Source organism: Amblyraja radiata, chromosome 38 (assembly GCF_010909765.2).
Source record: "Amblyraja radiata isolate CabotCenter1 chromosome 38, sAmbRad1.1.pri, whole genome shotgun sequence".
In the NCBI taxonomy this organism is placed as follows: domain Eukaryota; kingdom Metazoa; phylum Chordata; class Chondrichthyes; order Rajiformes; family Rajidae; genus Amblyraja; species Amblyraja radiata.
The window spans coordinates 1,468,988-1,540,061 of record NC_045993.1 but is presented as its reverse complement, the minus strand read 5'-3'; the positions used below and the strand labels follow the sequence as shown (position 1 = coordinate 1,540,061).

The 71,074-nt window shown below is 45.7% G+C and overlaps 3 protein-coding genes across 5 annotated transcripts; 1 reads left to right on the top strand and 2 right to left on the bottom strand.

Annotated features, from left to right (window-relative positions):
* Window positions 1–21,571: 21,571 nt before the first annotated feature.
* On the top strand, window positions 21,572–48,016 carry LOC116966927 (serine/arginine-rich splicing factor 3-like). 3 transcript variants are annotated; one of them, XR_004410093.1, is made up of 6 exons: window positions 21,610–21,674; window positions 29,241–29,456; window positions 30,751–30,894; window positions 36,744–37,345; window positions 41,000–41,092; window positions 44,249–44,296. XR_004410093.1 is itself a non-coding variant. In XM_033013308.1 (5 exons), the coding sequence occupies exons 2-5, from the start codon at window positions 29,248–29,250 to the stop codon at window positions 44,274–44,276; spliced, it is 474 nt and encodes a 157-aa protein (XP_032869199.1). In that variant the 5' UTR covers window positions 21,572–21,678; window positions 29,239–29,247; the 3' UTR covers window positions 44,277–48,016. The 3 variants fall into 3 exon arrangements, 2 of the variants coding, with proteins under 2 accessions (XP_032869199.1, XP_032869198.1); XM_033013308.1 differs by lacking the exon at window positions 36,744–37,345 and having other exon boundaries at window positions 21,572–21,678; window positions 29,239–29,456; window positions 44,249–48,016; XM_033013307.1 differs by lacking the exon at window positions 36,744–37,345 and having other exon boundaries at window positions 44,249–48,016.
* A 3,315-nt stretch (window positions 48,017–51,331) lies between these two features.
* LOC116966901 (DNA ligase 1-like) lies at window positions 51,332–54,817 on the bottom strand. The gene is made up of 3 exons (XM_033013268.1): window positions 54,501–54,817; window positions 53,468–53,493; window positions 51,332–52,423 (listed from the first exon to the last, which is right to left on the bottom strand). Exons 1-3 carry the CDS (start codon window positions 54,749–54,751, stop codon window positions 51,720–51,722), a joined length of 981 nt encoding a protein of 326 aa, XP_032869159.1. The 5' UTR covers window positions 54,752–54,817; the 3' UTR covers window positions 51,332–51,719.
* A 733-nt stretch (window positions 54,818–55,550) lies between these two features.
* fam71e1 (family with sequence similarity 71 member E1) lies at window positions 55,551–60,371 on the bottom strand. The gene is made up of 4 exons (XM_033013118.1): window positions 60,210–60,371; window positions 59,288–59,475; window positions 55,763–56,060; window positions 55,551–55,616 (listed from the first exon to the last, which is right to left on the bottom strand). Exons 1-4 carry the CDS (start codon window positions 60,369–60,371, stop codon window positions 55,551–55,553), a joined length of 714 nt encoding a protein of 237 aa, XP_032869009.1.
* Between the last annotated feature and the right edge of the window lie 10,703 nt (window positions 60,372–71,074).

The window sequence follows — 71,074 nt, the reverse complement described above, 5'->3', positions numbered from 1 at the left end:
CAGGGGTTATGGGGAGAAGGCAGGAGAATGGGGTTAGGAGGGAGAGATAGATCAGCCGTGATTGGATGGCGGAGTAGACTTGATGGGCCGAATGGCCTAATTCTGCTCCTATCACATTTTGACCTTATGAACATGGATAGGGGGCAGGTAGATACTGTAACTTGGAAAGGTTACACTAGTGGAAACATCCTCTCCACATCCACTCTAACCAGGCCGTTCACTATCCAGTAAGTTTCAATGAGGTCTCCCCCTCATCCTTCTAAACTCCAGCGAGTACAGGCCCAGCGTCATCAAACGCTCATCATATGTTAAGTGTTAGAGGTGAGGTGCTAAAGGATGTATCACTGTGTGCATATAATGGGAAGACTACCATTTAAAAAGGTTTCAAAGACCTGATTGTCATGGGACACCAATAATCTCTCCTTTCAGCCTTGTTTTAGTGCAGTGTGATGTGTGATTGGAATTTCACCTCTGAACAAGTTCCATTTCACTTCTATTAGCTCCGACACTCTCTCTGCATTCCCGATCGGGTGATGTGTCATTCATAGGGAACAGTAAATTAATCCTCAGTTGCTCTCCCTTTCTCTCTCTCGCACTCCCACGGTGCAAATTATTCAGCTACAAAACGGTGCACCATTAATCAACAAGCAGAGGGGGAGAGGCGAGGAGTGAGAAATCGCAGCGAATTGTGGACGCAGCCCAGACCATCACACAAACCAACCTCCCTCCCATCGACTCCATCTACACCTCACGCTGCCTCGGCAAGGCCAGCAGCATCATCAAGGACCAGTTTCACCCCGGGTCACTCCCTCTTCTCTCCTCTCCCATCAGGCAAGAGGTACAGAGTTGTGAAAATGCACACCCAGTTTCAGGGACAGTTTCTTCCCAGGTAGGGGGGAGGAAAGCTGGGAAAGAGCGATGGGTGTCCTTACCTGAAACGTCACCTGTCCATTCCCTACACAGATGATGCTTGATCCTTTTGCACACAGGGGGTGGTGGGTATGTGGAATGAGCTGCCAGATGAGGTAGTTGAGGCAGGTACTATAACAACATTTAAAACACAAGGTTTAGAAGGATATGGGCCAAATAAGGGCAAATGGAAATAGCTTAGATGGGGCATCTTGTTTGGCATGGGTGAGTTGAGCGGAAGGGCCTGTTTCTGTGCTGTAAGACTATGACTCTATCATGCACACGTACGCATGCACACGTATACACACACACTCCTGCACACTGGATCAACGGATATTTGTAAGGTGAAGATTGATAGCTTTTTAATTAGTAAGGGTGTCAAGGGTTATGGGGAGAAAAGTGGGAGAATTGGGTAGAGTGGAAGAGATAGATCAGCCATGATTGAATGGCAAGGGTAGACTTGATGGGGCCGAATGGCTCCTACAGCTTATGAAGTTATGGACACACATACCAACACACACGCGCACACACACACACACGCACACACACACACATGCACACACACACACGCGCGCGCACACACACACATGCACGCACACACGCGCGCACACACACACATGCACGCACACGCACGCACACACACACATACACACGCACACACGCACGCACACACGCACGCGCACACACGCACACGCACACACACACGCACACGCACACGCACACGCACACACACACGCACACGCACACGCACACACACACACACGCGCGCACACACACACACACACACACACACACACACACACACACACACACACACACACACACACACACACACACACACACACTTTTGAGAACCAGGGTATGACAAACAAGACCAGCTGTTAATTCTCCATCATGCTTGGCTTTTGAGCAGCCAGTGGAGACGTCTTGTGAAGGCGATGCCAGCACTGAGTAGCAGCAAGGCCAAATCGCGGGACATTTTAGAGCACATCATATTGATGGATCTGGAGTCTCATCACAGCCAGGCGACAGAATTTTTCCCTGAAGAACATTACTGAACCAGCTGGATTTTTCCAACAATCTGTTACTATTTCAGTTATCAATTCTGATACTTGCTGTTGTTTTTGCAAATTGCAGATCATTAACTGGATCTAATTTCCACAGCTGCCTGTGGTAGGAATTGTCACGGCCACTGCAGTGTGCGCTGTTCTGATGCACAGTCCTTGGTCCTGGCTGGGAGGAGAGACGGAGAGCAAGCCTAATAGCTCTTGCTGTTGATGCAATTCCATCTTGTCCGCCCACCTGGGTAAAAGATGACTTGTCCACTTCAGGTTCAAGTGCCCCTCTCCAACTTGCCAAACGCAACCACTCAGCATTACAACAAGTAGAACTGAGGGAAGAGACCGAAACCTGCCTGAATTTTCTTTTGCGTTATGGTCGGCACAGTGGTGCAGCGGGTAGAGCTGCTGCCTCACAGCGCCAGAGACCCGGGTTAGATCCTGTCCTCAGCTGCTGTCTGTGTGGAGTTTGCGCGTTCTCCCTGGGTTTCCTCCAGGTGCCCCAGTTTCCTCCCACATCATAAAGATGTGCGGGTTTGTAGGTTTAATTGGTCCTCTGTGAGTTGTCCTCAGTGTGTGTAGGCAGTTGAAAGAAAGTGGGATAATATAGAACTAGTGTATCCAGGTGATCGATGGTCAGTGTAGACTCGGTGGGCCTAAGGGCTATATCTCTAAAACAGGGAGTACAGAGAAGGTTCACCAGACTGATTCCTGGGATGTCAGGACTTTCATATGAAGAAAGACTGGATAGACTCGGCTTGTACTCGCTAGAATTTAGAAGATTGAGGGGGGATCTTATAGAAACTTACAAAATTCTTAAGGGGTTGGACAGGCTAGATGCAGGAAGATTGTTCCCGATGTTGGGGAAGTCCAGAACAAGGGGTCACAGTTTAAGGATAAGGGGGAAATCTTTTAGGACCGAGATGAGGAAATCATTTTTCACACAGAGAGTGGTGAATCTGTGGAATTCTCTGCCACAGAATGTAGTTGAGGCCACAGTTCATTGGCTGTATTTAAGAGGGAGTTAGATGTGGCCCTTGTGGCTAAAGGGATCAGGGGGTATGGAGAGAAGGCAGGTACAGGATACTGAGTTGGATGATCAGCCATGATCATATTGAAAGACGGTGCAGGCTCGAAGGGCCGAATGGCCTACTCCTGCACCTATTTTCTATGTTTCTATGAAAGCTAAAACCCATCATAACTCATCCAATAGCACTAACCAAAACACTCATATATTGAATGATTATGGCTACATGGAATCTAAAATAAGGAAATCAGGAGGGCAAAAGGGCTCTGGCAGATAACATTAAGGATAATCCCATGAGATATTATAAATACAATACATAAAGGGAAAAATGGTTACCAGTGATGGAATGGAACTTCTCAGGAATCCAAGCTGTCAAGCCTCAGGTGATGGTTAAGGTCCTCAATTAATATTTCTCCTCTGTTTTCAACATGGAGAGAGTCACGAGGACCGAGGGACTTGGGGCAGCCACTGGAAGTGTCTTGAGAGCAGTCAGCATTACGGTCGAGGAGGTGCAGAAGGTCCTGACGCGTATGCAGGCAGGCAAATCTCCCAGGCCTGATCAGAGGACGCTGTGGGAAGCTAGAGAGGAAATTACAGGTGCCTTGGCTGAGAATTATGTGTCTCTTATGAGGATTTACGTATAAGCTTCACAAGGTAAAGCTTAGGGCCTCGATATCTAGGGGGGCCTCGGCAGGGCCGGATTTACCTATAGGCTTCATAGGCTGATTGAGTGGGGCCTCTCATAGGGGGTTGGGAGGAGCCTCACAAGTGGAATAGCCTAGGGCCTCTCTTCATCTAAATCAGGCCCTGTCATTAAATATGGGTGAGGTGCTGGAAGACTGGAGGGTGACAAATGTTGTGCCTCTATTCAAGGAGGGCTGCAGGGAAAAGCCTGATAACTACAGGCCAGTGGTCAGAAAGTTACTGGAAAGTATTCTGAGGGACCCAACATTTTGCTTTAATAATGAAGAGGGAGTCTCCACACAGAGCTATCAAGAACAGAATCAAGTCCTTTCACCCACTGAGTCTATGATGACTATTAACTACCCATTTAAGCACATCCCATTATATTCTCATCATTTTCCTAACAATCCACCTTCAAAGACGTTGAGTGAGTTATGGTGGCCAATAAAGCTGCCAACCCACAGGTCTCTGGGATGTGGGAGGAAAGCAGGAAACCCATGCGGTCACAGGGAGAACGTACAAACTCCGTACAGACAGCAACCGTGGTCAGGGTCAAAGCTGTGAGGCAGCAGCTCTACCAGCTATGCCCCCTCCCCCCCCAGTAATGTTAGTCACGGGTCAGGTATTGGTTGGGGCGGCAATGAATGTCAGCATGCTCCTCTGTGAATGATCCCATGGGGCCTTTGAAAACTGGTAAACAACGATTGTAAAACATAATCTTCTATGTTTCAGCGAGGCAATTTTGTTGTCAAATTACGTCAGTGGGTGTTCGAGTCATTTTATAAGGTTTTGGAGAGATGTTAATATAATTATGTCTGACTCCAGGGAAGAAGATTGGGAAATTAACACGTAACACACTCATTTCTAGAAACCTAATTCCATCAGCAGAATGAATTAGCGTAATGGTGAATGCTCACTCTGATTCATTCTGGCCGCTTGCTGTTTCATTCATTTAGGGAAAATGAATGTCTCTGGGAAGGTTCTCATTTACTGCCTTTGTTTATTGCCCTCGAGGCACCGATGGCCGATGGTGTTCTTGAACTATTAGGGCAGCACGGTGGCACAGCGGTAGAGTTGCTGCCTCACAGCGCCAGAGACCCAGATTCCATCCTCACCACGGGTGCGTGTCTATACGGAGTCTGTCCGTTCTCCCCGTGGGTTTTCTTCGAGATCTTCGGTTTCCTCCCACACTCCAAAGACGTACAGGTTTGTAGGTTAATTGTCTTGGTATAAATGTAAATTGTTCCTGGTGTGTGTAGGATAGTGTTAATGTGCGGGGATCGCAGGTCTGTGGGCCGAAGGGCCTGTTTCTGCACTAAGCTAAAAAAGCTTTTCGCTATACCTCGGTACACGTGACAATAAATTAAACTCAAAGGGCCTGTTTCCTCATTATACGGGTGGCATGGTGGCACAGTGGTAGAGTTGCTGCCTTACAGTGCCAGAGATCCAGGCTGAGAAGTCCCTGGGACCTGATGGCTCAGACTCGTAAAATTAGGTGCAGTGGATGCTTTGGTTACTGTGATTCATGTGACTCTTGCATTAATAGTTTAGAGAGATTGTGTAAAAACAGGTCCTTCGGCCCACTGAGCCTATGCTGACCATCGATGAGTCAAACACTATTTATTGCCCTACTATCCTCATCCCATATACTCAATGCCATGACCTATGAAGCCAAGTATACCAATGTATCCTTCATTGTTCTGTCCATCTGTGTCATCATTTCCATCAAGCACTGGTCTTGTCTTGTGCTTCCATCCTTTTCACAGCGGAACAAGAATCTATTGCATAGATCTGAAGAAGGGTCTCGACCTGAAACGTCACACACTCCTTCTCTCCAGTGATGCTGCCTGTCCCGCTGAGCTACGCCAGCATTTTTTCCATCTATCTTCGGTTTAAACCAGCATCTGCAGTTCCATCAGCTGAGGGGGAAACAGATAGAAGCAGATACTAATATGACTTTTAAAAGACCTTTGAACAGATGAATGGATAGGAAGGGTTTAGAAGAATATGGGACAAATGTAGGCAAATGAAACTAGTCCAGCAAGCCAACTTGGTCAGCATGGGAAATGTGGACCAGGGGTTATGGGGAGAAGGCAGGAGAATGGGGTTAGGAGGGAGAGATAGATCAGCCATGATTAAATGGTAAATTAGACTTGATAAGCCGAATGGCCTGATTCTGCTCCTATCTCATGGCCTTATGACTGTTTCTGAGATGTACAGCTCTATGGCTATGTTATTGGATCTTTATATGACTGATAACACAGTTACATTAAATCATGACCCTACACCACAACTCTTTTCCTTTCCCCAATCCCTGCCTCTGAGGTGTTTCGATATCACCAGCGCTGTAATCTGAAGTGGTCAGAGACCCGTGTTCAATCTGCTGCTCCTCCCCTCACACTATAACATGGCTGCAAAAATGTGATTTTTTGTGTGTGTGTGTGTGTGTGTGTTTAAAACAGCAATCACGCTGTTGTGTGCTGAGGCCAGGTGTTGGAGTCCTTTTATCAAGCTTCAGAGAAGTATAGAACTGCTTCAGCCAGACTCCAGGGACGGTGGTTGGCAAATGGACACACAACATACTAATTTCACAAAATCTAATTCCTTCAGCAGAATGAATTGGTGTAATGGTGAAAAACCTTCCTGATTAATTCCTGATAAAGTGCCAATTAGCGTTGGCAACCTCAGTGTTATTTAACCCAGTCTAGTTTCATCTCCACCTCCTGATTTCTCACTCTGTGTGCAACGTTCCATTCCTTTGGCTCTACTTGCCTGCCAATCTTAAACTCTATCCTTGACCCATTCCCCATTCCCTCTCGCCATACCATCTCCCCATGATTAGGTCGCAAAATATAGTCACTGGGATAGACACACACAAAGCTGGAGTAAGTAACTCAGCGGGTTAGACAGCATCTCTGGAGAAAAGAAATAGGTGACGTTTCTTGCCCAAAACCCTTCTTCAGTCAGGGGAAAGGGAAACGAGAGTTGTAGAACAAATGGATGATAGATAGGCAAAAATGTCTTGAAGTCGGGGAGCAGGAGGAATCAGAGGGGGAGCAGCGAGAGTGGAGGTTACAGAACTTTCATCAGAGAGATATCCTTCCATATCTCTCTACATCACCATCTATATCTCTCTTTTCCCTTTCCCCTTACTCTCACTCTGAGGAAGGGTCCCGACCCGAAACGTCCCCTATTCCCTTTTATCTAGAGATGCTGTCTGACCCGCTGAGTTACTCCAGCTTTTAGTGACTATCTTGGTTCCATCTTACACATACAGTAGAAGGTTAAGTTGCTACTTTTCTAGACACTGATTGAAACATTGAGTTCCCCATTCCACTGTGGTGGATGTTTATGTTAAATTCTATTGTGTGTTATGTTATTTTTATTCGTACGGCTGTCTGGTAACTCAAATATCACTGTACTAATTGGTGCATGTGACAATAAACGCAAACTTGAACTTGAACTTGAGTTCTGGTCAAGGATGTGATTGTACTGGAAAGCAAAGATTACAGAGCAGAGCAAGATTTGAGTATAAGAGCAGGGAGGTTCTACTACAGTTGTACAGGGTCTTGGTGAGACCACACCTGGAGTATTGCGTACAGTTTTGGTCTCCTAATCTGAGGAAGGACATTATTGCCATAGAGGGAGTGCAGGGAAGGTTCACCAGACTGATTACTGGGATGTCAGGACTGTCTTATGAAGAAAGACCGGATAGACTTGGTTTATACTCTCTAGAATTTAGGAGATTGAGAGGGGATCTTATAGAAACTTACAAAATTCTTAAGGGGTTGGACAGGCTAGATGCAGGAAGATTGTTCCCGATGTTGGGGAAGTCCAGGACAAGGGGTCACAGCTTAAGGATAAGGGGGAAATCCTTTAAAACCGAGATGAGAAAAACATTTTTCACACAGAGAGTGGTGAATCTCTGGAACTCTCTGCCACAGAGGGTAGTTGAGGCCACAGTTCATTGACTATATTTAAGAGGGAGTTAGATGTGGCCCTTGAGGCTAAAGGGATCAGGGGGTATGGAGAGAAGGCAGGTACAGGATACTGAGTTGGATGATCAGCCATGATCATATTGAATGGCGGTGCAGGCTCGAAGGGCCGAATGGCCTACTCCTGCACCTATTGTCTATGTTTCTAAGATAGACCACTCCTCCAATGGAAATCCAATGGACTGACGTGTAGTACGTAACGGAACGTCACGGCCGCCATTTGTGTAAGCCAAACGCGACATCTTTGGTAGCGGGGACGGACTCCACAGTTATATAACCTGCTCTTACATCAGGTCGCAGGGAAGTTCAAAGATACTAGAGGCTCCTCTAGTATCTTTGGGGGGAGAGGACGTTACCTCCACTCCTGAGTTGATCCAGGACTGATTCTCGGTCGGTCCGCCCGATACCAGATGAAGGCGGCCGGAGGGAGAGCCTCAAGCGTCTGTCGGCGCTCCCGAGGGAGGCAGCGGGCAATGCTCCTCTAGTATCTTTGGTGTAATCCGTTCCAAAGATCGATCCGCTCTATCATCTTTGGTGTAATCAATGTTGTTGGGAACAGTGCTTTATATAGCATCGATCACTTAACATATTTAGTTCATATTATTGTAAATGTTATTAATATTATTGTAATTTGCAGCTCAATAAAATGGTGTCATGTCATACTACGCTTTTTTCGCAGAGTGTCGCATCTTGCTTCACTCTATAATCTTTGCTGGAAAGTGTATGGAGGAGATGCACCAGGATTTAGGCTGGATTGGAGGACTTTAGTTAAGGGGACAGATTGAAAGGTTGGGTTTATTCTCCCTGCAGCGAAGATGGCTGAGAGGTGACTTGATGGAGGTATATATAATTATACAAGGTATATATTGGGGCGACTGACCCTCTAACCCTGGTAGGGGTGCAAAAACAAGAAGGCATACAGAAGTTCAAAAGCCATAGGAGCAGAAGTAGGCCATTCGGCCCATCCAGTCTGCTCCACCATTCAATCGTGGCTGATCTATCTTTCCCTCTCAACCCCATCCTCCTGCCTTCTCCCCATAACTCTTGACACCCGCACTAATCAAGAAAATTGTCAATCTCCGCCTTAAAAACACCTGATGACTTGGCCCCCACAGCCATCTGTGAGAGAAAGGGGATTTGAGGGGAAACTATTTTACACAGAGAGTGGTTGATATCTAGAACTAGCCGCCTGAGGAGGTGGACCAGTTTCCAGTCTCTATCTCTACAATAAACTAAACACAATCCATAGTACATCATAGTCGCTGAGGTTGTGCAGTGTTCAAGGTTGTTGAATCTGGAGGTCACGGTTTTCAGGCTCCTATACCTTCTTCCCAACGGTAGCAGCGAGATGAGAGCGTGCATGGCCAGGTTGGTGTGGGTCTCTGAAGATGCTGGCTGCCTCTTTTAAGTAACGCCTGCTATGGATCCCTTCGATGTTGGGGAGGTCAGTACCTTAGCTGGATCGGGCAGTGTCCACCATTCCCTGTAACCTCTTACATCCCTGAGTGTTCGAGTTACTGTGATGCAACCAGTTAGTGTACTCATATAAGCCAGTCAGTCACATAAATGTGGTTTCATCCAGTCCCAGAAGTACATCTGTGACAAGTTCACTGTGTTCCATCTTCCACTCACACAAACCTCAAGAGCTCTTTAGATGAGACTGATAATTTAGCATCTGTCAGGGGCAAATATTAAATATTCAGGCGCAGTTATAACTTACACAATTAAAAAATTCTGTTCAGGGACATGTGGAAGATAATCGTAAAACCTAACCCTGTGTACAAGTGGACATGATGGCTTTGATATTCTTCCCAAAAGCTTAGAAGATAGTGATAGAGGGTGGTGGAAGTGATGGTGATGAAGCCGGTGTTAGGGCACTCAAGCGTGCGTAAACCGAGAGGTTATTATCCTGAGATGTTGGCCGCAGTCCCCCAGCTTCTCAGCATCTAGCCTGTCAATCCCTCACACAGTGGCGCAACAGGTAGTGCCACTGCCTCATAGTGCCCGAGGCACAGGTTCCCACCCAGAGAAAACCCACATGGTCATTGGGAGGACATAGAAACATAGAAAATAGGTGCAGGAGTAGGCCATTCGGCCCTTCGAGCCTGCACCGCCATTTGATACGATCATGGCTGATCATCCAACTCAGTATCCCATCCCTGCCTTCTCTCCATACCCCCTGATCCCTTTAGCCACAAGGGCCACATCTAACTCCCTCTTAAATATAGCCAATGAACTGTGGCCTCAACTACCTTCTGTGGCAGAGAATTCCACAGATTCACCACTCTCTGTGTGAAAAATGTTTTTCTCATCTCGGTCTTAAAGGATTTCCCCCTTATCCTTAAACTGTGACCCCTTGTTCTGGACTTCCCCAACATCGGGAACAATCTTCCTGCATCTAGCCTGTCCAACCCCTTAAGAATTTTGTAAGTTTCTATAAGATCCCCCCTCAATCTTCCAAATTCTAGCGAGTACAAGCCGAGTCTATCCAGTCTTTCTTCATATGAAAGTCCTGACATCCCAGGAATCAGTCTGGTGAACCTTCTCTGTACTCCCTCTATGGCAAGAATGTCTTTCCTCAGATCAGGACGTGCAAACTCCGTGCAGAGAGATCCGTAGTCAGCATTGTAAGGCAGCAACTCTACTGTTGCACTACTGCTTCAGACCCTCACTGGGAGACAATTCCACACACACACTGGCCCCGACTTGGGATTAGGTGCACAGGAACAAAGCAAACCGAACGCTGGAAGAACTCAGCAGGTCAAGCAGCGCCTGTGGAGACAAACACCACTCTCTATCCTTTCCTTGCAACAGCAGGTTGAGACTGCAGCCGGTGTCACAAAGAACAAATGATGAGTCCACGCTGCCTCATGTCACAAAGAACAAATGATGAGTCCACGCTCCTTGGATGCTGTTGGCTGTGAGGAACAACGCTGCCCTCTCCTGGTGGGACAGTCAGCAGCAAACTGACCAGGCTGACCAGTCCTGGTCAACCTCCCATACTTAACTCTTCTTAATACTTCAGGAACAAACTCTGCCGATGTCGAAATTGTGAAATAAAATGCTGGAACTACTCATCGAGGTAGGCAGCATCAGTGAAGGGCGAAACAGATGAGTAGGAAGGAACTGCAGATGCTGGTTTACACCGAAGAAAGACACAAAATACTGGAGTAACTCAGCGGGACGGGCAGCATCTCTGGATAGAATGAATGGGTGACATTTCGTGACAAGACCCTTCTTCAGACGGTGAAACAGACTTTACGTTTCGCAATGACCTGTTATGAGTGATGTCCTCAGTTAGACTCCGTCATACAGCATGAAAGCAGGCCCTTCATAAGGTAATAGGTGATAGGAGCAGAATTAGGCCATTCAATCCATCAAGTATGCTCCACCATTCAATCATGGCTGATCTATCCCTCCTTCCTAACCACATTCTCCTGCCTTCTCCCCATAACCCAACACCCGTACTGATCAAGAATCTGTGTATCTCTGCCTTAAAATATCAATTAACGGCCTCCAGTGGCAATGAATTCCACAGATTCACCACCCTCTGACTTAACAAATTCCTCATCATCCCCTTCTCAAAGGAACGTCCTTTAATTCTGAGGCTATGACCTCTAATCGTAGACTCTTCCACTAATTCCATACACCCACCACTCATCGCGTGAAAAAGTTACCCCTCACATTCCTATTAAATCTTTTCCCCTTCACCTTAAAGCTATGTCCTGTGGTCCTCGATTCACCTGCACTGGGAAAGAGACTGGGTGCATCTACCCGATCTATTCCTCTCATGATTTCATACACAAGATTTTCTGAATGTATTTTAAATGTTGTTATTGCACCCGCCTCTACCACGTCCTCTGGCAGCTCATTCCAGGACCCACCACCTTCGATGTGTAAAACGTACCCCTCATTGTTCCCTTTAAATCTTTCCCCTCCTGTGTCCTCTAGTTTTAAACTCCCTTCCTTGGAAAAAAGGATCCACCTTATCTGTACCCCTCAAGATTTTATAATCCTGATTAGTTAGTCACGTTGAACTGCACCTTATAGTATTGGCAGTTTATGAGATCACGCTGGGAAAATAATGATAGGCCCATTATCCTAAACTACAACAACTCATTAAATTTGAAGAGGTATTTATGAAAGATTTTAAGTGTGATATTAATTTGGACTGAGATGAGAAATATTTTTCAATACAATAACAAGGAATTTGGTTTATACCAAAGATAGACACAAAATGCTGGAGTAACTCAGCGGGTTTAATTGTTTAGTTTATTGTCATGTGTACCGAGGTACAGTGAAAAGCTTTTGTTGCGTGCTAACCAGTCAGGGTCAGGCAGCATCGCAGGAGAAACATGGATCGGTGACATTTTGGGTCGGATGAAGTGTCACCTATCCATGTTCTTCAGAGATGCTGCCTGACCCGCTGAGTTACTCCAGCACTCTGTGAAACGTCACCTATCCATGTTCCCCACAGATGCTGCTGCACCCGCTGAGTTTCTCCAGCACTCTGTGAAACGTCACCTATCCATGTTCTCCACAGATGCTGCCTGACCCGCTGAGTTACTCCAGCACTCTGTGAAACGTCACCTATCCATGTTCTCCACAGATGCTGCTGCACCCGCTGAGTTACTCCAGCACTGTGTGAAACGTCACCTATCCATGTTCTCCACAGATGCTGCCTGACCCGCTGAGTTACTCCAGCACTCTGTGAAACGTCACCTATCCATGTTCTCCACAGATGCTGCTGCACCCGCTGAGTTACTCCAGCACTGTGTGAAACGTCACCTATCCATGTTCTCCACAGATGCTGCCTGACCCGCTGAGTTACTCCAGCACTTGGTGTCCACCTTTAGAAATATTTCCTCCCTTATTTCAACAGAGGTGCAGAGCTCAGTGCTGCCATCTGGTGTTCAAAATCCTTTCTGCTTCTGGCGACACAAGAGAATGCAGATGCTGCAAACTATTCAATTCAATTCAACTTTATTGTCATTGCACGAAATGCAGTTTAGCGTCTGGTCATAGTCATAGTGCAAGATAGGAATTTAAAAAAAATACAGAACAAGCATACATTAGAGTAAGAAGAGTACTGGTTAACAATGTGGATGGAGAGACCAAAGATATCTAGCGACGGGACTCCGAGTTCAGCAATGTAAGTGTGTTGTTGAAAAAGCTGTTCCTCATCCTGCTAGTTCGAGACCTGAGGCTCCTGTACCGCCTCCCTGATGGGAGGAGGGCAAACAGTCCATGGTTAGGGTGGGAGGTGTCCTTGATGATCTTCCCGGCCCGTCTCAGACACCGTTTTCGGTGGAGGGCATCCATGGCAGGGAGCGGGGCACCGATGATGTGCTGAGCGGTTTTCACCACCCGTTGTAGTGCCTTCCTATCCGCTGCGGTGCAACTGCTGTACCATACCGTGAAGCAGGTGGTCAGGATGCTTACGATGGTACAGCGGTAAAAATTGGTCAGGATCTGGGGGGACAGGTGAGCTTTCTTGAGCCTCCTCAGGAAGTAAAGGCACTGCTGCGCCTTTTTGATCAGTTTGGTGGTATTGAGGGACCAGGCCAGATCCTCCGAGATGTGTACCCCGAGGAATTTGTAGTTGGAGGAACATACTGGAGGAACTGGAGACTCTGGACAGACGACATTTCGGATCTGCACCCGATATATTGACTGTCCACTCCCCCCACAGATGCTGCCGCACACGCTGAGTTCCACCAGCAGTTTATTTGTTGCTCTTCTCTGGGACTGTCGGCTCTCTTATTGTAATTTAGAGAGACAGCGTGGAAACAGGCCCTTTGGCCACCAAGACCATGCAGACCATCGATCTCCCTCTCACACTAATTCTATGTTATCCCACTTTTGCAAACACTCCCTACTCACTAGGGACAATTTACAGCAGCTAATTAACCTACAAACCTGCATGTCTTTGGGATGTTGGAGGAAACCGGAGCACCCAGAGGAAACCCACATGGTCACAGGGAAAAAGTGCAAACTCCACACAGACAGCACCTGAGGTCAGGATTTAACCGGGGTCTCTGGCACTGTGAGGCAGCAACTCTATCAGCTGTGCCATTGTGCTGTCCCAGATGCCCATGGGCCTCCTGAGACTCAGCTAAAGACCCTTCATCGGTCTGAAGAAGGGTCCAGACCCGAAACGTCACCCATCCATATTCTCCAGAGATATTGCCTGATCCACTGAGTTACTCCAGCACTTTGTGCCTTTTTTCTATAACTCTATAACCTTGCTGCGTGAGAGCACCTTCCCTGAGGAAATGGCCTGGGCATCATGTGCTGGAATTACATCCAGCTTCAGTGAACAACAAAACTATTAATTTCTCCAGGAACAATGGCTGTTTCTTTCCCTGATGAAACATTGGGTGTCTCATTTCCCATGGATGGCTGAATAACTGCTTGACATTATCAATCCTGAGCACTCTGTCTCGAATGAGAGTAATTTCCAATAAACTACCTGTTTCTTTTCACCATTTCTGAAACAATGGGAACGACAATTATTTCCAAATCTGCCTTCTGGGTAAAATCTCTTGACGACAAGGAAATGGAAGGCAATTTGTTTCCCTTGTTTTTTTTGTTTTACAAGAGAGAAAAAAAATTCAACATCCAGACTTGTCAAATCATTCTTCAGGCATGAGATCACATACTCCCACCTCGTGATTCTGACCTGTCCCTATTTAAAGCAGCTAATAGCCTCATTATCTGCTTGCTTTACCATCTCCCTTGTTCCCTGATACACCACCATTTCAAAGTAAAAACCTTCATTCCCTAGTCACAAGTTAAAAAATAAAGATACAGCTTGAAGTCCCACTAAATCCACGCAGATCATCGATTACCCAGTCACACTAGTTCTATGTTATCCCACTTTCTCACCCACTCCCTACACACTCAGGGCAATTTACAGAGGCCAATTAATCTGCAAATCTGCACGTCTTTGGGATGTGGGAGGAAACTGAGGCACCCGGAGGAAACCCATGCGGTCACAGGGAGAACATACAAACTCTGCACCAGGCAGCAACTGAGGTCAAGATTGAACCCGGTCTCTAGCACTGTGAGACAGGTGTCCCACCCCTGTCATTCCTTCTGCTCCACGCACCCATCAGGCAGATTATACAGAAGTTTGAAAGTGCGCACCACCAGACCCGGGAACAACTTCTTCCCCTCTGTATCAGGCTTCTGAATGATTCTTCTATACGTCGTATCATCTTGTCTATTGGTATGAAGTCATACAATGGAAAAGTTCAGAGCGAGACTGTTTTGCCCACCAAATCTCCGCCAGCTCTGAGGAAGTCATACATCATGGAAACAGGGCCCTCGGCCCAACTCATCCATGCTGACCAATATGCCCCATCTACGCTAGACCCATTTGATCATGCTTGGCCCATATTCCTCTCAACCTTTCCTATTCATGTAACTGTTCAAATGCCTTTTAAATGTTGTTATTGTACGTGTCTCACCCATCTCCTCTACAATTCATTCCATATGACAAGTTGCCCCTCTGACTCCTATTAAATCTTTCCCTTCTCACCATAAACCTATATCCTTGGTTCTTGGTTTCTTGGTCCTCCAAAATATTCCAAATGGAATTTAAACAGGTTTAATCCTCTAGCTCTTGATTCCCCTATCTTGGGGAAATTCACCCTATCTATTCCCCTTATGATTTTATACAGCTTTGTAGGATGTCCCCTCATCCTCCTGCGCTCTAGGGATCAAAGTCCTAGCCTGCCTAACCTCGCCCTATAGCTCAGGTCCTCATATCCTGGCAACATCCTCGTAAATCTCCACACTCTTTCAATGTTAATGTCCTCTTTCCCGTAGCAAGAGATAAATCCCTTCAACCCACTCCTTTGCTCCTTTTCCCATTATTCTACAATTTTCTCTCCTTCTCAAATGCATTCAATTGCCTTTCAAAAGTTATTAATGAGTCTGTTTTACAGCCCTTCCAGGCATGCATTCCAAGTCTGCACCATTTATTCCACAAAAGTACATTTCCTCCTGTTGTCCCCAGTTCTTTCACTGATTCTGTGACCTCGGGATATCAACACTTTGATACTTTCTTCCTATTTCTGAATCCATCTTTATTTTAAACATCTCTATCAAAGCTCCTTGTGGTTTTCTCTGTTCAAATAATGGACAACTCCGGCTACTTCAGAAGCCAAAAAAAAAACTGTGGATACTAGAAATCTGAAAGAAAAGCAGAGAATTGTAAATATTCAACCCGTCAGGCAGAATCTGTGGAGAGAAAAAAAAGAGTAGGACTGCAGAAAATCTTGAGATACATACAATTAAGAGGAGAATAGAGGTGAATGCATCGTATTTTTAGTCCAGAGAAGGGGAATCAAGAATTAGAGGGCATTGGATTGTGAGAGGGGAAAGATTTAATAGGAACCTGAGGGGCAACTTTTTCACACAGAGGGGGGCAGATATGTGGAACGGGTTGCAAGAAGAGATAGTTGATGCGGGTACAATAACAACATTTAAAAGATATTTGGACGGTACATGGATAGGAAAGGTTTTGGGGAATATGGGCCAAATGGGACTAGTGTAGTACATTGGGCATCTTGGTTGGCATGGATAGGTTCAAGTTCAAGTTTATTGTCATGTGTCCCTGATGGGACAATGTAATTCTTGCTTTGCTTCAGCACACAGAACATAGTAGGCATTGACTACAAAACACATGAATAAATAAACTGATAAAGTACAAATAACAGATAATGGGCTATAAATGTTCAGAGTTCATAAGTTAGGTCTTTATTCTCTGGAGCGCAGAAGGTTAAGGGGGGACTTGATAGAGGTCTTTAAAATGATGAGAGGGATAGACAGAGTTGATGTGATCAAGCTTTTCCCTTTGAGAATAGGGAAGATTCCAACAAGAGGACATGACTTCAGAATTAAGGGACAGAAGTTTAGGGGTAACATGAGGGGGAACTTCTTTACTCAGAGAGTGGTGGCGGTGTGGAATGAGCTTCCAGTGGAAGTGGTGGCGGCAGGTTCGTTGGTATCATTTAAAAATAAATTGGATAGGCATATGGATGAGAAGGGAATGGAGGGTTATGGTATGAGTGCAGGCAGGTGGGACTAAGGGAAAAAAGTTGTTCGGCACGGACTTGTAGGGCCGAGATGGCCTGTTTCCGTGCTGTAATTGTTATATGGTTATATGGTTAGTTTTGGCCGAGCCAGGTTTAATAGCCTGATGGCTGTGGGGAAGTAGCTATTCCTGAACCTGGTTGTTTCAGTCTTCAGGCTCCTGTACCTTCTACCTGAAGGTAGCAGGGAGATGAGTGTGTGGCCAGGATGGTGTGGGTCTTTTATGATCCTGCCAGCCTTTTTGAGGCAGCGACTTCGATAAATCCCCTCGATGGAAGGAAGGTCAGAGCCGATGATGGACTGGGTAGTGTTTACTACTTTTTGTAGTCTCTTCCTCGCCAGGGCGCTCAAGTTGCCGAACCAAGCCATGATGCAACCGGTCAGCATGCTCTCTACTGTGCACCTGTAGAAGTTAGAGAGAGTCCTCCTTGACAAACCGACTCTCCATAATCTTCTCAGGAAGTAGAGGCGCTGATGTGCTTTCTTGATAATTGCATTAGTGTTCTCGGACCAGGAAAGATCTTCAGAGTTGGGCCAAAGGACCTGTTTCGGTGCTATTTGACTTCATGAATAAGAAAGCTATGAAATGAAACATATTGTTAATTGTGGTGAAAGGAAAGGTAGAGACAACAAAGGAATGGTATGGAGACCAAAAGGATCCAAATGGCACAAGAAGTGGGAGTGCCTGCAGAGAGCGGGTGATGAAGGCTAGTTGATCTCAATTGATGTGATGTTAGCCCATGGAACTGAACATAACCTTAGAACCAAAACCAAACACAAAAGGTGACAAGTGTGCAACCAAACCACTGAAAAGCTCTTTATTTTTTAAAGTAATAAGTGAAATATTGGATAGAGATACTCATTTATCATTTATTATAGTAGTTTGCAATGGAGAGAGGCTTGTGATCCCATTGAGTCCATGTTATTCAAAGTGGAGCTATTGGGACTAATCACTACCCAGCTCTTTCATACTCAAGGACATGAGAGCTGGCTGCCTGCATTTCTGCACTCTGCCTCCAACAAACTCCATCACTCATTCCACCAACTACATTCCATGTCAAAAAAATATTTATCAGCTTGGTGACAGTTGCATGCATAACACAAATCAGGAATTGAACATACTGCACACATCATTGTGTAGGAAAGAACTGCAGATGTTGGTTTAAATCGAAAGCAGACACAACATGCTGGAGTAACTCAGCGGGACAGGCAGGAACTCTGGAGAGAAGGAAAGGGTGACGTTTCGGGTCGATACCCTTCTTCAGACACGCATCATTAATGTCCTGTATTTTTGTTGGTACCGTCTTGCATCTGTTTGCATACGGCCTGGTACGGCACTTCTAACGCACCGTAATGCAAGAGGCTGCAGAGAGTGGCGGACTCAGCCTGGTCTAGTGAGACTTAATAGTGACTCAGAAATTACCTTGTGTGGCAGGTCAGACTGGGGTTCACAGTTGTAAGGATCAACTGGACCTGCTCCTGTGCTGTACTGTTCCACGTACCACCGTACATTTGTTTTCTAATTGTGTTTTGCATAGGGAGGTGTTGAGTGGGCTGGGTCTCTATTCCTTGGAGCGCAGGAGGATGAGTGGGTCATCTTATAGAGGGGTATAAAATCATGAGATTAATAGATCGGGTAGATGCACAGAGTCTCTTGCCCAGAGTAGGTGAATCGAGGACCAGAGGACATAGGTTTAAGGAGAAGGGGAAAAGATTTAATAGGAATCTGAGGGGTAACCTTTTCACACAAAGGGTGGTGGGTGTATAGAACAAACTGCTAGAGGAGGTAATTGAGGCTGGGACTATCCCCAACATTTAAGAAACAGTTAGACGAGTACATGGACAGGACAGGTTTGGAGGGATTTGGGCCAAATGTGGGCGGGTGGGACTAGCACCACTGGGTCATTGAAATATAGAAATATGGGTGCTGAAGTAGGCCATTCGGCCCTTTGAGACAGCACTGCCCTTCAATATGATCATGGCTGATCATCTAAAATCAGTACCCCGTTCCTGCTTTTTCTCAATATTCCTTGATTCCTTTAGCCCTAAGAGCTAAAACTAACTGAATCTGAAATTTGCAGAAGGGTTTTGGCCCGAAACGTAGCCCATTTCCTTCACTCCATAGATGCTGCTGCACCCGCTGAGTTTCTCCAGCACTTTTGTCTACCTTCAATTTTCCAGCATCTGCAGTTCCTTCTTAAAAGCTAAATCTAACTCTCTCTTGAAAACATCCAATGAATCGGTCTCCACTGCCTTCTGTGGCAGAGAATTCCAGGTTGAAAACTCTCTGGGTGAAGAAGTTTTTCCTCATCTCAGCCCTAAACTGTGTGACCCCTGGTTCTGGACTCCCCCAACATCGGGGAAGATTGTTCCTGACAATCCCCTTAAGAATGTTATATGTTTCATACACGATCCAGCCTCATCCTTCTAAATTCCAGTGAATAAAAGCCCAGTCGACCCATTCTTTCACCATATGTCATGAGAGCTGGTGAGAGCACGTTGGGCACACGGTAGTACTCTATGAATCTAAAAAAAATGTGAGAAAAAACTTTTTCACCCTGAGAGTTGTGAATTTATGGAATTCCCTGCCACAGAGAGCAGTGGAGGCCAAGTCACTGGATGGATTTAAGAGAGAGTTAGATAGAGCTCTAGGGGCTAGTGGTGTCAAGGGATATGGGGAGAAGGCAGGCATGGGTTATTGATAGGGGACGATCAGCCATGATCACAATGAATGGCGGTGCTGGCTCTAAGGGCCACATGACAATAAACTCACTTGAACTTGAACTATCCATGTTCTCCACAGATGCTGCCTGACTCGAAGGGCCGAATGGCCTCCTCCTGCACCTATTTTCTGTTTCTATTATATTTTTTCCAGTCTTCAAGTTCAAGTGAGTTTATTGTCATGTGTCCCAGTATAGGACAATGAAATTCTTGCTTTGCTTCAGCACACAGAACATAGTAGGCATTTACTACAGAACAGATCAGTGTGTCCATATACCATAATATAAATATATACACACACATGAATAAATAAACTGATAAAGTGCAAATAACAGAAAATGGGCTATTAATAATCTTGGGGAATTTGGGGAAATTTGTATAAAATGTATACATATATATTGTCTGTGTCAAGGTGTTGCTCCGTGTATGGTGTGGAACATGACATTAAATATAATGCTAGTAAGAGTGCTGTTATGGTCTGTAGAACCAAAGAGGATAAATGCCTAAAATATCCTGTTTTAAAATTGTCTGACAACAATCTTAGTGTTTGTAATAAGATAAAATATCTAGGGCATATTATTACAGAACAAATGACAGATGATGAGGATATTTATAGGCAACGACGCATGCTGTATGTACAGGCAAATATCCTCTTGCGTAAATTTGGTGCATGTGCAGATGTGGTGAAGATGTCGCTATTTAGAGCTGTGGTTCTCAAATGGGGGTACGCGTACCCCTGGGGGTACGTGAAGGCACTCCAGGGGGTACGTGAGATTTTAAAATATAGGCCTACATATATAGGCCTATATTTTTGCGCTGGTTAGGGGGTACTTGGCTGAAAAAATATTTCACAGGGGGTACATCACTGAAAAAAGGTTGAGAACCACTGATTTAGAGCATACTGCACACCCCTCTACACTGCGCACCTGTGGTTGAACTATGGAAAGACAAGTTTGCAGAGACTAAAGGTGGCATATATAACGATGCCATGAGAACACTGCTAAGGAAACCTAGATGGTGTAGTGCCAGTAATATGTTTGTGGCTGCAGGAGTCAGTACTTTAGAAGCTATCCTAAGACATCACATGTATAAATTCATTTGCAGGATAAATGACTCTAAAAATGTGCTTATTGTGGCCTTGACAAACATAAGGGTTTAGCATCACACGCTACGAATCCCAGTTGTGGAGACACTGGCATCGTTGTCTCGTTGTAATAATAATGATAATAATACATTTTATTTGTGGGCGCCTTTCAAAAGTCTCAAGGACACCTTACAAAGATTAACAAGAATAATAAAACATATAATCGGAATAAAATAAGTAGTAAAGACATCACCAATACACAAAGTAAAAACAGAATTCGATCCAAAGACAAAAAAATCAAAAACACAATGTGAAGACATTGAGTTCAAGTTCAAGTGACTTTATTGTCATGTGTCCCTGTATCGGACAATGAAATTCTTGCTTTGCTTAAGCACACAGAAAATAGTAGGCATTTACTACAAAACAGATAAATGTGTCCATATACCATGATTTTTAATCTGGATTTTTAACTTAAGTATTGTGGGTTTTTGTTAAATATAAATTATGATTTTTTAATGTGATATACCATGATTTTATATATATTTATGATATTTGATATGCAATGCATTTTTAATGTAATGTTGCCCCTTGTCTGGACCTTGGGTCCGTAATAAAGTTTTTTATTATTATTATTATTAAGGTGGAAGTAATAAAGCTGTGAGGACAATTGTGACTGTGATTCTAGCTTGTAGCTTGTAGCTTGTAGCTTGTAGCTTGTAGCTTGTAGCTTGTAGCTTGTAGCTTGTAGCTTGTAGCTTGTAGCTTGTAGCTTGTAGCTCACCGTGTTGTGTCGACGACGACGACTGTGACTGAGGGAAGTCTCTCCGCGGCGTTGGCGCCATCGTCCGCCGCCATTTTAACGCTCGGGTCCCGCCTTCTTCATACGTCACACGCGGCCCGCAGCATCCGATTGGCGAGGTCCCGGCCGGAAGCCGGGCGCTCAGAGCGGCGGTTGGTCAGCCCACCTGCCCGTCAGAGCGGGGGCCCCGGGCTGATTGGCCGGTTTGAAAGCCGGCGCGGGCCGAGCGGCCGTCCGTCAACGCCGCCGCCATTTTGTGGCGACGAGGAGGGAGCGCGGGAGGCGGCGAGTGGAGGTGAGGTGGATATAGTGGAGGTGAGGGGGATATAGTGGAGGTGAGGTGGATATAGTGGAGGTGAGGGGGATATAGTGGAGGTGAGGTGGATATAGTGGAGGTGAGGGGGATATAGTGGAGGTGAGGGGGATATAGTGGAGGTGAGGGGGATATAGTGGAGGTGAGGGGGATATAGTGGAGGTGAGGGGGATATAGTGGAGGTGAGGAGGATATAGTGGAGGTGAGGGGGATATAGTGGAGGTGAGGGGGATATAGTGGAGGTGAGGTGGATATAGTGGAGGTGAGGGGGATATAGTGGAGGTGAGGGGGATATAGTGGAGGGGTGGTGAGGTGGATATAGTGGAGGTGAGGTGGATATAGTGGAGGTGAGGGGGATATAGTGGAGGTGAGGGGATATAGTGGAGGTGAGGGGGATATAGTGGAGGTGAGGTGGATATAGTGGAGGTGAGGTGGATATAGTGGAGGTGAGGGGGATATAGTGGAGGTGAGGGGGATATAGTGGAGGTGAGGGGGATATAGTGGAGGTGAGGGGGATATAGTGGAGGTGAGGGGGATATAGTGGAGGTGAGGGGGATATAGTGGAGGTGGATATAGTGGAGGTGAGGTGGATATAGTGGAGGTGGATATAGTGGAGGTGAGGTGGATATAGTGGAGGTGTAGTGGTGGAGGGTGAGGTGGATATAGTGGAGGTGAGGTGGATATAGTGGAGATGAGGGGGATATAGTGGAGGTGAGGTGGATATAGTGGAGGTGAGGTGGATATAGTGGAGGTGAGGTGGATATAGTGGAGGTGAGGGGGATATCGTGGAGGTGAGGTGGATATAGTGGAGGTGAGGGGGATATAGTGGAGGTGAGGGGGATATAGTGGAGGTGAGGGGGATATAGTGGAGGTGAGGGGGATATAGTGGAGGTGAGGTGGATATAGTGGAGGTGAGGTGGATATAGTGGAGGTGAGGGGGATATAGTGGAGGTGAGGGGGATATAGTGGAGGTGAGGGGGATATAGTGGAGGTGAGGGGGATATAGTGGAGGTGAGGGGGATATAGTGGAGGTGAGGTGGATATAGTGGAGGTGGATATAGTGGAGGTGAGGTGGATATAGTGGAGGTGTAGTGGTGGAGGGTGAGGTGGATATAGTGGAGGTGAGGTGGATATAGTGGAGATGAGGGGGATATAGTGGAGGTGAGGTGGATATAGTGGAGGTGAGGTGGATATAGTGGAGGTGAGGTGGATATAGTGGAGGTGAGGGGGATATCGTGGAGGTGAGGTGGATATAGTGGAGGTGAGGGGGATATAGTGGAGGTGAGGGGGATATAGTGGAGGTGAGGGGGATATAGTGGAGGTGAGGGGGATATAGTGGAGGTGAGGTGGATATAGTGGAGGTGAGGTGGATATAGTGGAGGTGAGGTGGATATAGTGGAGGTGAGGTGGATATAGTGGAGGTGAGGTGGAGGTGGGGGATATAGTGGAGGTGAGGGGATATAGTGGAGGTGAGGCGGATATAGTGGAGGTGAGGCGGATATAGTGGAGGTGAGGCGGATATAGTGGAGGTGAGGGGGATATAGTGGAGGTGAGGGGGATATAGTGGAGGTGAGGTGGATATAGTGGAGGTGAGGTGGATATAGTGGAGGTGAGGGGGATATAGTGGAGGTGAGGTGGATATAGTGGAGGTGAGGGGGATATAGTGGAGGTGAGGGGGATATAGTGGAGGTGAGGGGGATATAGTGGAGGTGAGGTGGATATAGTGGAGGTGAGGTGGATATAGTGGCGGTGAGGTGGATATAGTGGCGGTGAGGTGGATATAGTGGAGGTGAGGGGGATATAGTGGAGGTGAGGTGGATATAGTGGAGGTGAGGTGGATATAGTGGAGGTGAGGGGGATATAGTGGAGGTGAGGGGGATATAGTGGAGGTGAGGTGGATATAGTGGAGGTGAGGGGGATATAGTGGAGGTGAGGGGGATATAGTGGAGGTGAGGGGGATATAGTGGAGGTGAGGGGGATATAGTGGAGGTGAGGTGGATATAGTGGAGGTGAGGGGGATATAGTGGAGGTGAGGTGGATATAGTGGAGGTGAGGTGGATATAGTGGAGGTGAGGGGGATATAGTGGAGGTGAGGTGGATATAGTGGAGGTGAGGTGGATATAGTGGAGGTGAGGTGGATATAGTGGAGGTGAGGTGGATATAGTGGAGGTGAGGTGGATATAGTGGAGGTGAGGGGGATATAGCGAGTGGAGGTGAGGGGGATATAGTGGAGGTAGGGTGGCAGTGGAGGTGAGGGGGATATGGCGAGGCAGGCAATTGAGGGTGAGGAGAGGCAGGTGGAGGTGAGGGGGTGAGGAGGCAGCAGGTGGAGGTGAGGGGATGAGGAGGGAAGTAGGTGAGGGGATGAGGAGGCAGGCAGTTGAGGGTGAGGAGGGAGGCAGGTGGAGGTGAGGGGAGAGGCAGGTGGCGGCGAGTGGAGGTTTCAAAGGTCTTTTATTGTCAGGTGTACCAACTAAGGTACAATGATATTCGAGTTACCATACAGCCATACAAAAATATGAAAGGCTGAGGGGAGGGATGATGAGAGGAGGAGGCAGGCAGAGGGAAGAAGTGATGGAGGGTGATAAGAGGAGGAGGCAGGCAGGTGGAGGTGAGGAAAGGGTGATGAGAGGCATAGAAACATAGAAAATAGGTGCAGGAGGCCATTCGACCCTTTGAGCCAGCACCGCCATTCATTGTGATCATGGCTGATCGTCCCCTATCAATAACCCGTGCCTGCCTTCTCCCCATATCCCTTGACTCCACTAGCCCCTAAAGCTCTATCTAACTCTCTCTTAAATCCACCCAGTGACTTGGCCTCCACTGCCCTCTGTGGCAGGGAATTCCATAAATTCACAACTCTGGGTGAAAAAGTTTTTTCTCACCTCAGTCTTAAATGACCTCCGCTTTATTCTAAGAGGCAGGTGGATATGAGATGGGTGAGGAGGCAGGCAGGGGGGGGGGGCGTGGTGGGGTTGAGAGAGGGAGGTGGTGAGGATAATGAGGATGGCAGGCAGGCGTTAGAGGCAAGGGAGGGCGAGGTGAGCAGGGTTGGAGGAGGACAGGCTGAATGGAGGGTTGGAGAGAATGAAGAGGGCGAGGTTAAGAAGGTGATAGTGAAGAGAGCAGGGTTGAACAGAGGAGGAAGGTGAGGACTGAAGTGAGAAGAGCGAGATGTGGAGGGTTGAAGAGCATGAGGAGGAGGGTTAAGAGGGAGAGATAGGCAGGAGAATGGGGTTAGGAGTGAGAGATAGATCAGCCACGATTGAATGGTGGGGTAGACTTGATGGGCCAAATGGCGTAATTCAGCTCCTCTAACATGAACATATGAGAGTACGGTGAGGGCAAAGAGAGGAGGCGGGCGGAAGGGGATGTAAGGAGAATGATGAGAATGGGGTGATTAGTACGGGTGTTATGGGGTGAAGGCGAGAGAATGGGGTTGAGAAGGAAAGATAGATCAGCCATGATTGAATGATGGAGTAGACTTGATGGGCTGAATGGCCTAATTCTGATCCTCTTACTTATGAGAGCTAGTTGAGGAGGGTGAAGAAAGCAAGGTGGGGAGGGCAGGGATGAGATGGTGGAGAGGGGGTGTAGGAGATGGCGGCGGTCACGGCGAAGCGAGGGACGGCCGCGGGCTCAGTGTGGTCAGAGCGACGCACCGCAGGCCCATCAGTGTCGTCTCCCCCCACCCCTACTCCTTGTCCCCACCCCTACTCCCACTCTCAACCTCCCTTAATAATCCCTCCCTCCGTACGCCTACCTGTTCCTCCCTCTCTATGCCCCCCACCAGGGCCCTCTATCCCTTCCATCTCTCCTACCCACTCTCCTTCTGTTTATTTGTGCTTTACTCTTCTTCAGTTAACCAGTTCTCAATCCATGCCAGTAAATTACCCAATATACTGTGGTTATTTACAGTGCTTTGAGTGGTGCCTTATCATAAGCCTTCTGAAAGTGCAAATACACAATCGATTTTCATTTATTCTGCTCTGAACTATTTTCCAAGTGCTCTGTTAACAGTTCTCCAATTATGTGCTCCATTTTTTTAATCTGCTAATGTCAGATCACTGGTGCCATTTGGCAATTCACTGTTGTCTTGTCTCGTTTCATAAATGTTGCCGTTATCTTCCAATCTATTGCAATCATCCAGAACCCATGGAACCAGGTTATACTCTTATATATGGAGACACAAGCCACAGCAAATGCTGGAACCTTGAGCAAAAGAAAGCGCTGGAATAACTTGGTGGGTCAGGCAGCATTTGTGGAAGGAATGGATAGGTATTATTCTGGGTTGGGGCCCGATATGTCACCTGTCCGTTGCCTCCCCAGATGCTGCCTGACCTGCTGAGTTGCTCCAGCACTTTGTTGTCCACGTTTGTTTGTAGCGAGCCCAAAACCTAGCTTGCATATCAATAGCGTCCGATGATTTACCATCCTTTGGTCCGGTAAATTTCTCCAATATTATCATCTCACCAATGCTAATCTATTTGAGCTCCACGTATACTTTATTCCGACTTTAATTTTCGATGTATTCTTTGCAGATAGGCACAAAACATTGGTAAATTGGGATGCCCCAAAGTGGATATCAAGCAAAATTGAACAGTGCCTCTCAGTGGTGCTGAGAGTTTATGGGCGAGATGTTGTAAGGAATGATGTGGCAAGCATTCAGGGGATTTAGTCCAGAAACTAGACATTATTGGACTGGGAACTAGTTTAATTTGCTCAACAGAAGTGTGATGGGTAAATTGGAGCTAGGATACCAGCAACAGAAAGAGTTGATGCAATTTCTGAAATTCATGGCTGCACAATTTCATTTGTTGAAAAATTTGATACCAAGTCCCCACAAGTTAATTCTCCATGTATGACGCTACATGTTGGAGCTAAGCATTCATTACCATGGTGATCAAATAAGGACATTGATTATAACGTATAAACTGTACTCCCTGCTTCAGGCAGTTCAATTAGCAGTTGTCCTCTATGTGGTGATTTTAAAACACTGCTGATTCCATTGGAGTCAACAAGCAGTCAGCTGTGAGGCCTTGGTTTATTTGTCTAGGCGTGGAATTCTTGATCAACTGTTTATCAGGTTTATTTCCTAAAGTATATGTTGGCTACCTTGTATATGTTGGTTTTACCATCTATTGTGTACAGCAGGATAGTGGTAATAACACTAATGCATGTATAAAACTTGTTGGGGCAGTACTGAGATCTTGGACCTTGCATTATTAATTTTAAGGCTTGATAAAAGAATAGTTCCCTGGGTAATTATTTTCAATTTGGTAATCAGAGACCAAAATCTATCTCTTTTTATTAAATATGATTTATATAGGAGATGGGTGGAGATGAGCTCCTGGACAATTCTTTAAATCCGATCTGTAGTAGGGCATTTGTTAACATAACTCAATGGGTTGACTGGTAGGCGGCGCGACTCTCGTCAGCTGCGGCCTCTGCAGTCCGTCTGCGTTTTTATTATTTTATGTCTATGTTTTTATGTAGTTTTTGTTATTTTTGTTGGGGTATGTGTGTGGGGGGTTGGGGTGGTGTGGGGGGGTTGGGGTTAACTTTTAAATCTCTCCCTGCACGGGAGACCCGACCTTTTCTTTGTCGGGTCTCCGTTGTCGTTGGGGCTGCAATGAGGAGCGGCCTCCAACAGGAAGACCGGGGGCTCTGGTGCCGACTACTCACCTCACCGTCGCGGAGCTGGCCGAGTCCAGAGCGGGTGGAGCTGTGGTGGACGCTGCTGCGACCCGACCCCCGGAGATTCGGTGGCTGCAACTGCGGGTTTGGCGGACGGTAACACCGGGAGCCCACGGGTCCCTGGAGGGAGACCGCTTTTCGGGGCTTCCGCAGCGGCGACTTCTCCCGCCCGAGTTGCGGGGTTGAAGAGCACCTGGAGCGGGGCCTTACAGCACCGCCCCGCGCGGCTTGGAATGGCTGCGGGCTGCGAGCGCGCGCCGGGGGCTCTAACATCTAGAACCCGGTGCGCGACCTTGCATCACCCGGCGTGGCTTTAATGGCCACGGGACAATCGCCATCGCCCGCCGGGGGCTTTGACTTTGACTCTGACATCGGGGGGGAGAGTGCAGTGGAGAGAGAAGTTTTTTTGGCCTTCCATCACAGCGATGTGATGGATGTTTATGTAAATTATGTTGTGTCTTGGGTCTATTTGTTTGTAATGTATGGCTGCAGAAACGGCATTTCGTTTGGACCTCAAGGGGTCCAAATGACAATAAATTGAATTGTATTGTATTGTATTGTAGTCAATAATCTGTTGTTGGTGAATCAGTGAAATAAATCTTGAAGGCAGAGTACAACTTGCTGACAACTCAGTAAGCGCTGACACTGCTAAATTTCTAGACAGATTGTGTGGGGAAAAGTCTCGCTCGAACCGATCATCCACATTTTTACATGAAAGGCTCTATAATTGCACACTACTCTTTGATTTTTTTTAAGAAGTGTTAATAAAGTAGGCGTTAATTGGATTGGATTCAGAAGGTGTTCATATGTTGCCTGACTTGAAAGAATTATTCAGTCCCTGTTATCTCAGCTACAATGCATTACATTTTGACAACTTTTATTTCAGTCTATTGCTGTGATGATAAGCATTTCATTAAAAGTGAATCGGTGTTGAATGTATAGTAATTAAAAAAAAAAAAAACCAGTAGGATGAGACATTATTTTGCTTTGTCAAATCTGGGTTGAAAGCAATGCTGTAACTGTCGAGTTGCACCAAAGGCCATGCCACTCTTGACAGAGTTTCCTGCGATTCCTGACATATGTCTGAATGTTACAATGGCACAAAACAAGTGGAAATCAGCATGAACTATCATAGCCTACCACATTTACCCTTGTTCTTTGGACAAGGTATTCTTCATGAAATATTGCTTAAGACTTCCATGTTTAAAAATTAAAGCTTTGAGGGTTTTTTAAGGCACACTAGTTACCATAAGATGCATTGAGATATGCTGGAATGACACACTAAGTCTCAGGATGTGAAATAAGCATGCCTGTTGCCCCTCACATTTATGTAACATTCATTTTGTAATTTAGCTTGAAGCTATATTAATGAGCTATTTTGAAGAAACAGTTTGGATCTAGATTGGACATAACCTAGAAAATGTGCTGAAGCTCATGTTTAGTCTTTTGCTGCATCAGATAAAATACAAACTGCATATCATAAATCTTGTAGGTAGATAGAAATGCTGGAGAAACTCAGCGGATGAGGCAGCATCTATGGAGCAAAGGAATAGGTGACGTTACGGGTCGAGGCAACCCGAAACATCACCTATTCCTTCGCTCCATAGATGCTGCCTCATCCGCTGAGTTTCTCCAGTATTTTTGTCTATCTTCGATTTTTGCAGCATCTGCAGTTCCTTCTTAATCATAAGTCTTGTATTCACTGGAATTTAGAAGGATGAGTATATTGTAAGTCTTATCAATTTTCCTTTTTTAAGCCTTTGGACAATTAAAAGCCCAAGTAAATAATGTGATATTAGTGATGAGGCTCTTAATACTGGATTTGTGTTCTTGTTTTAAAAAAAACTCCAGCTGAGCTATGATGCGTCGTGATTCCTGTCCACTTGACTGCAAGGTCTACGTGGGTGACCTGGGAACCAATGGAAACAAGACAGAGCTGGAGCGCTCATTCAGCTACTATGGACCCCTGAGGAATGTGTGGGTTGCACGGAACCCCCCTGGCTTTGCATTTATAGAATTTGAAGACCCCCGTGATGCAGCAGATGCTGTACGAGAGTTGGATGGCAGGTATGGAACTGGTAATAAGCTCAGCAGTTTAAACGCAATATTCTTGATGTTCTGCCACTGCTGTTATTCATAAGATGCACAAATGTACCGTCAATATGCTATTGCGAGGGATTCATAAAATCACATTTGCACAAATGTTACTCTCTCACTTCTTGCATGTAATAGCTTCCAATCTCCCGATTCTAAAGAATGTCTTGCCAATTTTCTCTTGTACTAGTTTGACATATTTTGAAATTGCTGGCCATTATCAGGCATTCTGCATTGAATATCCACCACAATGGTAACATTAGAAATCCACAAATGGTGTGCATAGGGGCCAACAGTCTTGAGTGTGCATTTTCCATTACATTTATAATTCAAAGACAATTTAGATCTGTATGTTCTTTGTGTTGAAATTGATGAGCTCTTGGGCTCTTAAGGTGGCCATTAAATGGTTGATAGAAATTTGATAATAGAAAAGGTTAGAAATACACGGACTTTGAAATGCAGAGGAAAAGTTTGAGTGAGGGACAATAGGAGGAAAAGTCAACTTAATGGTTTAGGAGGAAGGAGTGATTGAATGCCAAGATGGTGATGATGCAATAAGATGTAAAGTAATAAAGGATTGGATTAAAGAACCAGAATCATTATCTGAAATTACCTCAGTCTGAAGAAGGGTCTCAACCCGAAACGTCACCCATTCCTTCTCGCCAGAGATGCTGCCTGTCCCTCTGAGTTACTCCAGCATTTTGTCTCTACGGTTTAAACCAGCATCTCCAGTTCTTTCCTACACATTAGAACAAATCGTGTAAATTTCACCAACATCCCTACACTGCACAAAATCTGCAGTAAGCCTAACAGCCAGCAATCACGGTGTACTGCAGAGTTTAAGTAGACATTATGTCCAACACAGACATCCTGAGCCAAAGGGCCTTGTCAATGTTCCATGGTGGAAGTTGTCATCGATAGTGCTATTAAATGGTACTTGCTCGCCAACATCCAGTTTGGATTTTGCTAGGAACATTTCATGCCAAACCTCATTATGTCTTTGGTTCAAACATGAATTAAAGAGGTAAATTCCAGAGGTGACATCTGCAGTTACTTTGGTCTTCCTATTAAACCTCTGCCCTGCTTGGTGGTGTTTCTGTCTATTGGGATGACAAGTGGATTTTAGAAGCAGTCTCACCTGATCAACTTGCAATGTAAGAATAATGGGTGCTCTGTCATGTTGATATTAAGTTGTCCCGGAGAAACAAACACTTTTTCATTTTGAGGGCACTTTCTCTGACAGTTCGTCTCTTACTGACTATTATAGAACTTTGTGTGGAGTTCGTGTCCGAGTGGAGCTGTCCTCTGGTGAAAGGAGGAAGCGTTACCGTGGCCCACCGCCACCCTGGACCAGACGCCCACGTTACGATGATTCTCGCTATCGCAGCCCACAAAGGCGACGTTACTCGAGGTGAGAGTGAATCCATTCACGGTAACATAGCTTTTTTACCCCAACCTTGTGTGAGCTGAAACTGAGATGGGGCGGACCCCGTGTGTGAGATCCCTAATCTGTAGATGGTTACAGTGGGGCCTCTGGTAAGGATTGACAAGGCTGAGTATTTTCTAGCTGCTAGTTCGCCATATTATTGTAATGCTGAACATAGGAAGACCAGGCAAGTTAATATTAAGATCTAAATGTTTTGTCATTGTTACACTGAATCCGCCTTGCCACATTGTTCATGTCTGTCCTTGGCTTGCACTCTGTGTATCTTTGAGAACTTAAATTTCTCTGTATTATAATGGGAGATGTCAGTCAGTGTATTCCTTGGAATATCTGAAATTCATTTACTTTTATCTTAGAGATTGCTGTGCTTTATAAATCATTTTTTATTACCCATTCTGCATCTTTTAAAAACCCCTAATCATCTTCTCGGCTGTGTTGTCAGCTGCCTCAGTCTACCTTTCGATCCCATTGAATATCAGTTGAAGGTGCCAATTGGACAACTAATTTAAACGCATGGGATAATTCAACACATTGAAGCATGTAACTAAATTTCATAATTGACACCAGAAATTTACAAATTGCCTCAAGTATATTATGAATAAATAGATTGAACTAAATTTAGAGTCCTAGAAAGGTGCCTAGCTGTAACAAACTGATAGTAAACTGTTTGCACACTGGCAATACTACTATACCAAGGCTCAATCTAGGTTGAACAAAAATAATGCATTCAAAATACAATCTATTAAAAAAAAATTTTGATTAACTTGTCATCCATATGACATCCAGATTGAAATAGATCCTATAAGCACAAAGATTAGACCAGTTTATGGTCATATACACCAGGGTACCATGAATTTCCTTGTTCACATGAAGCATAGTTATTCATAATGATAAATACAACAATGAATATGAGCAAAACAGCAGAATGGTGAGAAATTGTAGTGCAAAAGAATATTAAAGTACAACTGCAGAATAACCAAATGAGGTAGAGTAAGCGTACATGGCAGAACCTGAGGGAATGGAGTGTGGAATAGGTGATTGGCTCACAAATCAGAGCAGTGAAGAAGGTAATGTTTGCTGCAAGTCTGTACACCTGAGCTTCCAAGCTCCTGCATCTTCCCCCAGAGGCAGAAGAGAGAAAAATGAATGGCCAGGGTGACAGACTCTTCAAGACTTCCTGATGCAACACACTGAAGATGGACTGGATGGAGGGCATGGCAATCCTGTGAAAGACTGGGTTATGTTCACCACTCTCTGCAGGTTCAAACAGTTAAGAGTAGACACAGTTGCCATACCAAACTTGCGATGCATCCTGTCAGAATACTTCCCGTAGCAGGTCTGTAGAAATTTGAGAGAATCCTTGTAGGCATGCCGAATCTTCTCAGATGCATAAGAAAGTAAATACGCTGATTTTCTCCAGCATTTTTGTGTACCTACGCTACCTTTTGTGTACCCCCCAGTCTGAAGAAGGGTTTCGGCCCGAAACGTTACCTATCTCCTTCGCTCCATAGATGCTGCTGCACCCGCAGAGCTTCTCCAGCATTTTTGTGTACCTACGCTGATGCTCTTTCTTGATCACCACTTCTGTGCGAGTGCTGGTGATATTGATGCCTGTGAAGTTGAAGTTGTCAGCCTCCTTTACAGCAGCTTTGATGAGAAAAGAGTTGTGGTCACTCCCTTGTTTACTTAGGTCGGCAATTACATTCTTATGCCTTTCTGATAAGAGCTTGTTTATTGTCTTGACACCATAGCACATGGTTCTCTGCTGCGTTCCTAAACTTTATCTTATCTATGCAGATCTACCTGCTGACAACATTGGTATCATCAATCAAATTTAAAGATGGAGTTGGCATTGTACTTGACTACATAGTCATGAGGGTGCGGGGTGTAGAGCAAGGGGCTGAGCACATGCTCTTAGGGGAACAATTGTTGAGGTTCATGGTGGAGGAAATGTTATGACCAATTCTAATGACCAAAACAGGTCTGCCGATCAAGACGTCCAAAAGGCGGTTGCAGGTGTAGCCCCCAAGGTATTGGGGTTTTGGGATGGTAGATAAAATGCTGGAGAAACTCAGCGGGTGAGGCAGCATCTATGGAGCAAAGGAATAGGGATGAGTGTGATTGGTATTATGCCTTTAAAGGCTACACTGCAGTTGATGAATAGCACCTTGGCATAGGTGTCCTTATTGTCAAGGTGAACCAGGGCTAATTGTATTGCAAGTGATGGTGTCCTATTTTACCTGCATATGAATTACACGGGTTTAGGTTGTCTGGAAGAATGCCGCGGATTAATAGTCCATTACTAGTCTTTCAAAGCACTTCATTGTGGTTGATGTTGGGGGCTAGTGGTAACAGTAGTTTTTGAGGCTAATCACTTCTCTTGGGAGCTGGAATGATGGAGGTTTCCTTGAAGTGGATGGAGACAGCAGACTGTTGAAGTGAGAGGTTGAAGATGTCGACGAAGGCTGTGGCCCGTTGATTGACATGTGATTTCAGAACCTGTCCACAGACTCCTTCCGGGGAAACCGCCTTCCGAAAATGTTTCCTCGTCGAAGCAGACTGGTCTTCTGCCACCGAAATGTATGGAACCAAGTCGGCAAAGGGGTGGGGGGGGGGCATGGCTAGGCAGATCTATGTTTGCCTGTTCAAAACAGATGTAAAGGGCATTAAGCTAATCTGGCGGAGATGTGTCATTGCCAGACATTGCTCCCAATTTTGGCTTGTAGCCTATGGTATTCTCACCTGGCCACTGTCGCCCGGCATCAGCTTGGTGAAATTGAGTTTCTAGCTTGTTTTGGAATCCTCTCTTGGCTTCCCCGAGTCTTGCAGAGTTCATACCTGGCCTTGCAGGATCATGCCCTTTGATAGCCTCGAATCCGAACTTTAGAACTCCTTGTTCATCTTGAGAATGTGGTTCGAATAGATCCTAATTGTCTTCGTTAGAAGGCAATTATCAATGCATTTCTTGACGAAACCGTTGATGACAGGCATACTCATTCAGGCTGGATGAAGCGGTCTTGAACGTGTTTCAGTCCCAACTCAAGGCAAAGTAAAGTAATGCACTCTACAGTGTGAAAATATTTAAAGACCACAGTTAATCATTTCTGCAAAGTCTGAAAGCTTTGGGTAAGGTTCTCAGTACCACAGCAGCCCTACATTATTGTTTTATTAAACTTTGAATAACAATGTATGATCTTAATTACGTGGTTTGAATTTTCATTCATTATAACTAATGAACTCTGAGCGATTTCAAGGCAGCAGATGTTAGAATCGTAAATCACAGTCCGTTAGATGCTTTGTTTTCATCAGGATCCCAAATAAATTACTGCCTTGAAGATGTTCTCTTGTGTTTTATAACATAATGTTTTCTCATGCCTCAATGTTTCTGGCATAATTATACAACCAATAAATGTCTCCATGAAGACAAATTATTCAGCATGCAGTTCACTGTGATTGCAAGTGGATGGGCCTGTTGCAGATTTAGGGCATTGTAGGAATGGTGGTAAAGTTAACAAGTCTAGTTCTAATGACCATTAAGTTTAAAAAGAGTAGGAGCTAATAGATTTGTTTGTCCTCAGTTCCCGATAGCTTCTTGATGAAGTGGAGGCGTGATGATTGATAGGGGAGGATAAGATGAGTCACTTTGTACACAAACTTTCTTGAATTCTCTTCCTCCATAAATCCAGTTGCAAGACTACTGAAGCAGGAAATTATCTGAGCGGAGAAAAATAGCTCTAGAAAAGATCTGCTCCCTGTGAACCTGTAAATAATTGACTTGAGGCATTAACATAGGGCAGGGCATAACTTCTCAAAGGCCAAATCTAGCAGATGCTGGAAATCTGAAGTAAAACAGAACGTGCTGCAAGTACTGCGCAAGATGAGCGGCATTTGTGGAGAGATGAGGGAGAAAGCACATTAACTTTCCAGGTCAATGGCTTTTCATGAGTTTGCGATCAAAGTCTGCAATGGAAGGTCCGAGTTGAAATGTTAATTGTGTTCCCCTTATCGATGTTGCCTAGCTTGCTCAGTATCTCCAGCATTTTGCTTTAAACTAAATTCCCACCTTGCCATGAATGGCCTTGACTAGAATTATTCCCATTGCTATGATTGCACCTCTGTTAATTCGAGCTTTCTATTTCTACTTATTGTACTTTTTTCAGTAGAAAGTAGGAAAGCTTTGCAAAGCCTCGTCATCATTATATTTGAAAAAGGTTACCCATCTTTCCTTCCTGTGTAGAAATGATCTCTTGTTCTTTTCCCATCTCCTCCCAATACCTTTCCTCAACAGCAAAGGTTATAATTGAGATCAGAGTCTTTGAGAAAACAATCTTCACTGCATTTGTTCTATTAATCTAACATAATGATAAATAATTGTTACAACAAAACTGCAATAGGAGACATTGGATTGTTAGGGGAGCCTTTAACACTCTTTTTAAGATTGTTTAAAATAACTGATACATTCCTTTGTTTTCACCATCTGCAACTCCATGTTGCAGTGTCTTATTAAGATAAGTTGTTTAAATAGCTGATGTATGTAATGACTGTTCCAGAGGTCATATTGTAACTAGTTATTAAAATATAATAGGCTGCAACATTGCAGGGACGTGGAGTTTATTCTCTGTATATGCTTTGCTAAATTAATATTTTTGTACTTGTACTGACTAAAAGGTTCTTAAGTAGTACAGTGTGCACTCCTTTGTAATTGTGCAAATTTTAATTGCTTTAATGGATGGTATTCAAAAATAGTCTAATTTGAAACAATCAGTTGACGTTTCATTATATTTAACTGTTAAGCCACAATCCCAAGTAAGATTGTTTTATGGTGACCACTCTTATGAATGCTGACAATACTGATTGCAGGCCAATTCTTCTGCCTTCAAATCATTTGTGCATCTCGGGTACATCTGGCTATCCTGTCGGAAAAAGGTCGCTGGAGAGTAAACAAGGCCACCAACCCTGGGCTTTGACTTGTTCCTTTCATGGAAGCTGTTAGGCCAGTTGGAGATTTTTTTTTGCCCCAGCTAAGGATGGTTAAGTCATTTCCCAGCAGCTGTTAAATTTGAGGTTTTGTATCACAGTGGAGCCGGTTAGCTTTTGGGGTTTTTATTTTGCATTTAGAGATGGCGTCACAGTTATCAATCTTGGCACGGTCCTTAAGAATTCATTTGGCCCTGTTGGTCACTCAATGATTCTGGATCAGTGCTGAGTCAGGCCATTTTTGACAAGCCTGCTATTTTATATGGCCTTTTTTAAATTCATCCCAAGGATGCGAGTTAGAGAGCATTTAATAACCTGTCCCTAATGGTTCTTGTGAATGTGATGGTGACTTCCTTTCTTGAACCACTACAGACCTTGAGGTATGGGTATACCCACAATCTTGTAGTGCTCCAGAGATAGTGTTCCAGGTTTTGACCCAATGTCTGGTGGCTATTTGAAAATAAAAGTAAAATTAGTTTTAAGGTACAAGGTCACCGTTCTTAGGTTTGTGACTGCCCAAAATAATGCACTTCAGCACGGGTGTAATGACCCTGTCTGAAATGTTATAGGGGAGATGGGAAATGTTTGGAGCTTCGTAGATTCAGGGAAAACATAATGTTTGGGCTCGACACTGATAATATCACTGCTCGTCCTCTTAAAAATGACAAACAGTTTTTTCTTTGTTTTTTCATATATTCAGTGTTGGATGATGTTTTAGAATCTAATACTGGTGTGTATGTGTGTATTTAAAACGTTAAGTTAAATGAAAATGCATCATGATTGGTTAGATAGTAACTGGTGTTTCTGTGCATTTTTCTTTCTTTTGATGAAATGTGCAGTTGAAACCCACGCACTCACCCCCTGCCCCCTTTCAGAGAGCGTCCACTTCTCCGAGTCTGCATTAGCCAATCAACTGGTTGTGTCTACATCAGGGGATCAGCGCGTCCCAATCTAAACGAACGCCTCACACTTCAAATGTCCAGCATTCACGTGTGTCTGTGAGTGTGTGCAACCGAATGGCCAACCGCTGGACCGACAAGCTTGGGCCTTTTCCTGCGTACCCCAGCACGCTGTTCATAAACAACCATCCCTTCTCTACTGTTTCTGCCGGCAGCCATAACGACCAAACAGCCAACGGGGGAAAAAATTACCATCTGAAATCCTCTCGATCCATCAGTGGGGTGTGGTTGTCCGCCAGCCTTTGCAAACCCAAGGCCTGCATCGGCAGTAAACTGGTACCAACGCACTCTAAAAGGGGCTGCTTCGATTGGTCTCCATGCCAATACACAGCAGATAAATTAATACCATTTTTTATTTAATTCTACACTTTACATCGTGCATGAATCCAGATGGTCAGGGCCCCCTTTTTCCTTCCCACCACCATCGTCACACGACACGCCCTGCAGATGGCTGTTGATTTGTTATAATGTTGACCATTCTAGTAAGTTTTATCTGCCTTTTACATTTTAAATTGAGAATTCACTTTTGTGTTTTCACAATCCCGTCCCTTTGGTTTTTCCAATCCCTTTCACTCTTGGCTCTTTGATGCTTCTATTGGGCTGATACCTGCAACTTCTGGAATGTGAACCAATTGCTGCTATCACGTTGTGTCTGTCCCTGACCGGTTAGTTAGTCTCTTAAAGAAAACAAAACACTTAAAACACATACTATTCTTAAGCAGGCATTGTATTCCAGATAATCCTCTTGAATGCAAGTGGACCTGCTGTGCATTTCTAGTTTTGTTCTATTTCAAATTGTTAACTAGTCCTAAAATTATTTATGTTCTGGCATAATATGCAAGTCTAAAACCCCACCAACTAAAGCAAATCTGAAGTTTCACTTTGTGGAACAACTTGTTTGCTGTTACTGTGTGGCTGTTTTTGGCCACTCCAACAGATCTGTAATAAAAATAATATTGGATCACCTAGCTGGGACATGTATGTTCCTTTTCCTTCCTCCCACAAATATATATGACAAGGAAATATTTTCAAGTGATTTAATTATCTCAGTTTCTGTAGAAGGGCAGGACAGCCCCATGTGTTGTTCCTGAAATGTTTCTTCTGAAATGAGGATCTTGTTAGTTGAGAAAGCGCTAATGTCCATATCTCTCATCAGTGGCTCGTGCAGAGTGTTTGAATGTTCTGGAGCATGTAGCTAGGCCAGGATTGATGGACCGTTGCCCTCTGTCCCTCCGGTAGTGACAAAGGAACAAAAGGTTGGCTTTGAGCCAAGCAGATAATTAGGCTTGATATTAACCCCATATACCTGATCTAAAACTGGGTACAGGAAGGATAAACTAGCTTTGGAAATAGCCCAGAAGAGTTTTGACCAGAATATTTTCTGAAATTAGAATACTGTGCTATCACAAATGCCGGGGGGAAAAAAATCAGATTTTAATCTTTTGGGGTGTAGAAAAATTAATCCGAAGAAGGCAGAGTAGACACAATGATAACCATCACAGCAATATGTAGTTGAAGGCTATTCTGCTTGGGTGTCAGTGGCCAATGCATGTCTGACAGTTAAGTAGCAGCTCCTGTTTTTTTATGGATCTTTTTAGTAACAGGGCACTTTGTTCATCAACTAATTGATCAGCACATACCTTCACAATCCAGACTTTGCAGGTTGCAATTTGTTTTATATTAATCAGTCCATCAACTGGGAGGGCAGTGTAGCCCAAATCAAAGATTTGTTGGGCTGCTTTCAGTGCTGGTTGGTGTTGGGCCTCAGCACGATTCTTTAGTTCTAACAAGTTAATTTTTCTTAGAAGTAACTTAATATTTTGCCATGGTGAAGATGACTTCCAATAATTGGTTAAATGGCCGGGTGTGATAATATGTGTAAGAGCTTGGCCCAGATGTGGGTAAATATATCTGATGATATTGGTGTTGGAAGTGGTTGTTGCGGGAAGCTGTCCTTGCTGCCATTCCAAACAAGGTGAGTGCGTGTGTTACGTTCACTGCTTGCAGGTGCTTGTAGTCATGGTGAAAGTGACCTTGATTAGGGAATGGCCAGTTGACCATCAGATCCTTGTGCTCGTGTTTAATGAGGAGGTGGGGGATAGGGGAGTAGACATTTGCACTGTTTCAGGGGTCAGATGATCCATTTCACAGGCTCAAAATGATAATTCAACTGATTTGCTCAGTGTTATATACACAAGCAGGGTAGTTAGTTGGGTAATATTCCTATAACATCTTGATGTTTCAACATAAATTCCAAGAAATATAGTATGCATGGAGTTTAAGTCAGAAAATTGCAAATTCCTTTATACCCTACTGATGATAGAGTAGATTTAAAGTTTTGAGAGAGCATGGGGGAAAGTTCACATCCGATAATATCTACAGCTAATGCTGAAGTCTGTGGGATAATCATGAGAATCTTGAGCTCCTGCATGTGTAGAGAGAATGATCTTTCTTTCATTTGGCAGTGTTCTAATATCTACATTTTATTTAGAAGAAGGGAGTTTGCACAACATAAAACTTGGCTCATTTAACTTGCTTTTACTTGTTCATTTTTCAGGATATGGGCATTACTGGCAAACCAGCATTTATTTTCCAACTAGTAGCTTCTGAAGGTATTGGTGGTCTGCTGCAGCTCTCCTGTTAAAGGTATTCCCATGAAACGCATGGATAGGGATTCCTGGATTTAGATCCCGTCATGCAGAAGGAACAGCCGAACAGTTCCCAGTCAGGATGGCGGGTGTCTGATTGGGATGGGAAGCTGCAGGTGCTGGTGGTATTTCCACTACGCCTGCCGTCCTTATCCCTCTTGTTGGTAGAGCTTGTGGGTTTTGCAGATGCTGTCGGAATAATGTTGGTGAGTAACTTGTGTGTGTATGTTGATGGCATGGACTGCAGCCACTGTGCTCGGGAATACACGGATAGAGTGGATAGGATGCCAGTCAATCAGTTGTTTGTTCCGAGTGTTACCAAGCTACTTGAGGTCTTCAACTACCTGGCAGGTAGAACAAATTCTAAATGGTGTAGTGTAGATGGTGGACAGGAGTGGCACTGATGTGAAACAGGATATCCAGTCTTTGACCTTTCACTGAACCACAGTACTGATATGGCTTATGCAGTTGTGTTTTGCTGAGTTACGTTTCCAAGAATGTTGATGGTGTGAGAATCATTGATAATACTAGTGAAGAACCTCAAGGATAGGTTGTTAAAAAGGAGCTGGAGTGATTAAAGGACTGTCACAGAGGAGTGGTAAGCTGGTGCACTGCTTTGTTGACAGTGAATCTTCCCCATTTGCCTAAACTGAAGGTAAAATACTCTTATCTGGAAGGGTAAAACACAATGCTGAGGTAACCCAGCGGGTCAGACATCATCATCTGTGGCAGGAATGGATAGGCAACGTTTCAGGTCGGGACCCTTCAGACAGCAGAGGGTGGGAGGGAGAGAGACGTCGGTCATTGGCTGTTACATATGGAGTAGTAACGATCGCCAGTGGAAGCCATTGGTCTGCATCTTTTAAGGAGAGAGACTTCAGAAGTGAGTAGACTTGGGACTAATGTCATTTTAAAATGATGCACTAGTTCCTCAATTGGTTACTGCCTCTTCAAGGTCCGTCCGAGTGACTACACTGCACACTGGTGTTTGTTATTTGAGTTAAAGGGGAGGGCAGTCAGGATTTGCGTTTCACCCAAAAGATTAACATGTAAGTGCCAATTAAATGCTCTAGATGATGGTGGTGCTCTTCTGGAATCAAGTTTTGATTAAATATCTTGTCAAAGTGGTTGCTTCACCACGATAATGTGGTTAAACTTGAAGTACACATAATGAAGTGGATACATTTTCTACATCGTGGATTTAAGAGATTTGCTTCCCTGTACATCAGGAATGCATGTTCAATCTTTTTAAGTTGCCAAATTCTGTGCATTTGTTCACAGACTAATTCAGAAAGCACACTAACATCATTGAGAGTGAAATGGTTGCTATGTGATTCTGGTTTGTATTAAACTGGCTTGATATTTTTCATTCTTACGGTGTTCCCCCACCCCCTCACATTTAATAAGATCCATCTAGTGGAATTAGTGATGTCTTGCTACAGTTAGCTCAAGGGTCTGTTTACCTTGAATCCGTTTGCTCCACTATAGGTCTCGGTCCAGGGAGAACAGGCATCGTGAGCGTTCAATTTCCAGGGACAGAGAAAGACGAGAGCCATCGAGATCTTTCTCCAGGTCGCACAGGTTAGTAGTGATACATTTCTTAATCGGATTTCCTTCCTAATATGGTATTTTTTCGCTATTGAGTTTGCAAGAATCAAAGTAATATTCTTGCAATGGGCTGTATTTGGGCACAAATTGGGATCCTCAGTCAGCCTTGACAAAGTTGAGTTGGAATGGAATGCCTGCATATTGTTATATGGTAGCCTCATCCTCTAAAACTCTATGGCTGTTGAAGCATGTGAGATGTGGCCCACTTTCAGTCATGCAATCTGAAGCCGAGTGATAAAAAACCCAACAGAACCAAGGGACGGGAGCTCAATTAAACCAAAACATATTGAGTTTATTGTGCCAAGGTCTGCTTAAACCCTTGTTCCAATTAATTTGCATAAGAATGTTTGAGAATATTCGAATTACCTGAACACATAGGAATAAGAGGGTTGAATGTTTGAGTCTCAGGCATTCTTTGAAAATTGGGTCTTGTTCCACTGCTGCTAATCTTAATTAAATGAAGGCAGTGTAACGTATTCTCAGAGCACTATCAGGTTCGTATCAGGCAGATGACTGTTGTATTCTCAGGATTCCTACTCAACCGTTAAACCTTACACACCTGATGGTCAAAAAGAATATCATTTATCGACTAGGCTTAAATTCGGGGATAAATCTGTGCTAATATTTATTATTTAGGTGGCAGAGGCCAGAACTCTGAACAAACTGGGTTCAATAATGACCAACCCCACTCACCCACTCCATGCCCTGAAGGTGATCAAGAGCAGCATCTTCAGTCAGAGACTGATTGCACCAATGTGCAAAACTGAGAGACATAGGAAGTCCTGTTTACCAGCTGCTATAAGGTTATATAATGCGCATAAATAACTGCACTTTTTTTAATTAATTGTATTTTAACTTGTATTTTAACTTGTTAAGTATGGAAGCTATTTGAGGAAATGTGTGGTGTTATGTCTGTCTTGAAGCTGTCGTGGCACTGTAATTTCCTGTAAAGGATTATTAAAGGTATAATCAATCAATCAATCAATAATATCACTAAATATTAAAGACATGTATTTGTTAAAGAAGGAACTGCAGATGCTGGAAAATCGAAGGTAGACAAAAGTGCTGGAGAAACTGAGCGTGTGCAGCAGCATCTATGGAGCGAAAGAAATAGGCAACGTTTCGGCCCTTTGAGACAGCACTGCCCTTCAATATGATCATGGCTGATCATCTAAAATCAGTACCCCGTTCCTGCTTTTTCTCAATATTCCTTGATTCCTTTAGCCCTAAGAGCTAAAACTAACTGAAACTGAAATCTGAAGAAGGGTTTCGGCCCGAAACGTTGCCCATTTCCTTCGCTCCATAGATGCTGCTGCACCCGCTGAGTTTCTGCAGCACTTTTGTCTACATGTATTTGTTAGATTAGACAGATGTAGGATATGTCATTTTAAAAGAAATTGCAGTCGGGTGTCATAAACTCATAAGTTATAGGAGCAGAATTAGGCCGTTCAGCCCATTGTGTCGTGGCTGATCTATCTTTCCCTCTCAACCCGATTCTTCTGCCTTCTCCCCATAACCATTGGATCTCTTTCATATATCCGATTGTAAATTGAAAGTTCAAAATATGAAGTGACCAGCACTGTGTAGAAAAAAAACACACAACACAAAACATTAAACAGCAAAGAAATGGCGTTGTATTTGAAGTGGAATGTTTCTGACCCCATGGCAGCTTAAAATTGCCCCTGACCACTGATTCAATGATTGTTGAGCAATTTGTTGCTGATATTGCGACAAATAACATGCAAAGGGACTGTCACAACAAACAGATAGCTGCATGCCATTTAGCAAATTGTGACTGCTTCTGTAATTAAAAACAATTGATGAATAGTGGGGAGGACAGAGACAATTAAGAGTTTAGTTCTAATGCACAGCATGAAGATTATAAGGTTACTTTTGCAAAGAGAAGCATATCCCACGTGGCAGTGATAATTTGGGAATCTTCCAAGTTTATAGTGAAATGCGGCAATAGTAAAAGAAAACCCGCCTTCAGTTTGAAGAAGGGGTCTCGTCCCAAAACATCACCCATCCCTTCTCCAAGATGCAGCCTGTCCCGCTGAGTTACTCCAGCATGTTGTGTCTACCCCCAAAGGTTATCTTTGGTCACTGCCTTCCTTTGCATTTCAATTTGTGACCATGCTTTTAGCTGTCTGGTCCGTAAACACTTGAAGTTGGTTTCTAAACCCCTCTGCTGCACGTCAAAACTAACACAGGCATTTAATACACATCCCTCATGGTCCCCGGAGAAGGTAATGGTTTGCAATGTTCTTGATCCACTGTAGTGATGCTCTCTCTACAATGCTGTTGTAGGGAGTTGCAATATTTGGGCTCATTGTCAATAGAGGAACATTGATTTTTGTTTTTCCTTTTTGTCTTCTTAGCTTGGAAACAGCAGAGCTGAGAAGTACTGGTGTAGAAGTCTAGGCGAATTGCTGTAGTGCATTTAGTAGATAGTTACCTCTAATCAAGCTGGATCCATGTTTAATCGAAAGGTACACAAAAATGCTGGAGAAACTCAGCGGGTGCAGCAGCATCTATGGAGCGAAGGAAAAGGCAACGTTTCGGCCCGAAACGTTACCTATTTCCTTTGAGTTTCGGCCCGAAACGTTGCCTATTTCCTTCGCTCCATAGATGCTGCTGCACCCGCTGAGTTTCTCCAGCATTTTTGTGTACCTTCAATTTTCCAGCATCTGCAGTTCCTTCTCAAACTCCATGTTTAAACCACTTTGTTGAACTGTCAATATTTTTCTGATAGTTGCAGAACACCTCATAGGAATACCTCTCTGTATTATAATTGCAAAGCACAGCTCCTGTAGATTTGGCATCCACAGGTCATCACATCAACTACAAACAGTTAATGTCACTCCAGTTGGCCATCAATTAATAATTAAGTCAAAGATTAAAATAACAATGAGCATCCAGTAAACTAGTGGCTTTTAGGCTCAGCAGCAAATTGACTCTGACTTTTCTCGCAGAACTGGGCGCTATGTGAAGTTTATAAGACTTGAGGTCCTATAATACCGTACAAGGCTAGGAGTTTCTCAAAGTTGTGGTGTAACTTTTCTTAAGCCTCTTCTATTTTAATGCCTGAACTATTTTATATTTTTTTCTTTTCCCCGCACTTCACTACAGTCGCTCCCGATCCATTGAGAGGAAATAGTATCTATGGTGGAGCGGGCCTCTTCTCCCCTCTGGCCTCTTGGAGATGAAGGATGTCTGCAGTGCTCCTGAGATTCTACAACTGGTGAAGATTAACAAGCAGCAGAATGGGGTCGGGAGATGAGGCTGCTGTTTCTTTTATTCTGGTTTGAAGGATGAGCTTTAACCAGCTCACCAATTTTTGGGACTTTTTTTTAAAAACAAAAACAAAAAAAAATTGTCATGCAAAAAAACTATAAAAACTTGCTACTAATCACCAGGAAAGGGGGTCAAACCAGCATTAGAGCAGGGTAACAAAACCTTTTCTTGTAAGTCACCACCGTAGTTTCTTTACATACCCAATGATATCAACAGTTATTCATTGAATCCCTTTATGCTTTTATTAGTTAATGTCTTGCATTGCAATGTAAAGTTATTGTGACTGAAAAGGGAGTGTTTTTGCCAAGATGTTGGCACTGCTTAATATACCACACCTTACAGTTTCATAACTCAATTCTTTTTACAGAAGGTGTGAGTGAGGAAGGAGTGGACAGTTTAGAGATGGGCGCATTGTCAGCTCAGTCTTTTATCTTGGACTTAGTGGGTGTTAAGTTTGCTTGGGGACAGAGACGCAGAAATCTAGTTTTGGAGAAGGGAGGTTTTTCGTCTTCTTACTGGAGGTTGTTGGTCGTGAGAAATTATTTGGGCAGTTCAAGGTAGGGGACGGCGAAGGAAGCAGTGGCCTTAACGAGTTGATGCACGGCTGAAGATAGACACAAAAAATGCTGGAGTAACTCGGCATCTCTGGAGAGAAGGACTAGGCGACGTTTCAGACTGAAGAAGGGTCTCGACCCAAAAAGTCACCCATTCCTTCTCTCCAGAGATGCTGTCTGTCTCGCTGAGTTACTCCAGTTTTTTGTGTCCATCTTTGGTTTAAACCAGCATCTGCTTCCTTCCTACACATGTTGATGCACAGCTGGTCAGGTTTGATCAACAACCTGCACATGATGGGGGACCATGTTCTTGCTGCTTGAGTGTTGTGGTGGCCAGATCCTTGTCCTTGTAATAGAACTCTGGGTGCTGCTGATTCAAAAGAGAAGATAAAACCTACTGTACAAGCTGCAACAAAGTAAATGACAGCCTGGGTGGTGTTTATCTACTTGCCTGACAGCCAGCAGTAATCTGTCTTCAGCTTTCCGAGGGTTCATTCAGCCTTGCACCAAGACACTCCCATGCAATATGACACAATGTAGGGTGCGGAGCAGATTGTGTGCTGGGCACTTCTGCCTCATATAATTTCCTTTGGCGGTGGATGCTTTTGAAGAAAACATTCATTCTACACAGCTCATTTCATTTTGCTGATAACTCCCTTGGTGTATAGCTTATTCTCTGGTGTTCTGGAGATAAGTAACAGTGTATCCCAAAGCACTGGCAATAAGCATACAACCAAAGAACTAGAAATATCTAGATTTCCCCTTGACATATCTGTACTTTTCTGATCTCTTCACTCCGAGTTTTAGAAAAAACCCACTTTACTCTGAGCATTGCAGCCTGCCTATGTGCAGTCGTTATTCTCTTCATGGTAGTGCTCACATTTGCAGTTTTTAAAGCTTCAGAAAACTATCAAGAGTTCTGGCAAAGTGTCCGTTTTATCCCACGCTTGCTGGCCTGATATGCCTTGCCCCCCTACTATGGGATTTGGTTTCAATAATCATTGCCTTTCGTGACCAGTTGGTTCCATTTAACTACCTGCTGTACATTTTCTGACGAATGGGTGATGTCTGTGTTACTATCACATGGGAAATGATGCTGGGACAGGAGAAATCTACCACAAACACCGTAGCCCTTCATGCGTGTTTGCATTCATTTATAATGGGAGTTTTAGTGTTGCGATCAGTTTAGTGTTACATTATTGCAACAGTACATCTGAGCCTACCGATGATGAATTTGAGAAACATTCCTACTAATATAAGAAAAGCCTCTAACATTCTCAGTTGTCTGAGCCTTCACAGACTAGTGTGTTGCTGTCTGACAAACAGAATTTTTATTATAGGACGTCATGACTGCTTTATTGACAGATGCATCTTGTTCACTAGCATCCTTATTGTTTTTTATGACATACTTTAAAATACCAAGAGTGAGTTGATTCTCCAAAGTGTCTGTCTGATGTGCAATGAAAGTGGCGTGGAAGTTTGTGAACTTTTGTTGCTGAATCTTAACGTAGACATTTCCGTTGACCGTGGCTATTGTGTCTAATTACCAATGAATTCTCCAGGTGAATGAGAATTCCCTGTTTGGTCCAGTAGATAGATATATCTGGCAGGGTAGTAAGAATGGCAATATTTATCTCCCAACTTGTTACTCCAATTAAATCTATTCCTCGTGGGATATATTCCTTTTGGAATAAAAAACAATTCCAAAGGACTCTTAAAGGATTGGCTGCTGCACTGATATTATTCCAGGCCTCAATCTCAAATCTAGGCTGCAATGAGTGACTCAACTCCAGAATTGAAGAAAAGCAACAAGTGTTAAATGAAGCTTTAGGCTCCTCAGTGTTAGTTACCAGAACTAAGGCACTCTGAAACCTCTACATTTCTAGGGAAAGAGCAATTAATATTTTTTTACATGGTACAGGGACTAATACCCTCGAAAAGCCAGCTAAGTGTTACCTAACAAACAACTAGAAAGCCACCTCAACTAATTAAGTTTTTTTTAATGGATCAGTCAGAGAAGCCATAGTTCTGGTGTCTAACGTATTTTCAAATGCTTTATTCTGTACCTGGTTTAGGAAATAAATGATAAAAATGCCATAATGTTTGAGGGTTTTCTGTGTTTTTCGGATTTAGCAATAAGATCAGCGGTCCACTAAAGGTTCTCTAACAAAAGGTATTATGTGAAATGTTTTAATTTTACCGTACGCTTACATTCCCTTACTCCTGTGTATTGCTCCACATTAACCCAAAGGCCACCCCGAACTAAAGCTATCTTTGCATGCAACTCCGAAAGGTGTCTTTTTACAAAGAGTCTGTACAAAGATTCAATATGCGCGAGTAGGCTGTGTCTTAATAATGGAGTGTAAACGAATTATCTGTGAACAAGTTTACCTTTGTCAACACGAGGGATTTGTGGGGGGGAGGGGGGATTGCATTTGTGAAGCCATGCACTGCTGAAAGACAGGAGCCACAGTGGAGCATTTAGTTTAAAGGCATTAAATGGGAAAGAGATCTGCTCACAGGTTCATTACCCCTTAATTCCAAGCTTGCTTATTCATAGTACCTTTTAATAGGAACAAAGTGCTTGTTCTGTGTTTCGAAACAGACTAGCTTTGGAAGGTAATGGGTATACACATTGCAAATTCCCAGTAAAGGATTTGGAACTGTTTTGTGCATTTCAAACCTGTCCCCCTGACCTCGCTCTGAGAAGTCTCTGTGTCAAAGTATCCAGGTGCATGTTGGCACAAATTTCTTGCTGTTGGACAAGCTATTTGGTTAAATCGATTCTCTTCATTAAGTTATTGCAGGAGCTTTAAAATCCAACGTTGATGGGGCCCCTTGTGTGGCACACTAGTACCTGTACTAAGAAAATGATTTATGATTGTCTAGCTGAGAATATTTTGTGGCATCTGCAGGACATCTGCAGCCAAAACTGTCAGTAAATGACTTTTTTTAAAGAAAATGACTTGATACTAGCTGGATTGATGTTTGGATTGTGTTTTTTTTGTTCTGTTTTTGTCAGATTTCAAAATAAAAGTTATTACAGTCACTTTTGTCTTTTCTGATCTTGTTTGCTCAGTAGGAGCAGATTCATTCTACGGATAGAGGATTTTGAGGATTATTCCTAATATATATATAGTACATATAAAATTATAAAACGACTGGACAAGCTAGATTCAGGACAAATTTTCCCAATGTTGGGCGAGTCCAGAACCAGAGGCCACAGTCTTAAAATAAAGGGGAGGTCATTTAAGACTGAGGTGAGAAAAAACTTTTTCACCCAGAGAGTTGTGAATTTATGGAATTTCCTGCCACAGAGGGCAGTGGAGGCCAAGTCACTGGATGGATTTAAGAGAGAGTTAGATAGAGCTCTAGGGGCTAGTGGAGTCAAGAGATATGGGGAAAAGGCAGGCACGGGTTATTGATTGGGGACGATCAGCCATGATCACAATGAATGGTGGTGCTGGCTCGAAGGGCTGAATGGCCTCCTCCTGCACCTATTTTCTATGTTTCTATATTACTCGTATTGATTTAACGACGGAGAAGGATGTTCAATCATCGTCAAACAAGCGTGATGTGTCCATGCTGACCAAGATGCCCTGTCTAAGCTAGTTCCATTTGCTTGCACTTGGCCCATGTCCCTCCAAACCTGTTCTATCCATGTACCTATTCAAATGTAATTTTAACTGCTGCATCTGTACCTGCTTCTACTTCCTCTGGCAGCTTGTTTCATATACCCATCGCCCTCTGTGTGAAAAGGTTGTCCTCCTTCCTCTCTCAACTTAAACTTATGCCTTCTGGTTCTTGCCTCCCATGCCCATGGAAAATACTTTGCATTCACCCTTTCTATTCCCCTCATGATCTTATACACCTCTATAAGATCACCCCGCAGCCTCCAGCGCTCCAAAGAAGGGAGTGGTGTGGCGGTAACGTTGCTGCCTTGCAGTGCCAGAGAACTGGGTTCGATCCCGACTATGGTCCCTGCCTGTACGGAGTTTATACCTTCTCACTGTGACCACACGGGTTTTCTCCCACACTCCAAAGATCTACGGGTTTGTAGGTTAATTGGTTTTAATGAATCGCAAAATTGTCCCCAGTGTGTAGGATAGTATTAGTGTATGGGGGGTCGCTGGTTGGCATGGACTCGGTGGGCCAAAGGGCCTTTTTCCACACTGTGTCTCTATAGTCTAAAGAATAAAGCCTGCCCAACCTCTCCTGATAGCTTCGGACCCGTGGCAATGCTGGTTCTCGGATCAATCCCATTTCCCTCCCTGTTACATTCCCAAAAGAAAGGAAGGGTTGCAGGGATAAGTGGTGGAAGCAGATGGATGGGGCTAACTGCATTGCTCTAGCTTGCAGTAGTGTGATGGGTCAACTTATTACTGGGAACCTTCCCCTGTAACCAATGAAGTATATTTCATCTGCTTCAGCTAAACAGCAAGCAGTTTTAATCGGAGGTGATTTGTGGATCGGATGAGTTTGTTTAGCACAATGTGTACATACCACAGTGGAATCCATGAAGCTGGCCAGGCAGCTGAAGCACGAAAGTCGTCTATTTCTTATGACCAGAAGATACTTGGCAGCAAGACAAACATGTCCATGGCTGCTGCTGAAGTAACAGGGATTATTCTTCAACTATCTCCCTTCTCCATCGAATCTTGAGGGGGGACTTGATAGGGGTCTTTAAAATTATGAGAGGGATAGACAGAGTTGACGTGGATAAGCTTTTCCCATTGAGAGTAGAGAAGGTTCAAACAAGAGGACATGATTTGAGAATTAAGGGACAGAAGTTTAGGGGTAACATGAGGGGGAACTTCTTTACTCAGAGAGTGGTAGCTGTGTGGAATGAGCTTCCAGTGGAAGTGGTGGAGGCAGGTTCGATTTTATCATTTAAAAATAAATTGGATAGGTATATGGACGGGAAAGGAATGGAGGGTTATGGTCTGAGTGCAGGTAGATGGGACTAGGTGAGAGTAAGTGTTTGACACGGACTAGAAGGGCCGAGGTGGCCTGTTTCCGTGCTGTAATTATTATATGGTTATCTTTAGCACAAATGTGCACTTAGTTCCACTATTTATAAGTCTTAGGAGCTGAATTAGGCATTCGGCCCATTGAGTCTACTCCGCCATTCAATCATGGCTCTCGACCCATTCTCCTGCCCTTTCCCCATAACCTTTGACACCCTAACTAATCACGAATCTGTCGATCTCCACCTTAAAAATCTGCAGATTTAAGAATCTGTGTATGGAAAGAGCTGCCAGAGGAGGTTGTTGAGGCAGGGACTATTGCAACATTTAAGAAACACTTAGACAAGTACATGTGTACGAAGGAACTGCAGATGCTGGGTTAAAGCAAAGATATAAGCTGGAGTAACTCGGCGGGACAGGCAGCATCTCTGGAGAGAAGGAATGGGTGATGTTTCGGGTCCAGACCATTCTTCACACACTTCGGGGGGGGGGAAGGAGAGAGATACTAGTACTAGTAGGATGAGGAACAGCTTCTACAACAACACTATCACATTGCTGAACTCGGAGTCCCGCCGATAGATTTCTCCAGTCTCTCCGTCCACATTGTTTGCTTATTCTGTATTTTTTATTTCTATATTGCACTATTACTACGGACTGACGCTAAACTGCATTTCGTTGTACCCATACTTGTATCTGTGCAATGACAATAAAGTTGAATTGAATAAGGAAGTGTGAAGGTGTGAAAACAGCAACGGGAATGGGGTGGGAAGATTGCAACCTTCACCTGGTCCGCCCTGTTTCGACAAATGCAATCAACCCGGCGTGCACAATCAAATAGAACAAGTTGTCCGACAACTTTAGGCTGTGCACGCCCTACGCAAGAAGAAGAAGAAGAAGCAAAGGGAATGGAGATCAAGCAACATGGTGAATAGATCATTGTAGGCTTCGAGAAGGTAACAATTACAAAGCAAGCAGATAAAATGCAGTCGGAGACAGTAAGACAGGTACATGGATAGGTTTAGAAGGATATGTGACAAATGGGATTAGTGTGGATGGAACATGTTGGTTGGTGTGGGCAAGTTGGGCTGAAGGGCCTTTCAACATAGTTAGGCTGATAATATGATGATTCAATGCTGCTTTTGTCTTGTGTACCAATACAGGGACATATTTTTTTTTGTGTGTACAATTCATTGCCTACTATGTTCTGTTGTGCTGAAGCAAAGCAAGAATTTCATTATCAGGGACACATGACAATAAACTCACTTGAACCTTGAACCTTGACGACTATCATACATTAGGCACAAACTAAGTATAGGAGTGTAAGGAGGTAGACTACACTGAGACTGCACCCGAGTCGTCATTGATGCAATCGCGAAGAGCAAGCAGTGAGATTGGTAAGATATTAAAAACTTTAATCTAAAGTTTTCAATCCAAATGCTTCCAAAACAAGGGTCACCACAAAACGATACCACCACAAGAGAGATAAATAACGATGTTGGAACAAGATGCACTGGGACTTAATTCAAGAGAGCTACTCCGAACACAATCAACACACACATGGTACTTAAGACAAAGGGACCCAAAGGATGCGTACACATTGACTGTGCCAGACTGGGATGTTTGGCTTCTAACCTTTGTCAAAACCAAAATAAATTGCAAGAAAGCACTTTATTCCCAGCTCATGGGATGCTTTAGATCAGTTTTTTTTGATAGGTTTAAACCCCTGCCTTCTCTGCTATGTTTCTGCATCAAATCCACCTTCCTTGTATCAATAGTTAAAAGATTTCAAACTGCTTTCACACTCTTCACTTCCCTCGCTGATCCATTCATATCTTTCTCTTTATCGATTTTGCTCTTCGACTTCTTCTCCTTCTCCTCCTTATCGCGTGGCCTCTTCTCTTTCTTCTCCTTGTCCTTCTTGTCTGCCACCACACTCTGCTTCCGCTCTTCCTGTTCTTGTTGCTTCTTCTCTTCCTTCTCCTTCATCTTCACCTCCTTCTCCCGCTGCTTCTCCTCCTTTTCCCGCTGCCTCGTCTCCTTGTCCTTGACTACTTGCCCCCCCTTGTCCTTCTCTTTCTGTGCCTTATCGTCCCTCTCCAGGCGCCTCTTCTCCAGCTTCTCCAGCTTCTCCTTCGACTGCCTCTCCTTTTCCTTCTGTTTTTCCCCTTTCTCCCTCTCCTTGTCCTCCTTGTCTTTCTGCTTCTTCTTTTCTCTCTCGCCTTTCTCCTCTTTGACCTTCGATTTATCCTTCATCCTGCTCTTGCTAGCATCTGATCTCTTCTTGTTGCCTTTCTCCTTCTCCTCCTTCCGCTCCTCTATCTCCTCCCCCTCGTCCTCGAATTCTAGAGTATGACGTGTCACTGATTTTGCCCGGCGTGGTTCTTCCTGTGGCAACTTCTCTTTGGAACCCTTCTCTACCACCTCACCCTTCTCCCCCTTCTCTCCCTTCTCCCCCTTCTCTCCCTTGAAGAAGTTGAAACCGATTGGCCCTGTGAAGAAACACAAAGAAATTTGCTCAAGTATCAGAAGATTTTCCAGACCTTCATTGGTGGCATAAAATGGTTCGCTGTCTTGTTTGATTTAGCTTAGAAATACAGCATGGAAGAAGGCCATTTTGCCCACCAATTCTAGGCCGACCATCGGGCACTCAAGTTCTATGCTATCCCACTTTCCCACCCACTCCTTACACACTAGGATGCATTTACAGCAGACAATTAAACTCCAAACCCGCATAACCTTCAGATGTGGGAGGAAACCGGCCCACCCAGAGGAAACCCACGAGGTCACGGGGAGAACGTGCAAACTCCACACAGTCAGTGTCTCTGGTGCTATGAGGCATCAGACCTGGCCTATGAAATTCCTCGTATATGTTGCAAAACATACACTTGGCGAATAAAGTCTGATTCTGTTTCTGAGCAACTCCACCAGTCTAGTGTTAATGGGTAAAACTGGTTTCAACACCATTATTAATCTAAATAGAGTAGCGGCACGGTGGCACAGCGGTAGAGCTGCTGCCACACAGTGTCAGAGATCCGGGTTCGATCCCGGCTACGGGTGCTGTCTGTACGGAGTTTACACGTTCTCCCCGTGACCTGCCTGGGTTTTCTCCGGGTGCTCCGGTTTCCTCCCGCACTCCAAAGACGTCCACGTTTGTAGATCTGCGAATTGTATATTATCTCTAGTGTGTAGGATGGTGCTGGTGTACGGAATAATCGCTGGTTCGAGTTGCTGCCTTACAGTGTCAGAGACCCGGGTTCGATCCCGACTACGGGTGCTGTCGTTGTGGAGTTTGCACGTTCTCCCCGTGACCTGCGTGGGTTTGCTCCGAGATCTTCGATTTCCTCCCACACTCCAAAGACACACAGGTATGCAGGTAAATTGGCTTGGTAAATGTAAAAATTGTCCCTAGTGTGTGTTGAGTTGCGGGGATCGCTGGTCGGCGCGGACCCGATGGGCCGAAGGGCCCGTTTCCGCGCTGTATCTCTAAACTAAACTAAACTGAACGTGATCTCAGTCTCAATCAAATGCCATACCTCGAGTCTTCTTCTTTGGCTGTGGCCTGTTGGGCGAAGATCATTTATTAAAAAATAAGCAAAAATAGATTTATTCAAGCATTTAGAATACTATTTAGAATGCTAAACAATTCAAAACAAAACCCACCACCATAGTACAAGAAAAATCAAATATTCTTAACTAACTAATTCCCCATCCTTATTAAGGATACACTCCACCCCCCCCCCCCCCCCCCCCCCCCCCCCCCCCGCGGTACTCATCGGTCCAGGAAATCCCCCCAGGGCCCCCGTGGACAGGGCGTAGTCCCTATCTAGTACCCCCCGGGAAAAGGGTCAGGCAGCCGGCTCGGGGCAGAGACCTCTTCCGCCAGGAGCCGTGACTCACGGATGGCCAGCTTGGCCAGGCCTAGGAGCAACCAAACCAGGACATCTTTGGCCCCAAACCCTCTCCCCTACGCACAGGGGGTGTGCAAAGGTCAATGGTGGTTGAGAGACAATAGGCAACAGGTGCAGGAGTTGGCCATTCGGCCCTTCGAGCCAGCACCGACCGCCATTCATTGTGATCACGGCTGATCATCCCCAATCAGTACCCCGTTCCTGCCTTCTCCCCCATATCCCCTGACTCCGCTATCTTTAAGAGCCCTATCTAGCTCTCTCTTGAAACTTGCATTGTGACATTGTGAACAAAGAATGATTGATATATTGTCTATTGCACAACGTTCTCCTTGCTTATGTCCTGTTTCATGCTCTACGTTCTACGCTGTAATCTCTACGATTTAGGCTCTGTCCTACGATCTCTACATTTCACACTCTGCTCTCCGCTCTACTCGACGTCGCTGCACGCGGAGGGGAGAGGAGGGAGTGGTTGTGGGGGAGGGGAGGTGGGGAGGGAGGCTAGGGGGTGGGGGAAGGGGGTGGTGGGGAGGGAGGGGAGGGGGGAGGGGATGAGGTGGAGGGGATGAGGTGGAGGGAGATGGGAGGGGAGAGGGGTGGGGAGGGGAGAGGGGTGGGGAGGGGAGAGGAGGGCTGGGTGGGGGGGGGGGGGGATACCCACGGATCGACGCGGGGCCAGGGCTCATGCTCCTGGGTGAAGTCGGGAATACTCTCGGTCTCGCCCTCACTCTCTCCCGCTTTGCTGGAAGCGCTCTTCTTGCTCCTCCGGCTCTGGGTCCTCTCGCTGCAGTCTTCCGGCTTGTCGGCCTTCTCCGTCCTGTCCCCCTTCTCGCCCGGCTTGGCCTTCTTGCTCTTGTCGCTCTTCTCACTCTTCTTGCTGCTTGCCCGGCTGGCCTCGTAGAACTCCCTCATGCCCTGGGGTCGGCGTTGCCCCGATATCACACGGGGCCGGGGACAGGGGGAGGAAGAGGGGGGAGAGGAAAGTTAGTCCACATGTTGTAGGAACCGCACCATCTTCAGGGACAACCCACTTCCCCATTACCGGAGATAGACACAAAAATGCTGGAGGGAGTTACTCAGCGGGACAGGCAGCATCTCCGGTGAGAAGGAATGGGTGACGTTTCGGGTCCAGACCCTTCTTCAGACGTCTCGACCCATTCTTTCTCTACAGAGGTGCTGCCTGTCTCACTGAGTTACTGACTCCAGCTTTTTATGTCTATCTTCGGTTTAAACCAGGATCTGCAGTTCCTTCCTGCACTTTCCTACAAACATCAGGTTCTCGAACCGTCCCGCAGAACCCTAATCCTACCTCGACACGGAACGTAACGGACCACCTTTGGGAGAGTCCAGGAGCAGAGGGCACAGCCTCAGAATTAAAGGATGTACCTTTAGGAAGGAGATGAGGAGGAATTTCTTTAGTCAGAGGGTGGTGAATCTGTGGAATTCTTTGCCACAGACGGCTGTGGAGGCCGAGAGTGGATATTTTTAAGGCAGAGATAGATAGATTCTTGATTAGTACGGGTGTCAGGGGTTATGGGGAGAAGGCAGGAGAATGGGGGTAGGAGGGAGAGATAGACCAGCCATGATTGAATGGTAGAGTAGACATGATGGGCCGAATGGCCTAATTCTACTCCTTACACTTATGACCTTATGACCTCTTGCACTAATGTGGACTTTTCTTCGAAGGTTCATGTGATACAACGAGAGGTCGCTAGTGGACGGAGCGACGGGAAGAGGAGGGGGAGGTGGACCGAGGAGTGGTCAAAGCAATGACCAACTGGAAGAAGCAGCAGAAAGTGAGAGGGGAGGGAGCCCCAGGGTGTCCAAGCATGTACTGCCAGTGGTGGTTCTACTCTCCCCAACCGCCCCTTCATCCCAATCTCCCCGTGTGGGCTGCCAAAGGGCAGAAGGACGTGGACCTACCGGCGACATCTCAGGGGGTTCCAGTTGCCACTCGGAGAGCTCAGTAGCCGAGGTCTCTGCGCTGGCCTGCTCCAGGATGCACTCGATCTCGGGCGTCACGGCATCGTATCCGTACACCTCCTCAGGGCTAGTGCGGAGCAAGTTCACCAGCTTCATCCAGCGCTCAAACACCTCGTTCTCGCACTCTGGGTGGATGTAGAGCTGGAGGTAGAAGGCCCGGCCATTGGCCAGCTTCAACCTCAGCCGCCGGTTGTAGACGTCGTGGATGGAGATGTTGACAAAGCTCAGGGGGAAGAGCCTGGCAGAGAAACCGGGGGGGGGGGGGGGGGGGGGGGGGGCGGTTAGTTCACAAACAACCTGTACTCAAAATTACTATTTCCATGCTATAATTGTTATATGGTTATATGGTTATAAAATGGACTTTCACTCAAGGCTGGAAGTATCATCAAAGACCCACACACCATCCTGGCCACTCACTCATCTCCCTGCTACCTTCAGGTAGAAGGTACAGGAGCCTGAAGACTGCAACATCCAGGTTCAGGAATAGCTACTTCCCCACAGCCATCAGGCCATTAAACCTGGCTCGGACAAAACTCTGAACATTTATAGCCCATTATCTGTTATTTGCACGTTATCAGTTTATTTATTCATGTGTGTATATATTTATATTATGGTATATGGACACACTGATCTGTTTTGTAGTCAATGCCTACTATGTTCTGTTGTGCTGAAGCAAAGCAAGAATTTCATTGTCCTATACAGGGGCACATGACAATAAACTCACTTGAACTTGAACTTGATGGCGCCCAGCCCAGTGCTCCATGACTCTATCAGGCAGTGCAACAAAGAATATACACAAGTGTGCAGAATATAGTGTTGCAGCTACGGAGAAAGTGCAGATTTTAAAAAAAAGTGCAAGTGCTGCAACAGGGTAGGTTGGAGGATCAGTGATATATCCCTAGCATAAGTGAGGTTTAAGAGTCTAATAACAGCAGGGAAATGTCAAAATGTCAAAAGGTCACCCATTCCCTCTCTCCAGAGTTGCTGCCTGTCCCGCTAGAGTTACACCAGCATTTTGTAAGCACTTTCCAGTCTGGCCACTTCTTAAAGCATGAAGTCCTGTAACAGTTCGTTGCTGCCACCAAGTGGTTGACTTGCACAACTGCAGCTGGCCGGAGTTAAGTCAGGGGAAAGACTAAACGCTCCAACCACTGCAAGGGTCAGCGTGGTGGGAGGGAGATGGGATGGAGCACCTGGTTGCGGGGGACACCATCCCAACAACCAACTCTCACTCAACACCAACAAGACCACGAATGGATTCATTGATTAGTGCGGGTGTCAGGGGTTGTGGGGGGAGAGAAGGCAGGAGAATTGGGTTGAGAGGGAGAGATAGATCGGCCCTGATTGAATGGCGGATTGTAGTTGATGGGCCGAATGGCCTAATACTGTTCTAACCTTGTGACCTTTGATAGGGGACAGGTAGATAACCTGATCCTGTACTGGGGACAGACACATGGAACTGCAGATGCTGGAGTGGTCAGCAAACTGGACATGTGGGCTGGAGGCCAGTGAGTAGTGGTGTGCCTGAGGGTCAACTTGATGGGCTGAATGGCCTAATTCTGCTCCTATCACTTCAATGATTGTTGGCATCAGGGGAGGTGGATGACCAAGGGGGCAGTTGTCACTGTGGGGTGGGCAGTGGAGAGAGTTCACAGCCTCAAGTTCCTGGGGTTAACAATTCGGATAACTGTCCTGGGCACATTGATGGAGGTATGACAGCACTCTAATGTCCACGAAGTTTACGGAGATTCGGCTCGTCACCGAATGCTCTAACAAACCTCTACAGCGGTAGAGTCGCTGCCTCACAGCGCCGGAGACCCGGGTTCGATCCCGACTACGGGTGCTGTCTGTACGGAGTTTGCACCTTCTCCCCGTGACCTGTGTGGGTTTTCTCCGGGTGCTCCGGTTTCCTACCGCACTCCAAAGGCGTGCAGGTTTGTAGGTTGATTTGCTTCTGTGAATTATTCCTAGTGTGTACTAGGAACGTGTCACACGCACACGGCACTTGCACACCTCGCACGCCACACATCACACGCACATGTCACATGCACGTCACACACACGTCACACCTCGCACATGTCACACCTCATGTGCATGTCACATCACACACACATGGTACATCACACACACACATGTCACATCACACGCACACGCCACATCGCACACACACGCCACATCGCACACACATGTCACATGCACGTCACACCTCGCACATGTCAGACCTCACACCTCATGTGCACGTCACATGCACATCACGCACACGTGTCACACACACACACACACCACACGCACACATCATGTTTCTGCAGGTATCTGTGTCCATGTGCCTGTGATGGTCATTGTAGCTGTACCTCACCATGCTTGTGCACGTATCATTACGTTTGGTGTAACCTGGCCTGGCCTGGTCTAACCTGGTCTAACCTGGTCTAACCTGACCTGATCTGACCTGACCTGGCCTTCCCTGACCTGGTCTAACCTGACCTGGTCTAACCTGGTCTAACCTGGCCTGGCCTGGTCTAACCTGACCTAACCTGACCTGGTCTAACCTGGCCTGGCCTGGTCTAACCTGGTCTAACCTGACCTGACCTGGCCTTCCCTGGCCTGGCCTGGTCTAACCTGACCTGACCTAACCTGGCCTGACCTGGTCTAACCTGGCCTAACCTGGCCTGGCTTGGTCTAACCTGACCTGGTCTAACCTGACCTGACCTGGTCTAACCTGGCCTGACATGGTCTAACCTGACCTGGTCTAACCTGACCTGACCTGGTCTAACCTGACCTGACATGGTCTAACCGGGCCTGGCCTGACCTGACCTAGTCTAACCTGACCTGACATGGTCTAACCGGGCCTGGCCTGACCTGACCTAGTCTAACCTGGCCTGACATGGTCTAACCTGGTCTAACCTTACCTGGTCTAACCTGGCCTGGTCTAACCTGACCTGACATGGTCTAACCTGGCCTGGCCTGGCCTGACCTGGTCTAACCTGGCCTGGCCTGGTCTAACCTGACCTGGTCTAACCTGACCTGGTCTAACCTGACCTAGCCTGACCTGACCTAGTCTAACCTGACCTGACATTGTCTAACCTGGCCTGGCCTGACCTGGTCTAACCTGGCCTAACCTGGCCTGGCTTGGTCTAACCTGACCTGGTCTAACCTGACCTGACCTGGTCTAACCTGGCCTGACATGGTCTAACCTGACCTGGTCTAACCTGACCTGACCTAGTCTAACCTGACCTGACATGGTCTAACCGGGCCTGGCCTGACCTGACCTAGTCTAACCTGACCTGACATGGTCTAACCGGGCCTGGCCTGACCTGACCTAGTCTAACCTGGCCTGACATGGTCTAACCTGGTCTAACCTTACCTGGTCTAACCTGGCCTGGTCTAACCTGACCTGACATGGTCTAACCTGGCCTGGCCTGGCCTGACCTGGCCGTGCCTCGGTGGCCTTGCGTGCCGTCTCCTCACCTGGTGAGCTCCATGGGACATCGGTCAGTCGACACCTTGCAGCTACACGTAATCTCCGAGAAGGAGTCCAATGGGCGGGCAAGCAGCATGACGTTGGGGAGGGAGAAGTTTGGGCTTGTGGATGTCACCCCCATTGTCACCACAGTCACCTGGTTATGAATGCTCAGCACCTCCCCCTTCTTTGTCACCTGCCGGAGATAGAGAACAGTCAACACCAATAGTAAACTCAACAACCCCAAACCCCCAAACACAACAATCTCTGTCACATATGGCAGTGGAGGCCAATTCACTGGATTTTTTCCAAGAGAGAGTTCGATTTAGCTCTTAGGGCTAACAGAAGAATCTGAAGGATGAGAGGGCATCCTATAGAAACATATAAAACTCCTAAGGGGATTGGACCAGACTAGATGCAGGGAAATTTTTCCCATGTTGGGGGAGTCTAGAACCAGGGGTCACACAGTTTAAGAATAAGGAGTAAACCATTTAGAACGGAGATGAGGAAACACTTTTTCTCACAGAGAGTGGTGAGTCTGTGGAATTCTCTGCCTCAGAGGGCGGTGGAGGCCGGTTCTCTGGATGCTTTCAAGAGAGAGCTAGATAGGGCTCTTAAAGATAGCGGAGTCGGGGGATATGGGGAGAAGGCAGGAACGGGGTACTGATTGGGGATGATTAGCCATGATCACATTGAATGGCGGTGCTGGCTCGAAGGGCCGAATGGCCTACTCCTGCACCTATTGTCTATTGTCTATTCATTTTCGAACATGTAAGATTAAATAGTTATTCAATGTGTCGTGTACAGATTTATTGTTCATTTAATATTATTGTATTGTTATTTTGCTTTGTTTTAAAACTTTTTTTTTGCATTACATGTCCGGAATAAAATATATACTGATACTAATGTAGTAATTAGCGCCTCGTTTACCTGTATGAAATCGCTCTCGAAGATGGGTGCGTACTTGAAGGGGTCGTATTCGCCGTAGAAGAGGTGCTGCTGGAGGGCACCAGGAGTTGGGGCTTCCGTACAAATCTTCTGCTTGGCCAGAGGGCCGCAGAGCACAGTGGGATCTGAATCCAGCGAGACCATTCTGACTCCTGAGCCCCAGAGATACACAGTGAGTACACGCAGAGAGGCAACATCTCCCCACACACACATCAACGCGTAGTAGCATACAGTGGCGGACAAAGCCGTGAATTACTCGGCAGCCCAGGCAGCAGCTGGCAGTGAAGACCAACACTACACCCAACTTCCACAGGCCGCGAGCACACTGGCAGGTTGCAACTCGAACGGGCCAGGAGTGAAGGAGAACACAGAGAATAGAAACATAGAAAATAGGTGCAGGAGTAGAGGCCATTCGGCCCTTCGAGCCTGCACCGCCATTCGATATGATCATGGCTGATCATCCAACTCAGTATCCCATCACTGCCTTATCTCCATACCCCCCTGATCCCTTTAGCCACAAGGGCCACATCTATACATGTACGTCCCTCTTAAATATAGCCAACGAACAGTGGCCTCAACTACCTTCTGGGACAGAGAATTCCACAGATTCACCACTCTCTGTGTAAGAAATGATTCTCTGTGTAAAAAATGAATGGTGGTTAACACAAGTTGCCTAATTCACCACCATTTTTCACTCGTGGACATTTTCCATCAGGCTAGAAAAAACGCCCCGACCTACTTGATGCCACGAGTGCATACGACTCGCATCATGGCCTGCTACGACCAACCTATGATCTCGTGACAACCATGCTGCGAGTATGAGTCAAGGGCAAACTCGGCAGAGGTCGTGAATTAAGCAATTTGGTATTTCACGACCTCTGCCGAGTTTGCCCTTGACTCATACTCACAGCATGGTCATCACGAGATCGTAGGAAGTCCGTAGCTAGGTCGTAGGAGGTCGTAGGTAGGTCCTAGGCAGGCCGTGATGCTAGTCGTAGGTACTCGTGGCATCAAGTAGGTTGGGGCGTTTTCCTAGCCTGATGGAAAATGTCCACGAGTAAAAAAGGTGGGGAATTAGGTCATGAAAGTGGGACAGGCCCTGGAGGTGGCGAGGCAGGTCGAGACTGTCGAAGGATCTCAACCCGAAATGTCACAGATTCCTTTTCCCCAGAGATGCAGCCTGACCCGCTGAGTTACTCCAGCATTTTGTGTCTATCTTCGGTGTAAACCAATGTTTGCAGTTCCTTCTCACACACAGAGAGTGGTGGACACTGCCCGGTCCATCACAGTACTGGTACTGACCTCCCCACCATCGAAGGGATCTACAGGAGTTGCTGCCTCAAACAGGCAGCCAGCATCGTCAGAGACCCACACCACCCTGGCCACGCTCTCATCTCGCTGCTACCATGGGAAAGAAGGTACAGGAGCCTGAAAACCGTGACCTCCAGGTTCAGGAACAGCTTCTTCCCAACAACCTGAAGAAGAGTTTCGGCCCGAAACGTTGCCTATTTCCTTCACTCCATAGATGCTGCTGCACCCGCTGAGTTTCTCCAGCAGTTTTATGTATCTTCCCAACAACCATCAGGCTCTTAAACACTGCACAACAATCACCCCAGCGACTGTGATCCTCTGTTGTCTGTGTCTTTGGTTGCTCTAAAGAGTTTAGTTTTGCCTCTATCAATGCTATGTCGTATTATGGTTATTAATTACATTTATTATTGATCATTACAAAATGTATCTGTTATCATGTTGATGGGCCCGTTCAGCTACAGCAAGTAAGAATGTCATTGTTCTAAACTCATAGAGCCATCCAGCACTGAAATAGGCCTTTCATCCCAACTTGCCCAAGCTGACCAACATGTCCCATCTACACCAGTCTCACCTGCCCGCATTTGGCCCATATCCCTCTAAACCTTTCCTATACATGTACGTCCAAATGACTTTTAAAGGTTGTTATAGCACCTGTCTCAACTACCTCATCTGGCAGCTTGTTCCATACATTCACCACCCACTGTGTAACAAAGTTGACCCTCAGGTTCCTATTAAATCTTTCCCCAGCCCCAACCCCTGAGGCATACCACTAGTCACTGGCCTCCAGTCCAAAGCTCCATGGCTTTGCCCTCATCAACCTTCCTGGTTATTTATTTTTAAACAATCAATCAGATAGCTCATTAGTTTAAGAAGGAACTGCAGATGCTGGAAAAATCGAAGGTAGACAAAAATGCTGGAGAAACTCAGTGGGTGAGGCAGCATCTATGTGGAGCGAAGGAATAGGCGACGTTTCGGGTCGAGACCCTTCTTCAGACTGATGGCTAATTAGCTACAATATAATCCTGATCTTCCAACCTACCTCATTGCAGATACTGAACTTTTATTCTGGAACTACAGCGCTGCAATTCTGTAACATTATATTATGTACTCTGGTAATTTTTTTCTTTGCACTATCTAGGTGTGATACTGGGGTACAGCTGTGGAGTTGCTCCAGTACTCTGTGTCCTTTTGCCCCGCTATAAACTTAGCTTTTACATAGAAACATAGAAACATAGACAATAGGTGCAGTAGTAGAGGCCATTCGGCCCTTCGAGCCTGCACCGCCATTCAATGTGATCATGGCTGATCATCCAACTCAGTATCCTGTACCTGCCTTCTCTCCATACCCTCTCCATCCCTTTAGCCACAAGGGCCACATCTAACTCCCTCTTAAATATAGCAAATGAACTGTGGCCTCAACTACCTTCTGTGGCAGAGAATTCCACAGATTCACCACTCTCTGTATGAAAAATGTTTTCCTCATCTCGGTCCTAAAATACTTCCCCCTTATCCTTAAACTGTGACCCCTTGTTCTGGACTTCCCCAACATCGGGAACAATCTTCCTGCATCTAGCCTGTCCAACCCCTTAAGAATTTTGTACGTTTCTATAAGATCCCCCCCTCAATCTTCTAAATTCTAGCGAGTACAAACCGAGTCTATCCAGTCTTTCTTCATGTGAAAGTCCTGACATCCCAGGAATCAGTCTGGTGAACCTTCTCTGTACTCCCTCTATGGCAAGAATGTCTTTCCTCAGATTAGGAGAACAAAACTGTACGCAATACTCCAGGTGTGGTCTAACCAAGACCCTGTACAACTGCAGTAGAACCTCCCTGCTCCTATACTCAAATCCTTTTACAGTCTCCTGTCAATAATAAACCGATACCATCAAACATGGAACATTCTTAAAGCAATTTAAAATAAGCACAGGCACCCCCAGAATCCTAACTCTAACCCCCCAGGATTCTAAGATAGACAGAAAATGCTGCAGTAACTCAGCGGGTCAGGCAGCATCTGTGGAGAACGTGGATAGGTGACGTTTCACAGAGTGCTGGAGTAACTCAGCGGGTCAGGCAGCATCTGTGGAGAACATGGATAGGTGACGTTTCACAGAGTGCTGGAGTAACTCAGCGGGTCAGGCAGCATCTGTGGGGGAAAGGAACAGGTGACGTTTCTGGTCGAGACCCTTTTTCAGACCTAACCATGTTCTCCAGAGATGGAAATGCTCCATAGACGTTGAGTTACTCCAGCACTTTGTGTCTTTGGTATAAACCAGCATCTGCAGTTCCTCGTAACATTACTATCCATGTTCTCCGGAGATGCTGCATGACCCCCCCCGGCTGAGTTACTCCAGCACTTTGTGTCTTTCTTTGGTACAAAGCAGCATCTGCAGTTCCTTCCTTCCTACACTCCTGGACTTTGTCCACATATGGCCCGGGACTTACAGTCTTAGTGGAAGCGGCGCATGGAGCGTGAGACTGCGCCAGTCAGCAGCCCTGGGATAGGCATCCACAGCGGCGAGGGGCCGAACGGACTCGAACCAGCGGGGAATCCCCCACAGTGACGTAAGTCCAAGAGCCTTCTCGTCATCTGGTTGTGACGTCACTCGGGGCTCCCCTTTTTTTCTGATACAACCTGAACGTTCTCTCTCGTCAGCTCCCTGCAAAAAAATGTTTCTCTCCCCCCCTCCCTCTCACCGGAGCACAACTCAGACCCCCCGCCCCCCCACCCTCCCATCACCCACTCATTATTGTGTAATTTTACTAATTATCACTTAAACGTGTTAAAAATATCACCGCGTCGCCGGCCAGCGCCCATTCAACACCGACCTGTCCCGTCTCATTAATCTGCCACGCTCTCTTATCTCCGCATGTGTGCTCAATAAAGAATTGCTTCTTTTTTTTAAGTTCCCTATTTTTTTTCAATATCTAGTGCAGAATGTTTCAATAACACGCTGAAGCAGATTTAATGCTATGCTAATCAGCAGGCGATGATGTCACCAATGGCAGTCACAAAGTAAATGTTATATGTGGGTTTTCTGTTTGCAAATCCTCTTGCGATAGGCAGCCCATATGAAACACATATGCCCCCATCCATGTGCCCCCCTCCTGGGCGGTTAAAATCCCGCCAGGGCTTCCCTGACCAGCGTCAGTCACCCCATTGGAAACTGAACACCAACTGAAGGTCGCCTCCAGATGTGGAAGAACAGACTGGCCACTGTCCCTATTTCCACCAAGATGGCCACACTCCAGCAGCAGGGCGCTGACCACCAGGTGTCGATGTACACTGGCCAAACTGGAGATGTCGCAAACCGACTGCGAACCGGGGCCAGGCGGGCAAGGGTACAACAACCTCCAGTTTAAATTCCATTTGGAATATTTTTGGAGGACCAGGAAACCAAGAACTTGTGACTGTGGCACACAGACCCAGACAATGTAACACCTACTGCAATGCCCATTGCTGGATAATCCATGTACTACTGCAGACCTTGCACCTAATGCCCCTGTCCCACTTATGCCCCTGTCCCACTTAGGAAACCTGAACGGAAACCTCTGGTGACTTTGCGCCCCACCCAAGGTTTCCGTGCGGTTCCCGGAGGTTTTTGTCAGTCTCCCTAATGGTCGAAAGTGGTTTCCGCTGCTTCTATGTTCCGGCGATTATTTCAAAAAATTCAAAACCGGCCGCGACTAAAAATAGGTTGTCGTTTTAAAAATCGGTACTTGTTTAGTCGAAGCCGGTTGCGATGCCAGTTGAAAGTGGTTGCCGGAGGTTGCAGGTAGTGGAAGGTTTTGACCTCCGGGAACCGCACGGAAACCTTGGGTGGGGCGCAAAGTCTCCAGAGGTTTCCGTTCAGGTTTCCTAAGTGGGACAGGGGCATTACACTCCAGCAGCACAATGATGTGTACAGCAGTGGCGAGCCACTATGTAGCATAAGGACACAGAAGAAGAAGAAGAAGAAGAAGAAGAAGAAGAAGAAGAAGAAGAATGGACAAATGGTGTATTGCCCACGCCCCATCTTGCCTTGAAGCATCAGCCCTGCTAACCCAGCTATGGCCTTCAGCTGAACAGCTGGTTGCAGCAGTCCAAGGAACTGGAGTTGCAGGAATCTTGAGCGAAACGCGTTGGAACTCAGCAGGTCAGGCAGCATCTGTGGGAGGGTATGGACAGGCGATATTTTGGGTCTTCCCCCTTCCCCCCACAGATGCTGCCTAGCCCATCGAGTTACTCCAGCACTTTGAGTTTTGGTCAAATAACGAGTTGGGGAGGGTTTAGGAGGCAAGAATGTTTTATTGTGTCCCAGATGGAAGAATGAGATTCTTACTTGCAGCAGCACAACACAATATGTAAACCATGTACTCTGTAAAACCGATTAACCAACGGAAAACAAAATCAGTGTATATATATATATATATATATATATATGGGTACTTCAGTAAATACAACACTCAGTAGTGAAACTGAAGGTCGCCAAACATCCAGTTTAGTTTCTGTTTTTTAATATAATATTCCCATTGTTTCATATCCTGTATTCTGAGGAATATAGACCACTTAATATAGACTATACACCTGGTCAAAATAATGAGATGAAGCAAAACTTAGTACATCTGTTGTAGAGAATCCATCTGTCAATGTGTCAATTGTGGACTTTGGCAGGAGTAGGATGGGGACCCACAGCCCCGTTTATATCAATGGGTCGATGGTTGAGAGGGTCAAGAGCTTCAAATTCCTGGGCGTGCACATCTCTGAAGATCTTTCCTGATACGAGAACACTGATGCAATTATCAAGAAAGCTCATCAGCGCCTCTACTTCCTGAGAAGATTACGGAGAGTCGGTTTGTCAAGGAAGACTCTCTCTAACTTCTACAGTTGCACAGTAGAGAGCATGCTGACCGGTTGCATCGTGGCTTGGTTCGGCAATTTGAGCGCCCTGGAGAGGAAGAGACTACAAAAAGTAGTAAACACTGCCCAGTCCATCATCGGCTCTGACCTTCCTTCCATCGAGGGGATTTATCGCAGTCGCTGCCTCAAAAAGGCTGGCAGTATCATCAAAGACCCACACCATCCTGGCCTCACACTCATCTCCCTGCTACCTTCAGGTAGAAGGTACAGGAGCCTGAAGACTGCAACATCCAGGTTCAGGAACAGCTACTTCCCCACAGCCATCAGGCTATTAAACCTGGCTCGGCCAAAACTCTGAACATTAATAGCCCATTATCTATTATTTGCACTTTATCAGTTTATTTATTCATGTGTGTATATATTCTAATATATTCTATATATGCCTAATCTGAGAAAAATACATTCTTGCCATAGAGGGAGTACAGAGAAGGTTCACCAGACTGATTTCTGGGATGTCAGGACTTTCATATGAAGAAAGACTGGATAGACTCGGTTTGTACTCGCTAGAATTTAAAAGATTGAGGGGGGATCTTATAGAAACTTACAAAATTCTTAAGGGGTTGGACAGGCTAGATGCAGGAAGATTGTTCCCGATGTTGGGGAAGTCCAGAACAAGGGGTCACACAGTTTAAGGATAAGGGGGAAATCTTTTAGGACCGAGATGAGAAAAACATTTTTCACACAGAGAGTGGTGAATCTGTGGAATTCTCTGCCACAGAAGGTAGTTGAGGCCACACAGTTCATTGGCTATATTTAAGAGGGAGTTAGATGTGGCCCTTGTGGCTAAAGGGATCAGGGGGTATGGAGAGAAGGCAGGTACAGGATACTGAGTTGGATGATCAGCCATGATCATATTGAATGGCGGTGCAGGCTCGAAGGGCCGAATGGCATACTCCTGCACCTATTGTCTATTGTCTATTGAGAGTTCCATTCCTCACCAGCAGAGTGCAGCGTTGACCAACACATTATCAGGTGAAATAGTCGTGACGTAGGCAGCAGACTAGAATCTAATGGAGATTTCTAATTGATTTATCTGCATAGTAACGGATATACTGGAGTGAATTAGAGGCTGGAATCTAATCGAGGGATTCTGACAGTTTACATATAGAATAAAGATGCCCCAAGCAAGCTATCTCCAGATGCTGATGAAGTAACATCTGGATTCTAATTGATCAGCTATGGGAGGGTTACATCTGAACAAGTTTGACTCACTCCGTTACCAGAAATATATGTGCAGGCTTTGGAATTACTAAGCCAATGGCTTTGCAGGGAGCATATAGTGGATGCAGCCCAGACCATCACTCAAGGCCAACCTCTCCCTTCCATCGAAGAAAGACCCCCGACCTAAAACGTCACCCATTCCTTCTCTCCAGTGATGCTGCCTGTCCTGCTGAGTTACTCCAGCATTTTGTGTCTATCCTCCCTTCCATCGACTCCATCTACACCTCACGCTGCCTCGGCAAGGCCAGCAGCATCATCAAGGACCAGTCTCACCCCCGGCCACTCCCTCTTCTCCCCTCTCCCATCGGGCAAGAGGTACAGAAGAGTGAAAACAAACGCACACACACATCCAGATTCAGGGACAGTTTCTTCCCGGCTGTTATCAGGCAACTGAACCATCCTACCACAACCAGAGAGCGGTCCTGAACTACTATCTACCTCATTGGTGACCCTCGGACTATCCTTGATCAGACTTTACCTTGCACTAAACGTTATTCCCTTATCCTGTATCTGTACACTGTGGACGGCTCAATTGTAATCATGTATTGTCTTTCTGCTGACTGGTTAGCGCGCAACAAAAGCTTTTCACTGTACCTCGGTTCCTGGGTTCCTGGGATGGCAGGACTTTCATATGAAGAAAGACTGGATAGACTCGGCTTGTACTCGCTAGAATTTAGAAGATTGAGGGGGGATCTTATAGAAACTTACAAAATTCTTAAGGGGTTGGACAGGCTAGATGCAGGAAGATTATTCCCGATGTTGGGGAAGTCCAGAACAAGGGGTCACAGTCTAAGGATAAGGGGGAAGTCTTTTAGGACCGAGATGAGAATTTTTTTTTTCACACAGAGAGTGGTGAATCTCTGGAACTCTCTGCCACAGAAGGTAGTTGAGGCCACACAGTTCATTGGCTATATTTAACAGGGAGTTAGATGTGGCACTTGTGGCTAAAGGGATCAGGGGGTATGGAGAGAAGGCAGGTACAGGATACTGAGTTGGATGATCAGCCATGATCATATTGAATGGCGGTGCAGGCTCGAAGGGCCGAATGGCCTCTACTCCTGCACCTATTTTCTATGTTTCTATGTTTCTATGACTCAATCTGGGAAAATATTTGCTTAAACAAGTTTGGGGATTCCCTGCCGTGGAGCTGGAGCAGCAGAGACTGAGTACTGAAACCTCTTAGAAAGGGAACCCTGACTCACTCTGTGACTCATGTCTCAGTATTGTTAGGCTGAGGGAAGGCAGGCTGCTGGATTATGGAGATGTATATGAGCGTGTGTTGTGTATGAGCGTGTGTTGTGTGTGAGAGAGAGACAGAGAGACAGGGAGAGGGGAAGCCTTCCCTTGGCGTGAGTCACAGCCCTAGGCCTCAAGTCTCATCGGAGAGAGACAACTGCCAGACATAAGGGCACAGGAGCAAGGCAGTGGCAGCACTGGAGGTGGGGGGGAGGACATTCTTGCTATTGAGGGAGTGCAGCGTAGGTTTACAAGGTTAATTCCCGGGATGGCGGGACTGTCATATGGAGCATGCCCTCAGAGAATGGAGCAACTGGGCTTGTACACTCTGGAGTTTAGAAGGATGAGAGGGTATCTCGTTGAAACATATAAGATTATTAAGGGTTTGGACACGCTGGAGGCAGGAAACATGTTCCCAATGTTGGGGGAGTCCAGAACCAGGGGCCACAGTTTAAGAATAAGGGGTAAGCCATTTAGAACGGAGACAAGGAAACACTTTTTCTCACAGAGAGTTGTGAGTCTGTGGAATTCTCTGCATTAGAGGCCGGTTCTCTGGATGCTTTCAAGAGAGAGCTAGATAGGGCTCTTAAAGATAGCGGAGTCAGGGGATGTGGAGAGAAGGCAGGAACGGGGTACTGATTGGGGATGATCAGCCATAATCACATTGAATGGCGGTGCTGGCTCGAAGGGCCGAATGGCCTACTCCTGCACCTATTGTCTATTGTCTATTGCCTATTGACCCGAAACGTCACCCATTCCGTCTCCCCAGAGATGCTGCCTGTCCCGCTGAGTTACTCCAGCACTTTGTGTCTATCTTCGCCACAGGAGGTATCGCTCAGGCCGACTGATCTGGCAAAGGCATCGCCGAAGAAGTCCGTGTGCTTGGAATTATTTGTTAGAACAATATGTTACGGAGTCGGCTGCGTTAGATTTGATCGTGAGTAATGAGGAAGGATTAATAAGAGATCTTGTTGTCCTTCCAGGAGGCTGCGATCGCAAGAAGGTAAAAATCCGTGCAGTTTGAAGACATAGAAACATAGACAATAGGTGCAGGAGTAGAGGCCATTCGGCCCTTCGAGCCTGCACCGCCATTCAATATGATCATGGCTGATCATCCAACTCAGTATCCTGTACCTGCCTTCTCTCCATACCCCCTGATTCCTTTAGCCACAAGGGCCACATCTAGCTCCCTCTTAAATATAGCCAATGAACTGTGGCCTCAACTACCTTCTGTGGCAGAGAATTCCACAGATTCACCACTCTCTGTGAGAAAAATGTTTTTCTCATCTCGGTCCTAAAAGACTTCCCCCTTATCCATAAACTGTGTGACCCCTTGTTCTGGACTTCCCCAACATCGGGAACAATCTTCCTGCATCTAGCCTGTCCAACCCCTTAAGAATTTTGTAAGTTTCTATAAGATCCCCCCTCAATCTTCTAAATTCCAGCGAGTACAAGCCGAGTCTATCCCATCTTTCTTCATATGAAAGTCCTGACATCCCAGGAATCAGTCTGGTGAACCTTCTCTGTACTCCCTCTATGGCAAGAATGTCTTTCCTCAGATTAGGAGACCAAAACTGTACGCAATACTCCAGGTGTGGTCTCACCAAGACCCTGTACAACTGCAGTAGAACCTCCCTGCTCCTATACTCAAATCCTTTTGCTATGAATGCTAACATACCATTCGCTTTCTTCACTACCTGCTGCACCTCAAAGGGCCAGAACCACTGTCTTCAACTTAGGTAAGAGCAGCTATAATGAAGGATGGTTCTCCAAGGTGGACTAGACAAAATAAGTTGAGACGCAGGTTAGTTAGTAAATGAACAGAAAATTCAAAAGGCTTCGGAGCCTTCAACAGGAATTTAGACTTTTTATTTAACTTTAGAATTGTGAGATAGAGCTCGAAAACAGGGCCTTCGGCCCATCGAGTCCGTGCCGACCAGCGATCACCCCGTACACTAGCACTATCCCACACACTAGGGACAATTTACAATTTTTACCGAAGCCAATTAACCTACAAACCTGCACGTCTTTGGAGTGTGGAAGGAAACCGGAGAAAACCCACGCGCTCGCCGGGAGAGCGTGCAAACTCTGCGCAGACAGCACCGGTAGTCAGGATCGAACCCGGGTCTCCGGCGCTGTGAGGCAGCAGCTCTACCCGCTGCTCCATTCGAAAGTGAGGCAA

What these genes read in the sequence shown, in the direction of transcription:
- fam71e1 (XM_033013118.1), bottom strand. Translation starts at nt 60,371, where the DNA reads ATGGTCTCGCTGGATTCAGATCCCACTGTGCTCTGCGGCCCTCTGGCC. An exon ending in TGTCCCATGGAGCTCACCAG is followed by an intron (nt 56,061 to 59,287) that starts GTGAGGAGACGG and finishes TTTCTCTGCCAG; the next exon opens with GCTCTTCCCCCTGAGCTTTG. An exon ending in AACCCCCTGAGATGTCGCCG is followed by an intron (nt 55,617 to 55,762) that starts GTAGGTCCACGT and finishes TGCTTCTTCCAG; the next exon opens with TTGGTCATTGCTTTGACCAC.
- LOC116966901 (XM_033013268.1), bottom strand. Translation starts at nt 54,751, where the DNA reads ATGAGGGAGTTCTACGAGGCCAGCCGGGCAAGCAGCAAGAAGAGTGAG. An exon ending in CCCTGGCCCCGCGTCGATCC is followed by an intron (nt 53,494 to 54,500) that starts GTGGGTATCCCC and finishes TTCGCCCAACAG; the next exon opens with GCCACAGCCAAAGAAGAAGA. An exon ending in GCCAAAGAAGAAGACTCGAG is followed by an intron (nt 52,424 to 53,467) that starts GTATGGCATTTG and finishes GTTTCTTCACAG; the next exon opens with GGCCAATCGGTTTCAACTTC.
- LOC116966927 (XM_033013308.1), top strand. Translation starts at nt 29,248, where the DNA reads ATGATGCGTCGTGATTCCTGTCCACTTGACTGCAAGGTCTACGTGGGT. An exon ending in GTACGAGAGTTGGATGGCAG is followed by an intron (nt 29,457 to 30,750) that starts GTATGGAACTGG and finishes TGACTATTATAG; the next exon opens with AACTTTGTGTGGAGTTCGTG. An exon ending in CAAAGGCGACGTTACTCGAG is followed by an intron (nt 30,895 to 40,999) that starts GTGAGAGTGAAT and finishes GCTCCACTATAG; the next exon opens with GTCTCGGTCCAGGGAGAACA.